Source organism: Coregonus lavaretus (genome assembly GCF_964263955.1).
Source record: "Coregonus lavaretus genome assembly, chromosome: 10".
NCBI classification, from domain to species: domain Eukaryota; kingdom Metazoa; phylum Chordata; class Actinopteri; order Salmoniformes; family Salmonidae; genus Coregonus; species Coregonus lavaretus.
Window position 1 is genome coordinate 25276472 of NC_139997.1, and position 72089 is coordinate 25348560.

General features: G+C 42.4%; 1 protein-coding gene and 3 long non-coding RNA genes across 4 annotated transcripts; 3 read left to right on the forward strand and 1 right to left on the reverse strand.

Moving 5' to 3' along the window:
* The first annotated feature begins 8401 nt into the window (after positions 1 to 8401).
* Positions 8402 to 11418, forward strand: LOC311135553. The gene is made up of 3 exons (XR_014613782.1): positions 8402 to 8523; positions 10030 to 10177; positions 10431 to 11418. It is a non-coding gene; the product is annotated as an uncharacterized lncRNA (long non-coding RNA).
* A 25786-nt stretch (positions 11419 to 37204) lies between these two features.
* Positions 37205 to 38874, reverse strand: LOC311136274 (uncharacterized protein; the record flags this gene model as incomplete). Its single annotated transcript, XM_084170404.1, has 5 exons — positions 37205 to 37372; positions 38064 to 38156; positions 38224 to 38307; positions 38478 to 38621; positions 38710 to 38874. 5 exons carry the CDS (start codon positions 38872 to 38874, stop codon positions 37217 to 37219), a joined length of 642 nt encoding a protein of 213 aa, XP_084026530.1. The 3' UTR covers positions 37205 to 37216.
* A 2001-nt stretch (positions 38875 to 40875) lies between these two features.
* Positions 40876 to 43762, forward strand: LOC311135662. Its single transcript, XR_014613802.1, has 3 exons — positions 40876 to 40906; positions 42413 to 42560; positions 42814 to 43762. It is a non-coding gene; the product is annotated as an uncharacterized lncRNA (long non-coding RNA).
* A 12084-nt stretch (positions 43763 to 55846) lies between these two features.
* On the forward strand, positions 55847 to 58243 carry LOC311135890. The gene is made up of 3 exons (XR_014613820.1): positions 55847 to 55968; positions 57475 to 57622; positions 57876 to 58243. It is a non-coding gene; the product is annotated as an uncharacterized lncRNA (long non-coding RNA).
* The last annotated feature ends 13846 nt before the right edge of the window (positions 58244 to 72089 follow it).

Below are 72089 nucleotides of genomic sequence, written 5' to 3' on the forward strand. Positions count from 1 at the left end.
TGGCACTAAAAGACCAATATATGGACACATAGACTTTATTGCACATTTATTAAAAATAAAAAAATGGAAATACCTTATTTACATTAGTATTCAGACCCTTTGCTATGAGACTCGAAATTGAGCTCAGGTGCATCCTGTTTCCATTGATCATCCTGAAGATTTTTCTACAACTTGATTGGAGTCCACCTGTGGTAAATTCAATTGATTGGACATGATTTGGAAAGGCACACACCTGTCTATATAAGGTCCCACAGTTGACTGTGCATGTCTGAAAAAAAGCCATGAGGATGAAGGAATTGTCCGTAGAGCTCCGAGACAGGATTGTTTCGAGGCACAGATCTGGGGAAGGGTACCAAAAAATGTCTGCAGCATTGAAGGTCCCCAAGGAGACAGTGGCCTCCATCATTCTTAAATGGAAGAAGTTTGAAACCACCAAGAATCGTCCTAGAGCTGGCCGCCCGGCCAAACTGAGCAATCGGGGGAGAAGGGTCAAAGAGGTGACCAAGAACCCGATGGTCACTCTGACAGAGCTCCAGATTTTCTCTGTGGAGATGGGAGAACCTACCAGAAGGACAACCATCTCTGCAGCACTCCACCAATCAGGCCTTTATGGTAGAGTGGCCCGACAGAAGCCACTCCTCAGTAAAAGGCACATGACAGCCCGCTTGGAGTTTGCCAAAAGGCAGCTAAAAGACTCTCAGACCATGAGAAACAAGATTTTCTGGTCTGATGAAATCAAGATTGAACTCTTTGGCCTGAATGCCAAGCGTCAAGTCTGGAGGAAACCTGGCACCATCCCTACGGTGAAGCATGGTGGTGGCAGCATCATGCTGTGGGGATGTTTCTCAGTGGCAAGGACTGGGAAACTAATCAGGATCGAGGGACAGATAAATGGCGCGAAGTATAGAGAGATCCTTGATGAAAACATCTCCAGAGCACTCAGGACCTCAGACTTCGGCGAAGGTTCACCTTCCAACAGGTCAACGACACAAAGCACACAGCCAGGACAATGCAGGAGTGGCTTCGGGACAAGCCTCTGAATGTCCTTGAGTGGCCCAGCCAGAGCCCAGACTTGAACCCGATCGAACATCTCTGAAAAGACCTGATAACAGCTGTGCAGCAACGCTCCCCATCCCCATCCAACCTTACAGAACTTGAGAGGATCTGCAGAGAAAAATGGGAGAAACTCCCCAAATACAGGTGTGCCAGACTTGTAGCATCATACCCAAGAAGACTCGAGGCTGTAATCGCTGCCAAAGATGCTTGAACAAAGTACTGAGGAAAGGGTCTGAATAATATGTACGTGTGATATTTTCAGTTTTGGGGGGGCTTTTCATACTTTTTATTTTTATCGATTACCACAGGGTAAGCATTGCCTACCCTGACTGCATGTCACTGCCTGCATTAAATTACTAGCAAGTATCCATCAGGACAACCAACTATAGATGTTTGTAATGTATAAAGTTTAATTAGGAGAGGGAGACAGACCGTGTTCACCATGGCCAGCGCCAGGCCGCTCTGTGGCGGTGCCAGCAGGGCTGGTTACTGAGGCAGGTGCAGCAGACTCCCAGACGGGCAGAGGGGAGCGCAAGCACTGACAGTTTCCTGGCAACCTCACTCCTCTCGGACACTTTACTATACATGCGATTGAGACGCGCTCAGCAGTGAGTGAGCTGCACACACCTTAGGGGGAAAAGAGGAGAGATTAGAGGAAAAGAGTGAGGAGTCTCATCTTACCCAAGAACAGGCTTGATACAACCTGGACTTTACTAGGTAGACCTGTGCTCATCTCATTTCTCCCAAAGGTAAAAATGTAATAGACCAAATGATAGCAGAGTAATGTTTCATACAAAACATGGGAAATGAAGGTATACAAAGCCTCACAAACACTTTTCCAATTAGAGAACAAATCCATTGTTTACCAGACTACTGTAATATGTTTTTCGCTCAGCATATTGTGTACGAGCATCTTGACATTTTGTAATTCTTTCTCAATTATTTGTATTTGGACATGACACTCCTTACCCAGGACATTATAGACAGCCCCTTGCTGACTGAAGCCTCCCAGCTGGTCCAGAACACTCTGCCTCCTCTTCTTCAGGGTGCTGGCATCAACAAATACCCTGCACACAAGACAAGCACGGTGACGTCAAACAAACAACAGAGAAAATATGGCCCAAATGGAAAGAATCCAGATCTCTAAAAGTCAGAACCTTTTTCATTCTGCTGCTTCACCCCATACTAAAAGAACATAATACCGTGGACCCCCCTGGGACTCTGATGTAAATGTAGTCCTCAAGCTCAGGGGATCCACCAATGAAGAAGCGTCTCAGTTCTGACACTGTTCCTGTGGTCTCCACGTATGACACATTATTGTATGCTTCCCTATGGGATACAGACACACACAGTCAGAGTAGATCATCATTTACGCTACTTTCAGAAAACAATTCTGACTGTCATTATACACATATACACACCTTACCAGGGGTGGAAGGAATGACCAGGTAGCCATAGCCTTCATTTCTGTAGTGCTGCCAGAAGTACAGAACTGGCCATTGGGGGAGGGATTCTATTATAAAATAATTAATAATAATGCATGTTACAAATTCCATTTTATGATAACTGTTATCAGGAATACAATATAAACTAAATATTTATATTGAAATAAATATTAATACAATATACACTCACCCTCTATCTCATCCTGTCTGACGATGTTCTGGCCCATATCTAGCCACTTCGAAAATAACATCTACTCAACTAAGATGCATCTAACTTCATCTTGCTGTTTCAAAACAGTGTTAATACCTGATTGAGCCGGTGAGTTGAGGGTGTCCAGCTCAATGCCTTCCCTCTCCGGTTGAGCCAAAACCTTTTGCTGAAGGTGTTGGGAGAGGGCTGCTGTAGAGGTGACTCTCTGAATACGGATCCTGTAAACACCATTGTAAATATAAACAAAGTAAACAACATTCTAGCTAACTATTTGCCATGTTTCCCTGGCAAACTCAGTCAGGGTTCAGGTCAAACAATATAATGGGTGTTCATCGTCATCTGCTTTTAGAGCTAACTTTATGGCAATACAAGGAATAAAAGCCACACAAAGGCCAACTGCAACTTACTTAATTGTAAGGTATTTCACAGTATCCCGGGTGTCAGTGCTCCAGCCGTCTGCCATGTTGTAACGTTAGGAACCTTTTTGATGGCTAGCTAGGTTAGTAGCAACGGACACACACGCGCGCTCTGTATAAAGCAGCAAGATGGTTACCAGCAGGATATTTAGCCAATTCGCTAGCTAGCCAATTTTGCAGCTAGTTAGTACTTTTCACAAGCGTCTGCTCTTTGCATAGGAACAACAGTCTTTTTTTTGTGTGTGTATTTCTAAAAATATATATATTTTAAATGTATTTTTCATTAAATTGTTTATATTGATTAATTTTGTTTTTGTTGTTATTTTAATTTTATTTTTATTAACAACAAATCAATACAAAAAGTACATGGGGAACACAAATGTATATAAAGAAAATACAAAGGACATTTGCGCTAGGTGGTACAATATCACATTACACAAGGACATTAATGGACAACTATTTATTGGTGCACTACTGCCACCTATCGTTGGATCCAGTCCAGGACAGCAGAATAAAAAACACCCACTGATAATATGTAACGTTTACATTTTACATTTACATTTAAGTCATTTAGCAGACGCTCTTATCCAGAGCGACTTACAAATTGGTGCATTCAACTTAGCCAGTGTAATGTCAGAACAATAATTGTTCCCGTGCTGTAAAAGGTTTAAGAACCATTGATGTAATTAAGAAAAATATCTGTCTGACACAAATAATTGCAATTTCTAAAGTTTTATTGGAAATACATGTTTCAAACAGCACAAGTCAAGTACAGATGGGTGTAGCTACATCAGATAAATGCTAATTTAGTTTAAATGTGATGCAGTCCTCCAGTCCCAGTTCATATGCACACTTTTGACATGCTTCAGACCAGATGCATGCTCCACTTCTGTGCACAATGTTCATGAACTTGCATACATCACAGTGTTTCAAGCTTATGCATTCTGCATCTCTCAGCTGTCTTTCATCTGAAGCCATATCCTCCAGGGTCTAAACAGGTGTAGGTTTCCGTCTCTGTGTGGGAGACCAGATATTGCAAGGAGGCCAGTAAGGGGCCCTCTTCTCTTCCCTTTGGCCAAAGGAGACATAAGACCCCAATACCAGTGACACTGCCCTGCGGCCGGTGCTGTCCTTTGGATGAGACCGCGTAGACAGAGGTCTTATCTCTCTGTTGTTACTAAACATCTCATGGCACTTATGGCATGAGTAGGGGTGTTGACCCTGCTTCTCCTGGCTATATTTCCAAGCCTAAGCATGGGAAAGCGCTTCTACGCACTATGTAAATCCAACTCATTATCATACGCCACCTGGGTAGGATGTATGGGGACCAATATCGTATTTGTTTTGTAAGAATGGTGCATGTCGCAAAATATAAGAATGAGACCAATATATGTATTTTGCACATTTTTTATTAATTTTTTATTTAACCTTTATTTAACCAGGTAAGCCAGTTGAGAACAAGTTCTCATTTACAACTGCGACCTGGCCAAGATAAAGCAAAGCAGTGCGATAAAAACAACAACACAGAGTTACATATGGGGTAAACAAAACATAAAGTCAAAAATACAACAGAAAATATATATACAGTGTGTGCGAATGTAGTAAATTATGGAGCTAAGGCAATAAATAGGCCATAGTGCAAAATAGTTACAATTTCGTATTAACACTGGAATGATAGATGTGCAAAAGATGATGTGCAAATAGAGATACTGGGGTGAAAATTAGCAAAATAATGTGTGTGTGTGTGGTAGTAGGAGTAATAGTTGGCCATTATTTCTTTGAACATCTCAGTTTGGGCAGCAGCCACTGAAGAAACCTGTCAATCAAAAACAACAGGAGAATAAATAGTATTATAAACTGGTTGATTCCAGCCCTGAATGCTGATTGGCTGACAGCCGTGGTATGTCAGACCGTATACCACAGGTATGACAAAACATTTATTTTTACTGCTCTAATTACATTGGTAACCAGTTTATCATAGCAATAAGGGAACTCGGGGGTATGTGGAATATGGCCAATTTACCACGGCTAAGGGCTGTATCCAGGCACGACGCTCTGCGTCGTGCTTAAGAACAGCCCTTAGACGTGGTAGGTTGGCCATATACAACACCCCCTCGTGCCTTATTGCTTAAGTTTGCATTAACACATCAGACAGCTGCTCTTTCTCTGCTACCTCATTCTATTTCTCTAATTCTCTAGTCTAGTATTCCCTGTTTATATTCCACTTCTCCCTCATTTATTTCCTCACCTCTTCCTCAGACTCTTCTTTTCCTCTTTCTTGTCCTCCTCCTTACTTTCTCCAACATTTTCTATCTGTTGCATCTTATTGGCCTTCTCTTGCTTCACTCGTTTTTTGGCCTTGCCCTTCTTTTTCTTATTGATCTTCCCTTCCTGAATATTTTGGACAAGGAGAAAAAGTAATGTAAGCTTATGGGTTTTCTCTTCTCTTGAGCTACTATATCTAGAGATATGCTATACTGTAGAAGGACATACGGACAAGATTCCCTTCTTGTATTTCCTCTCACCTGTGGGGCCACTCCTGCCATTTCCTGCGCCATTTCTTGGAGCAGCTTCCTGCCAGTCTCACTCAGGTTGGTGATGGGGGCCAGGCGAATAATCTGTACAGACAAAGGGTCAAACCATTGAGATGTGACACACACACAAACAAATGTAAGAGACGCCTACCAGTTGATGGTCCTTCAGTGGAACTTGTGGTTCCTTTGGAGGCTCTGGAAAGTCGTCAGTAGAGGCATCATTGCCATCATCACGCTGTGTGTCAGAGAGCTAGCTGGTCATAGTCCATTCTCCACATTCAGTGAAAGAGTTACTCAAATACATGGTGCAGAACCTATGGGCTCTATCAATGTAATTGTCTGCATAATTTCCAATCCGCCATATATATATATATTATTATATATTTTTTTGTATGCAGAACTTACCAGGAAGTCTGACTCATCGAAGGAGTGGAGAGACAGATCGTCGTCCTCTACCATATCCCTCACTTCAAGCTTTGTCACCTTTCCATACTCCTCATCCTTAACTTTCAGCAGTGGTGTCCTCCTTCCATGATCCTCATCATCACACTGTGTATCAGAGTCAGCTAGTCAGAGACCATCCTCCTCACAGTGATGTCACTCAACAAAGACATGGACGGTATGGTACAACTCTCTTACCTCAGATTCACAGTCAGTAAAGGAGTCGATGGAAAAGTCATCGGAGTTGGAGGACGAGATCACCTCATCATAATTTTTCTCTATCAGCCGAGTCACCCTTCCAGACTGAGGAGACAGCGAAAGGCATGTACTCATGGCAGCCATAGAATACACTGGCACCAACATGGTTTACAAGTAGTGAGTAATACATGGGTAACTGAAAATGCAAGTGTATTGAAATGCAATAAATGCAACTCCAATAACATTAGGGATGGAGATAAAGACCTTCCATAGTATAGGAATCTTTAAAATGTCGAATGGATGATTATCAATTCAACTAAGCCAACCAAAATGGCCATATGAATCAAAATATTGATCTATCTGTTGTCTCTGTGGGAACAGCATAGATGTGTGACCTGGCTGAGAGGCTCTGGATTGATATTCCATCCATCCCCAGATGTCTGGTCCTGCCCACAGCTCACAATGATTGGCTGTTAACAGTAAAAAATGAATTAAACACTGCTTTGCTCATTTTGGCCATGGAAATAACTTGAATTATGTATCAATAAATATCAAAAGTACTGTTATGTGGTTGAATTTGAATGTGACTTACAGGCCTTTTGTGGATCTTAGTGGTCTGCACTGAAGTAGACTGTCAAGACAGCATTCAATGTGGTTAGATAGGGAGGGATATCTGCATTTGCTTTTATTGTGATAACTGCAGTTTGTACATGCAGCATGTATAACTAATGCGTATGTGTTATTGTTTTCAGGTCAGATATTACTTACAGGCTTTGGCCTTCTGCGCACCTTGCCGGTTGGCCACAACACAGAATCAGGGGTGTTCACCCTCACTGGATTCAACTGTCAACACAACACTCACTTTAAAATGTGATAATATAACAAAAACAGAACAAATAAATAAATATGTTATATTTACCACATAAGGGCGGCGCCTTAAAGCTCTTTTGATTCTCTCATCATTACGATCCATCTTGCTTTCTGAGGGAAACATTTCCATCAATTGATTGACACAAAACATAAAGCATATCCTGACACACACACACACACACAAAGATGGCATCCACAATGGCACCCTATTCCCTATCTATCTATATCTATCTATCTATCTATCTATCTATCTATCTATCTATCTATCTATCTATCTATCTATCTATCTATCTATATATATATATATATATATATATATATATATATATATATATATATATATATATATATATATATATATATATAAGGCACCCTGTATATATTATACAGGTTGGGAAGGCTGTGCATCAAAAGGCCAAAGGTTACCTGCAGCAACCTGAGTGAAGAAAGCGATTGTAAAGATGAAATCACATCTGAACACAGTTTATGTAGTGAATTAATGCTTGGCACGTCATAAAATGTAACCAAGCATAAACGTCACAAGCAAAAGGCTTGTTTGGATACGGTCTGTTTGTATTTTTTTGGTCATTTAGCAGACGCTCTTATCCAGAGCGACTTACAGGAGCAATTAGGGTTAAGTGCCTTGCTCAAGGGTACATCGACAGATTTTTCACCTAGTCGGCTCGGGGATTGGAACCAGCGACCTTTCGGATACTGGCACAACGCTCTTACCCACTAAGCTACCTTCCCACTGGTTGTAGCTAACTGAATAACGAAAGTGATGTGCATATATCCTACTGACTGAGAAATGGTTGTGTGGATGGTTGGTTCGACGTTTTACATAGGCCAACAGGAAATCATTAGGAATTAACCATTCCTTGCCAATATATATATATTTTTTTTTATTTTTTTTGCACTTGGAGAAACAATCATTAAGGGACCACAATGGAAGTATTTGGTTTTATTGTGTTGTCCCTGACACGTTTTATTTTATTAAACGGTTTTAATTATTTTATTTAAGTGTCAAATCAAATATATCTATCTGGCTTTCTATCTAACTCAAATGGGCTGCTGAGGACACTTTGATCATCACATTTCAGGCACAAGTCAGCAGGTGGCAGTGTCTTTAAATGCAGCACTGCCTTAGTGCACTTCATGATCTGTAGATCAGTAATTTTGTGGTTGTGAATGTGATTTATCCAAATGCGGTAGTCCAGTACATTTGTTTTGGCTTAGCAAGCTAGCTACCCCCAGTTTTAGCTAAAATGTCCCCTGTAGCTCAGTTGGTAGAGCATGGCGCTTCCAACGCCAGGGTTGAGGGTTCGTTTCCCACGGGGGGCCAGTATGAAAATGTATGTACTAACTGTAAGTCGCTCTGGATAAGAGCGTCTGCTAAATGACTAAATTGTAAGAAGTGTTGTGCAATATTGGAGGACAGGTGTCGTAACTGACATTTTTGTATTGTGCTTGATTATCCACTAGTAGTTTGACAAATATGCACTGAGCATCAAAATTATCTCCCGAATAGTTTTGAAAGAATTTAGGGTGAGCTGTTGTAACTTCTCAAGGGATATGTTCTGTGTTGGATTGTGATGTTATGCCTTTCATTGACGCCTGGTATGTCTGCACCCTAACACAAGGCAATGGTGTTCCGGAACTGTTGATGTATTGAAAGTACTGTTGTGTAAACAAATTGGTTGTATTATCACCTCCCGCAATATAAGGGACATGTAAGCATTTCTTCCTTGAGTTCTTCCCTATGAAATCAGAGGTGGATCTCCCCTGCAGCTGCTCGTATTAAATATGTTTCTATTATATCGTCAAATAGCCTCTGCCTTAATCTTGGATCGAATTTTCCACAACAATGTGGTTCAGAGGTTCAAGAGTTCACGAGTGGCATTGTTTCTGTCATTATAGTATCCTTTGTTTTGTTTACTGTAACTACATATTTCGGTTTATCAGAGGATGCCTTCAGTCTTGGAACTACAGTTTTTGGCAATGGGCATGGTAAATTAGCAAGGAGGGGCTAGGTGAATCAAGAGTCATATGCTCGGTAGCTAGCTACTTTGAATGGGAGTGTTGTAACGTTATCTAGCTTGCTACAATTTGTAGCTAACGTTAAAGACGTAAAAGATGGTGCCAGTAGGCTACAGCGGCAAGCAAGAGCACAACACATCAATGCCACTGATGTCTGTCAACCCTATAATTTCCGTTTTAATCCTGTCCTATTCCAGTACACAAACTCATCACATATTCCTTCCGCTACAAGACAGTGACCCAGCTACTCCTAAGCATTGGGGTTCTGGTGCCCCTCTGTGGTGGTATTGAGAAGAGTGTGGGCACTGTTCGGGTCCTCATGTTTCAGCTGCTCTCTATCAGCACAGGGGTGTTGTACACCATCCTGGGGCTGGTACTGTTTGGTGCATCTTCCCAGAATCAAGTGGAGGGGTTAGTTCCTGTATCCCTCTCCCTTATGGGTATGGCCACAGTGCACTCCCGTATGGTTAAGGGCTTTCTTTTTGGAGTCAGTGTATCCATGTTAGCCCTGCCCTGACTGTTTCTGCTCATCGTAACACTTTTGGTCCCACAAACTGTCTTCCTCTGCAACGTCATCATTGCAGGGCAGGATCTGTATCCTTACTCCAACCTCATTGTGGTTGAAAATAACTGTGATACACTCTGCAGTGTGTCACAGCTTTAAGTGTGCGTAGTAGTGTAGTTAAGTTGTAATATTTGTGTGTGTTGTATATGCTTGAAATGTTTGTTGAGTCCTCATGCTGAACATTATGGGATGTTTGGTTAGGAAAATCTTGCATCACTGCGTCACACATTCTCTTTATCTTGCTCTGGTGAAACAGACGGAAAGGGCTGGCTCTCACTTCTAGACATGTCTGATGCTAGGGCATCAGTGCTGGACAAGAAGATGCCTTTCAGGCTGCTGAGGACCATTGGTGTCCTGTATGTCCCTGCATCAACAGAGGAGAGAAGGAAGACGGTCCACCCACCGTGAGTACTGAGAAAGCGCTAAACGCATTATTTATCCTACAAGACAAGAGGTCATTAAATTAACATGATTTTTGGGTGCAAGCCAGAGAACATGATGTTCTACAGTATAATGAGGTGCAGTTTTAATAGAGGATCCTCAGCTGTAATTGAATACTGTACAATAGACACCTAGTGGTCCCCCATGATTCAATAGAGAATCACTGTTTAGTTAGATAAGCGCCCCTTAATCTCTCCACATTCTCATTGGTTGCAGAATCATTCCATCCCCAGGCTCCTACCCAGTCCACGCCCACGCTCCAGTTTCCTCCAATCTACAGGCTACCGAGACCACACCAAAGACATTTGAAGGCTGGGCCAACTCATACTATACACAGGGGAGCCCTGTTCAGCTCTCAGGTTATTATGGTCACAACCATGGATATGTCCTCAAGCATAGCTTTGGGCCAAGTCATGGACATAGTCACTAACACAGCTCCGGCCATGGACACAGTCATGGGCACACATATGCCTCTCAAACCACTAGTCACTGGGATCCAGTGGCTCAACATCTACATTCTCAACATTCCCACCTCAGTCCACTGTCTGTGTCTGTCAGTGCCCCCCAGAGTTTCACAGCAAACATGCCAGAGTCACTGCCAGGATCTGTGATGGTTCACCCAGGGGCACCTGTGTCTTCACTGACCGTTTGATGACATAGAAAACACATTGAATGACAGAGCTATCTCATATGTTATACGTTGAGATATAATATGCTTGGAGATGGGGTTTGAGGCAGTACTTAAAGGTACACGGTTTCTTCACTGATGATTTTGGTTTCAAGAAACAAGCAGGCTCAAAATGTTCAAGGTCAAATCAATACAAGAAGGTTTTGATTGTCAGTTGATTGTAAGACCACTCCTTTTGGCTTGTACTTTGCGTTTTTCTACACATACTGTAGACAAATCTCTTGGCACTCTTGATATATCAGGCATTTTATATTACACTTTCACTGATTTATTCAGTTTTCCTTTACTTAACTACTTACAGCAATTAAATAGCATCCCCTCACCAGTAAATTTGATCCATTACATGCAGTTTGTTTGGCAATCAACATTATTGTAAATTGAGGAGCAGGGAGCAGTGGGTGAGGTTATCAAGAGTGTGGGCTATAAGGGCAGATTATGATGTAATCTTTAGAAAATGAGGCAGTTGTGCACAGTAAAGAGAAGCCATAAATGACAACCAAGACTAAATATAGCAAATCAATGATTATTATTTCTTTACAAATGCATGCTTTCAAGTTATACTGTTTATATACAAATAGCTATTTTGCATATACAACTGGATCAAGTGGTAAGAGTCATGTAACAGGTCATGATGGAACACGTTATTCGATATCAGTAATGCAAGAGAAAAAGTTAAAAGGCACACAATTCTTCAATGAAAACATGAACCCTGCCATATCACTACAATAGTTTAGGGGTTTCTCTATTAAAAGAAACACCAAAAGGACAGCTGAACATCACCCTTATATCATCCACTTCATTTCATACAGTTAATGTTCAACAGAACCTCAGAAAATTGAAGTAAATATTCTGTATTAGACCTTCAACCATCAGCATAGAAAGATAAAACCTACATAAAATGCTTACTGGGTGTACAAAACATTAGGAACGCCTGCTCTTTCCATGACATAGCTTTCACCTGGATTTACCTGGTCTGTCTATGATCCCTTGTTGATGTCACTTGTTAAATCCACTTCAATTAGTGTAGATGAAGGGCAGGAGACACATTAAAGGAGGATTTTTAAGTCTTGCTACAATTGAGACATGGATTGTGTGTGTGTGCCATTCAGAAGGTAAATGGGGAAGACAAAAGATTGAAGTGCCTTTAAACGGGGTATGGTAGTAGGTTCCAGGTGCACCGGGTTGAGTGTGTCAAGAACTGCAACGCTGCTGTGTTTTTCACGCTCAACAGTTTCCCGTGTATCAAGAATGGTCCACCACCCAAAGGACATCCAGACAACTTGACAACTGTGGGAAGCATTGGAGTCAACATGGGCCAGCATCCCTGTGGAATGCTTTCGACACCTTGTAGAGTCCATGCCCCGACGAATTGAGGCTGTTCTGAAGGCAAAAGGGGGCGGGTGGAACTCAATATTAGGAAGGTGTTCCTAATGTTTTGTACACTCAGTACTGTACTGTACACATCCCAGAATTAGTGATTATCAGAACACACATAAATGACAGTTAATAGACGTATTCATGTTGTACTGCAAGTGCACATACAACCAACACATATTGCATTGCCTAAATGCCGTGGTAGTGTTCATCTAAATGTGACTAGTTGGCACTAAGCCTTACAGTCAGAGAGCATGAGAAAAGAACACCTGGACATTTTTACAGTTTACCACCATTGAATCTAAGACCTATTCTTTAATGAACCGATGAAGAACAAGGCTCAATGACTAAATAGTTACTGCAATTTAAATGTACAAATTTAACAGTACATGGTACAATATGAATGTGCTACAAGTATGCATACAGTGGAAGTCGGAAGTTTACATACACCTTAGCCAAATACATTTAAACTCAGTTTTTCACAATTCCTGACATTTAGTCCTAGTAAAAATTCAATTTCTTAGGTCAGTTAGGATCACCACTATATTTTAAGAATGTGAAATGTCAGAATAATAGTAGAGAGAATGATTTATTTCAGCTTTTATTTCTTTCATCACATTCCCAGTGGGTCAGAAGTTTACATACACTCAATTAGTATTTGGTAGCATTGACTTTAAATTGCTTAACTTGGGTCAAACGTTTCGGGTAGCCTTCCACAAGCTTCCCACAATAAGTTGGGTGAATTTTGGCCCATTCCTCCTGACAGAGCTGGTGTAACTGAGTCAGGTTTGTAGGCCTCCTTGCTCGCACACGCTTTTTCAGTTCTGCCCACACATTTTCTATAGGATTGAGGTCAGGGCTTTGTGATGGCCACTCCAATACCTTGACTTTGTTGTCCTTAAGCCATTTTACCACAACTTTGGAAGTATGCTTGGGGTCATTGTCCATTTGGAAGACCCATTTGCGACCAAGCTTTAACTTCCTGACTGATGTCTTGAGATGTTGCTTCAATATATCCACATCATTTTCCTTCCTCATGATGCCATCTATTTTGTGAAGTGCACCAGTCCCTCCTGCAGCAAAGCACCCCAACAGCATGATGCTGCCACCCCCGTGCTTCACGGTTGGGATGGTGTTCTTCGGCTTGCAAGCTTCCCCCTTTTTCCTCCAAACATAACGATGGTCATAATGGCCAAACAGTTCCATTTTTGTTTAATCAGACTAGAGGACATTTCTCCAAAAAGTACGATCTTTGTCCCCATGTGCAGTTGCAAACCGTAGTCTGGCTTTTTTATGGCGGTTTTGGAGCAGTGGATTCTTCCTTGCTGAGCGACCTTTCAGGTTATGTCAATATAGGACTCGTTTTACTGTGGATATAGATACTTTTGTACCTGTTAACTCCAGCATCTTCACAAGGTCCTTTGCTGTTGTTCTGGGATTGATTTGCAAAGTACGTTCATCTCTAGGAGACAGAACGCGTCTCCTTCCTGAGCGGTATGATGGCTGCGTGGTCCCATGGTGTTTATACTTGCCTACTATTGTTTGTCCAGATGAACGTGGTACCTTCAGGCGTTTGGAAATTGCTCCCTAGGATGAACCAGACTTGTGGAGGTCTACAGTTTTTTTCTGAGGTCTTGGCAGATTTCTTTTGATTTTCCCATGATGTCAAGCAAAGAGACACTGAGTTTGAAGGTAGGCCTTGAAATACATCCACAGGTACACCTCCAGTTGACTCAAATGATGTCAATTAGCCTGTCAGAAGCTTCTAAAGCCATGATATCATTTTCTGGAATTTTCCAAGCTGTTTAAAGGCACAGTCAACTTAGTGTATGTAAACTTCTGACCCACTGGAATTGTGATACAGTGAATTATAAGTGAAATAATCTGTCTATAAACAATTGTTGGAAAAATTACTTGTGTCATGCACAAAGTAGATGTCCTAACCGACTTGCCAAAACTATAGTTTGTTGACAATAAATTTGTGGAGTGGTTGAAAAACGAGTTTTAATGACTCCAACCTAAGTGTAAACTTCCGTCTTCAACTGTATTTTACTCTAATCTTGCTCTGCTCTCTGTATTTACACAACCTTCCTAGGGCATCTGAATAGGCGGCCATGTTGAATTTGTAAATACATTCACAGACGGCAAATATATAATGCTTTCAATGCCTTAGACGTCAAATTAGTTAATATACAAGAAAAAACGCCTTGTGGGGATCTTCACAGCATGATAAATGTCCTGACGCAATATTTCATATCATAATCACCTCTGTTTTCGCCTACATGGGACCAACACTTTACAAAATCTATCCAGCCACCAGAGGTTACACCACCTCAGGCTAGGGAATGAATAAAGCGAACAATAATAAAACATTCCAAACCCCTTATTACAGTGAGAGGCACATCTAATCTATTAACAATAATACAACTATACACATAAAAAAAGAAAACCGAAATAGATTTCACTCTGACTTAACCTTACGCTCAGTGACATGCGTTGAGGTCGGTGGCTATTATCAAAGCCAGATTTACTCACAAATAAACCTTGATGAAGCCCAAGTTCACCGTAGAATAGGTTACAGTAGCTCCAACAACCAGAGTGACATAGGCTATTAACTGAAATTGACAAACAATTTTAACCAAATGTAAATAACAATGTAGCCAAGCTACACAAGCGATAGCCTCTGATGGCGGCATACTTCATATAATCCGATAAAATGACACACTGTTAAGCTCAGCCATAAATCGATGTAGCATCCACAGTTAGAACTGATAGGTGGCACTAAAAGACCAATATATGGACACATAGACTTTATTGCACATTTATTAAAAATAAAAAAATGGAAATACCTTATTTACATTAGTATTCAGACCCTTTGCTATGAGACTCGAAATTGAGCTCAGGTGCATCCTGTTTCCATTGATCATCCTGAAGATTTTTCTACAACTTGATTGGAGTCCACCTGTGGTAAATTCAATTGATTGGACATGATTTGGAAAGGCACACACCTGTCTATATAAGGTCCCACAGTTGACTGTGCATGTCTGAAAAAAAGCCATGAGGATGAAGGAATTGTCCGTAGAGCTCCGAGACAGGATTGTTTCGAGGCACAGATCTGGGGAAGGGTACCAAAAAATGTCTGCAGCATTGAAGGTCCCCAAGGAGACAGTGGCCTCCATCATTCTTAAATGGAAGAAGTTTGAAACCACCAAGAATCGTCCTAGAGCTGGCCGCCTGGCCAAACTGAGCAATCGGGGGAGAAGGGTCAAAGAGGTGACCAAGAACCCGATGGTCACTCTGACAGAGCTCCAGATTTTCTCTGTGGAGATGGGAGAACCTACCAGAAGGACAACCATCTCTGCAGCACTCCACCAATCAGGCCTTTATGGTAGAGTGGCCCGACAGAAGCCACTCCTCAGTAAAAGGCACATGACAGCCCGCTTGGAGTTTGCCAAAAGGCAGCTAAAAGACTCTCAGACCATGAGAAACAAGATTTTCTGGTCTGATGAAATCAAGATTGAACTCTTTGGCCTGAATGCCAAGCGTCAAGTCTGGAGGAAACCTGGCACCATCCCTACGGTGAAGCATGGTGGTGGCAGCATCATGCTGTGGGGATGTTTCTCAGTGGCAAGGACTGGGAAACTAATCAGGATCGAGGGACAGATGAATGGCGCGAAGTATAGAGAGATCCTTGATGAAAACATCTCCAGAGCACTCAGGACCTCAGACTTCGGCGAAGGTTCACCTTCCAACAGGTCAACGACACAAAGCACACAGCCAGGACAATGCAGGAGTGGCTTCGGGACAAGCCTCTGAATGTCCTTGAGTGGCCCAGCCAGAGCCCAGACTTGAACCCGATCGAACATCTCTGAAAAGACCTGAAAACAGCTGTGCAGCAACGCTCCCCATCCCCATCCAACCTTACAGAACTTGAGAGGATCTGCAGAGAAAAATGGGAGAAACTCCCCAAATACAGGTGTGCCAGGCTTGTAGCATCATACCCAAGAAGACTCGAGGCTGTAATCGCTGCCAAAGATGCTTGAACAAAGTACTGAGGAAAGGGTCTGAATAATATGTACGTGTGATATTTTCCGTTTTGGGGGGGCTTTTCATACTTTTTATTTTTATTTTTATCGATTACCACAGGGTAAGCATTGCCTACCCTGACTGCATGTCACTGCCTGCATTAAATTACTAGCAAGTATCCATCAGGACAACCAACTATAGATGTTTGTAATGTATAAAGTTTAATTAGGAGAGGGAGACAGACCGTGTTCACCATGGCCAGCGCCAGGCCACTCTGTGGCGGTGCCAGCAGGGCTGGTTACTGAGGCAGGTGCAGCAGACTCCCAGACGGGCAGAGGGGAGCGCCAGCACTGACAGTTTCCTGGCAACCTCACTCCTCTCGGACACTTTACTATACATGCGATTGAGACGCGCTCAGCAGTGAGTGAGCTGCACACACCTTAGGGGGAAAATAGGAGAGATGAGAGGAAAAGAGTGAGGAGTCTCATCTTACCCAAGAACAGGCTTGATACAACCTGGACTTTACTAGGTAGACCTGTGCTCATCTCATTTCTCCCAAAGGTAAAAATGTAATAGACCAAATGATAGCAGAGTAATGTTTCATACAAAACATGGGAAATGAAGGTATACAAAGCCTCACAAACACTTTTCCAATTAGAGAACAAATCCATTGTTTACCAGACTACTGTAATATGTTTTTCGCTCAGCATATTGTGTACGAGCATCTTGACATTTTGTAATTCTTTCTCAATTATTTGTATTTGGACATGACACTCCTTACCCAGGACATTATAGACAGCCCCTTGCTGACTGAAGCCTCCCAGCTGGTCCAGAACACTCTGCCTCCTCTTCTTCAGGGTGCTGGCATCAACAAATACCCTGCACACAAGACAAGCACGGTGACGTCAAACAAACAACAGAGAAAATATGGCCCAAATGGAAAGAATCCAGATCTCTAAAAGTCAGAACCTTTTTCATTCTGCTGCTTCACCCCATACTAAAAGAACATAATACCGTGGACCCCCCTGGGACTCTGATGTAAATGTAGTCCTCAAGCTCAGGGGATCCACCAATGAAGAAGCGTCTCAGTTCTGACACTGTTCCTGTGGTCTCCACGTATGACACATTATTGTATGCTTCCCTATGGGATACAGACACACACAGTCAGAGTAGATCATCATTTACGCTACTTTCAGAAAACAATTCTGACTGTCATTATACACATATACACACCTTACCAGGGGTGGAAGGAATGACCAGGTAGCCATAGCCTTCATTTCTGTAGTGCTGCCAGAAGTACAGAATTGGCCATTGGGGGAGGGATTCTATTATAAAATAATTAATAATAATGCATGTTACAAATTCCATTTTATGATAACTGTTATCAGGAATACAATATAAACTAAATATTTATATTGAAATAAATATTAATACAATATACACTCACCCTCTATCTCATCCTGTCTGACGATGTTCTGGCCCATATCTAGCCACTTCGAAAATAACATCTACTCAACTAAGATGCATCTAACTTCATCTTGCTGTTTCAAAACAGTGTTAATACCTGATTGAGCCGGTGAGTTGAGGGTGTCCAGCTCAATGCCTTCCCTCTCCGGTTGAGCCAAAACCTGCTGCTGAATGTGTTGGGAGAGGGCTGCTGTAGAGGTCACTCTCTGAATACGGATCCTGTAAACACCATTGTAAATATAAACAAAGTAAACAACATTCTAGCTAACTATTTGCCATGTTTCCCTGGCAAACTCAGTCAGGGTTCAGGTCAAACAATATAATGGGTGTTCATCGTCATCTGCTTTTAGAGCTAACTTTATGGCAATACAAGGAATAAAAGCCACACAACGGCCAACTGCAACTTACTTAATTGTAAGGTATTTCACAGTATCCCGGGTGTCAGTGCTCCAGCCGTCTGCCATGTTGTAACGTTAGGAACCTTTTTGATGGCTAGCTAGGTTAGTAGCAACGGACACACACGCGCGCTCTGTATAAAGCAGCAAGATGGTTACCAGCAGGATATTTAGCCAATTCGCTAGCTAGCCAATTTTGCAGCTAGCTAGTACTTTTCACAAGCGTCTGCGGAACAACAGTCTTTTTTTTGTGTGTGTATTTCTAAAAATATATATATTTTAAATGTATTTTTCATTAAATTGTTTAAATTGATTAATTTTGTTTTTGTTGTTATTATTATTTTATTTTATTTTTATTAACAACAAATCAATACAAAAAGTACATGGGGAACACAAATGTATATAAAGAAAATACAAAGGACATTTGCGCTAGGTGGTACAATATCACATTACACAAGGACATTAATGGACAACTATTTATTGTTGCACTACTGCCACCTATCGTTGGATCCAGTCCAGGACAGCAGAATAAAAAACACCCACTGATAATATGTAACGTTTACATTTTACATTTACATTTAAGTCATTTAGCAGACGCTCTTATCCAGAGCGACTTACAAATTGGTGCATTCAACTTAGCCAGTGTAATGTCAGAACAATAATTGTTCCCGTGCTGTAAAAGGTTTAAGAACCATTGATGTAATTAAGAAAAATATCTGTCTGACACAAATAATTGCAATTTCTAAAGTTTTATTGGAAATACATGTTTCAAACAGCACAAGTCAAGTACAGATGGGTGTAGCTACATCAGATAAATTCTAATTTAGTTTAAATGTGATGCAGTCCTCCAGTCCCAGTTCATATGCACACTTTTGACATGCTTCAGACCAGATGCATGCTCCACTTCTGTGCACAATGTTCATGAACTTGCATACATCACAGTGTTTCAAGCTTATGCATTCTGCATCTCTCAGCTGTCTTTCATCTGAAGCCATATCCTCCAGGGTCTAAACAGGTGTAGGTTTCCGTCTCTGTGTGGGAGACCAGATATTGCAAGGAGGCCAGTAAGGGGCCCTCTTCTCTTCCCTTTGGCCAAAGGAGACATAAGACCCCAATACCAGTGACACTGCCCTGCGGCCGGTGCTGTCCTTTGGATGAGACCGCGTAGACAGAGGTCTTATCTCTCTGTTGTTACTAAACATCTCATGGCACTTATGGCATGAGTAGGGGTGTTGACCCTGCTTCTCCTGGCTATATTTCCAAGCCTAAGCATGGGAAAGCGCTTCTACGCACTATGTAAATCCAACTCATTATCATACGCCACCTGGGTAGGATGTATGGGGACCAATATCGTATTTGTTTTGTAAGAATGGTGCATGTCGCAAAATATAAGAATGAGACCAATATATGTATTTTGCACATTTTTTATAAATTTTTTATTTAACCTTTATTTAACCAGGTAAGCCAGTTGAGAACAAGTTCTCATTTACAACTGCGACCTGGCCAAGATAAAGCAAAGCAGTGCGATAAAAACAACAACACAGAGTTACATATGGGGTAAACAAAACATAAAGTCAAAAATACAACAGAAAATATATATACAGTGTGTGCGAATGTAGTAAATTATGGAGGTAAGGCAATAAATAGGCCATAGTGCAAAATAGTTACAATTTCGTATTAACACTGGAATGATAGATGTGCAAAAGATGATGTGCAAATAGAGATACTGGAGTGCAAATTAGCAAAATAAATAACAATATGGGGATGAGGTAGTTGGATGGGCTAATTTCAGAATGGCTGTGTGCAGGTGCAGTGATCGGTAAGCTGCTCTTAACAACTGACGCTTAAAGTTAGTGAGGGAGATAAGAGTCTCCAGCTTCAGAGATTTTTGCAGTTCGTTCCAGTCATTGGCAGCAGAGAACTGGAAGGAATGGTGGCCAAAGGAGGTGTTGGCTTTGGGGATGACCAGTGAGATATACCTGCTGGAGCGCAGACTACGGGTGGGTGTTGCTATGGTGACCAGTGAGCTAAGATAAGACGGGGATTTGCCTAGCAGTGATTTATAGATGACCTGGAGCCAGTGGGTTTGGCGACGAATATGTAGTGAGAGCCAGCCAACAAGAGCGTACAGGTCACAATGGTGGGTAGTATATGGGGCTTTGGTGACAAAACGGATGGCACTGTGATAGACTACATCCAATTTGCTGAGTAGAGTGTTGGAGGCTATTTTGTAAATGACATCGCCGAAGTCAAGGATCGGTAGGATAGTCAGTTTTACGAGGGCATGTTTGGCAGCATGAGTGAAGGAGGTTTTGTTGTGAAATAGGAAGCCGATTCTAGATCTAACTTTTGATTGGAGATGCTTAATGTGAGTCTGGAAGGAGAGTTTACAGTCTAACCAGACACCTAGGTATTTGTAGTTGTCCACATACTCTAGGTCAGACCCGCCGAGAGTAGTGATTCTAGTCAGGTGGGCGGGTGCAAGCAGCGTTCGGTTGAAGAGCATGCAATTAGTTTTACTAGTGTTTAAAAGCAGTTGGATGCTACGGAAGGAGTGTTGTATGGCGTTGAAGCTCGTTTGGAGGTTTGTTAACACGGTGTCCAATGAAGGGCCAGGTGTATACAAAATGGTGTCGTCCGCATAGAGGTGGATCCAAGCGTCACCAGCAGCAAGAGTGACATCATTGATATACACAGAGAATAGAGTCGGCCCGAGAATTGAACCCTGTGGCACCCCCATAGAGACTGCCAGAGGTCCAGACAACAGGCCCTCCGATTTGACACATTGAACTCTATCTGAGAAGTAGTTGGTGAACCAGGCGAGGCAGTCATTTGAGAGGCTAATCATAGTTCCTGTCTCTGAAATTACATTTGTGTGTGTGTTGGAGGAGTACTAAAAATATGTGTGTGTGTGTGTGTGTGTGTGTGTGTGTGTGTGGTAGTAGGAGTAAAAGTTGGCCATTATTTCTTTGAACATCTCAGTTTGGGCAGCAGCCACTGAAGAAACCTGTCAATCAAAAACAACAGGAGAATAAATAGTATTATAAACTGGTTGATTCGAGCCCTGAATGCTGATTGGCTGACAGCCGTGGTATGTCAGACAGTATACCACAGGTATGACAAAACATTTATTTTTACTGCTCTAATTACATTGGTAACCAGTTTATCATAGCAATAAGGGAACTCGGGGGTATGTGGAATATGGCCAATTTACCACGGCTAAGGGCTGTATCCAGGTACTACGCTCTGCGTCGTGCTTAAGAACAGCCCTTAGACGTGGTAGGTTGGCCATATACAACACCCCCTCGTGCCTTATTGCTTAAGTTTGCATTAACACATCAGACAGCTGCTCTTTCTCTGCTACCTCATTCTATTTCTCTAATTCTCTAGTCTAGTATTCCCTGTTTATATTCCACTTCTCCCTCATTTATTTCCTCACCTCTTCCTCAGACTCTTCTTTTCCTCTTTCTTGTCCTCCTCCTTACTTTCTCCAACATTTTCTATCTGTTGCATCTTATTGGCCTTCTCTTGCTTCACTCGTTTTTTGGCCTTGCCCTTCTTTTTCTTATTGATCTTCCCTTCCTGAATATTTTGGACAAGGAGAAAAAGTAATGTAAGCTTATGGGTTTTCTCTTCTCTTGAGCTACTATATCTAGAGATATGCTATACTGTAGAAGGACATACGGAAAAGATTCCCTTCTTGTATTTCCTCTCACCTGTGGGGCCACTCCTGCCATTTCCTGCGCCATTTCATGGAGCAGCTTCCTGCCAGTCTCACTCAGGTTGGTGATGGGGGCCAGGCGAGGGCTGCGGCGGTATGGGAAGTTCTCTGTAGCTGGCAGAGCGATAATGACAGGGCTGAGAGGAGTCAGAGGCATTGGGACATTCTCTGGGGAGGGAGGGGCCATAGCAGAGGGAAGGGCCCGTAGGGCTTCAGCCAGGGTCCGTGGTGCTGAGGTCACAAGAGGAGAGAGGCCAGTCTTGCCAGACACAGGACCAGAGACCTTCCCTGGGCTCTGTAGGACCAGAAACAACAAGTAAAATATCAGGAAAGTGCTATGTTAAACACAATCTGTAGATATACTTTATAACTACTCTATACACATTGCAGATACATGACTACACTCAATAAGTAGGAGTAACTTACAAAGCTCTGGACATAGTTATTTTTTTCAGGCTTGAGGAGCCTGTTCTTGGCTATGCTGGTTTGCATTTCTGCCATGCTGTCTATCATTTCGGCCATCTCTCCAGTGCATTTCTTGAATGCCACTTTCAACCTCTCCAAGTCATTCAGCCAATTGTTCAGGTCTACTGCCTTAAGATAACCTTTGCTGCAGTTTCTCTTCGTCACTTGGATCAGTGCCCTCACCTCCTCGCCCATCCTCCTTTTGACCTCCCTATCCACGTCTTCATTCCTGAGTCTCTCCTTCTTCCTCCACCCCATCCACTTCGCAATCCATCCTCTACAGCATCCCTCATTCTTCTTCTGCCTCTCTTGGTTGATATCCTGACCGTCATTGACATTCTTCAGGCCTTCCTCTAGGTTGAGCACTATGGAGGTCAGGTTTTCTTCGATCCTCCTCAGGCTCTCCTTGTTGGTGTTGGTCCATGGTGTGTTCTTGTCCAGCTGCTCCCTGCAGGGCCGGACAGTGGGGACCACCTCCATCTGGCGTGACGCCTTCTTCAGGGCACTCACAGAGGCAGGGAGGGGGATGTTGTGCTTGGCCACAATAATCTGTACAGACAAAGGGTCAAACCATTGAGATGTGACACACACACACACACAAACACAAACAAATGTAAGAGACGCCTACCAGTTGATGGTCCTTCAGTGGAACTTGTGGTTCCTTTGGAGGCTCTGGAAAGTCGTCAGTAGAGGCATCATTGCCATCATCACGCTGTGTGTCAGAGAGCTAGGTGGTCATAGTCCATTCTCCACATTCAGTGAAAGAGTTACTCAAATACATGGTGCAGAATTTATGGGCTCTATCAATGTAATTGTCTGCATGATTTCCAATCCGCCATATATATATATATATATATATATTATTATATATATATATATATATATATATATATATATATATATATATATATATATATATATATATATTATTATATATATTTTTTATATGCAGAACTTACCAGGAAGTCTGACTCATCGAAGGAGTGGAGAGACAGATCGTCGTCCTCTACCATATCCCTCACTTCAAGCTTTGCCACCTTTCCATCCTCCTCATCCTTAACTTTCAGCAGTGGTGTCCTCCTTTCATGATCCTCATCATCACACTGTGTATCAGAGTCAGCTAGTCAGAGACCATCCTCCTCACAGTGATGTCACTCAACAAAGACATGGACGGTAGGGTACAACTCTTACCTCAGATTCACACTCAGTGAAGGAGTCAATGGAAATGTCATCGGAGTTGGAGGACGAGATCACCTCATCATAATTTCTCTCTATCAGCCGAGTCACCCTTCCAGACTGAGGAGACAGCGAAAGGCATGTACTCATGGCAGCCATAGAATACACTGGCACCAACATGGTTTACAAGTAGTGAGTAATACATGGGTAACTGAAAATGCAAGTGTATTGAAATGCAATAAATGCAACTCCAATAACATTAGGGGTGGAGATAAAGACCTTCCATAGTAAAGGAATCTTTAGCATCTCGATTGAATGATTATCAATTCAACTAAACCAACCAAAATGGCCATATGAATCAAAAGATTGATCTATCTGTTGGAACGGCAGAGATGTGTGACCTGGCTGAGAGGTTCTGGATTGATATTCCATCCATCCCCAGCCTCCTGTAGCTCAATTGGTAGAGCATGGCGCTTGTAATGCCAGGGTTGTGGGTTCGATTCCCACGGGGGCCAGTATGAAAAATGTATGCACTCACTAACTGTAAGTCGCTCTGGATAAGAGCGCCTGTTAAATGACTAAAATGTAAAAATGTCTGGTCCTGCCCACAGCTCACAATGATTGGCTGTTAACAGTAAAGAATGAATTAAACACTGCTTTGCTCATTTTGGCCATGGAAATAACTTTAATGATGTATCAATAAATAATATAAGTACTGTTATGTGGTTGAATTTGAATGTGACTTACAGGCCTTTTGTGGATCTGAGGGGTTTGCACTGAAGTAGTTGTATATGCTTGAAATTTTTGTTGAGTCCTCATGCTGAACATTATGGGATGTTTGGTTAGGAAAATCTTGCATCACTGCGTCACACATTCTCTTTATCTTGCTCTGGTGAAACAGACAGAAAGGGCTGGCTCTCACTTCTAGACATGTCTGATGCTAGGGCATCAGTGCTGGACAAGAAGATGCCTTTCAGGCTGCTGAGGACCATTGGTGTCCTGTATGTCCCTGCATCAACAGAGGAGAGAAGGAAGACGGTCCACCCACCGTGAGTACTGAGAAAGCACTAAACGCATTATTTATCCTACAAGACAAGAGGTCATTAAATTAACATGATTTCTGGGTGCAAGCCAGAGAACATGATGTTCTACAGTATAATGAGGTGCAGTTTTAATAGAGGATCCTCAGCTGTAATTGAATACTAAGCGCTCTGTAATCTCTCCACATTCTCATTGGTTGCAGAATCATTCCATCCCCAGGCTCCTACCCAGTCCACGCCCACGCTCCAGTTTCCTCCAATCTACAGGCTACCGAGACCACACCAAAGACATTTGAAGGCTGGGCCAACTCATACTATACACAGGGGAGCCCTGTTCAGCTCTCAGGTTATTATGGTCACAACCATGGATATGTCCTCAAGCATAGCTTTGGGCCAAGTCATGGACATAGTCACTAACAGAGCTCCGGCCATGGACACAGTCATGGGCACACATATGCCTCTCAAACCACTAGTCACTGGGATCCAGTGGCTCAACATCTACATTCTCAACATTCCCACCTCAGTCCACTGTCTGTGTCTGTCAGTGCCCCCCAGAGTTTCACAGCAAACATGCCAGAGTCAACTGCCAGGATCTGTGATGGTTCACCCAAGGGCACCTGTGTCTTCACTGACAGATTGTTGACATAGAAAACGCATTGAATGACAGAGCTCTCATATGTTATACGTTGAGATGTAATATGCTTGGACATGGGGTTTGAGGCAGTACTTAAAGGTACACAGTTTCTTCACTGATGATTTTGGTTTGAAAATGCAAGCAGGCTCTGAATGTTCAAGGTCAAATCAATACAAGAAGGTTTTGATTGTCAGTTGATTGTAAGACCACTCGTTTTGCCTTGTACTTTGCGTTTTCTACACATACTGTAGACAAATCTCTTGGCACTCTTGATATATCAGGCATTTTATATTACACTTTCACTGATTTATTCAGTTTTCCTTTACTTAACTACTTACAGCAATTAAATAGCATCCCCTCACCAGTAAATTAGATCCATTACATGTAGTTTGTTTGGCAATCAACATTATTGTAAATTGAGGAGCAGGGAGCAGTGGGTGAGGTTATCAAGAGTGTGGGCTATAAGGGCAGATTATGATGTAATCTTTAGAAAATGAGGCAGTTGTGCACAGTAAAGAGAAGCCATAAATGACAACCAAGACTAAATATAGCAAATCAATGATTATTATTTCTTTACAAATGCATGCTTTCAAGTTATACTGTTTATATACAAATAGCTATTTTGCATATACAACTGGATCAAGTGGTAAGAGTCATGTAACAGGTCATGATGGAACACGTTATTCGATATCAGTAATGCAAGAGAAAAAGTTAAAAGGCACACAATTCTTCAATGAAAACATGAACCCTGCCATATCACTACAATAGTTTAGGGGTTTCTCTATTAAAAGAAACACCAAAAGGACAGCTGAACATCACCCTTATATCATCCACTTCATTTCATACAGTTAATGTTCAACAGAACCTCAGAAAATTGAAGTAAATATTCTGTATTAGACCTTCAACCATCAGCATAGAAAGATAAAACCTACATAAAATGCTTACTGGGTGTACAAAACATTAGGAACGCCTTCTCTTTCCAGTACAACCCTCTAACCAATTGTACTATTATGTGTGTTTTTCCGCGTTATTTGTAATTTATTTTGTACATAATGTTTCTGCCATCGTCTCTTATAACCAAAAAGAGCTTCTGGATATCAGGACATCGATTACTCACCTCGCATTGGACGAAGATTTTTTCTTCAACGAGGCGGCCGCGAATGATATCATACAGACACCCGACAAGGCCCAAATCCCCGTCATTCGCGTGAGGAAGAGACGGAGATATCGCGGACGCAGATCCGGGTGCCTTGTAAGGATCTGACGGCGAGCGAGTAAACTGCCTGTTCCATCAATCCTATTAGCCAACGTTCAAGCTTTTGAGAATAAAATGGACGATTTAAGATTACGGTTATCCTACCAACGGGACATTAAAAACTGTAATATCTTATGTTTCACGGAGTCGTGGCTGAACGACAACAATGATAACATTCAGCTAGCAGGCTATACGCTACATCGGTCTCGAGGTTTTGCTCGCCTGAGGTAGAGTATCTTATGATAAGCTGTAGACCACACTATTTACCAAGAGAGTTTTCATCTATATTTTTAATGGCTGTCTATTTACCACCACAAACCAATGCTGGCATTAAGATTGCACTGAATGAGTTGTACAAGGCCATTAATCAACAGGAAAACGCTCATCCAGATGCAGCGCTCCTAGTGGCCGGGGACTTTAATGCAGGGAAACTTAAATCCGTTCTACCTAATTTCTACCAGCATGTTAAATGTGCAACCAGAGGGAAAAAAACTCTAGACCACCTTTACTCCACACACAGAGACGCATACAAAGCTCTCCCTCGCCCTCCATTTGGCAAATCTGACCATAACTCTATCCTCCTGATTCCTGCTTATAAGCAAAAACTGAAGCAGGAAGCACCAGTGATTCGGTTAATAAAAAAGTGGTCAGATGACGCAGATGCTAAGCTACAGGACTGTTTTGCTAGCACAGACTGGAACATGTTCCGGGATTCTTCAGACAGCATTGAGGAGTACACCACATCAGTCACTGGCTTCATCAATAAGTGCATCGATGATGTCGTCCCCACAGTGACAGTACGTACATACCCCAACCAGAAGCCATGGATTACAGGAAACATCCGCACTGAGCTAAAGGGTAGAGCTGCCGCTTTCAAGGAACGGGACTCTAACCCGGACGCTTATAAGAAATCCCGCTATGACCTCCGACGAACCATCAAACAGGCAAAGAGTCAATACAGGTCTAAGATTGAATCATACTACACTGGCTCTGACGCTCGTCGGATGTGGCAGGGCTTGAAAACTATTACAGACTACAAAGGGAAGCACAGCCGCGAGCTGCCCAGTGACACAAGCCTACCAGACGAGCTAAACCACTTCTATGCTCGCTTCGAGGCAAGCAACACTGAAGCATGCATGAGAGCACCAGCTGTTCCGGATGACTATGTGATCACGCTCTCCGTAGCCGATGTGAGTAAGACTTTTAAGCAGGTCAACATTCACAAGGCCGCAGGGCCAGACGGATTACCAGGACGTGTACTCCGAGCATGTGCTGACCAACTGGCAAGTGTCTTCACTGACATTTTCAACATGTCCCTGACTGAGTCTGTAATACCAACATGTTTCAAGCAGACCACCATAGTCCCCGTGCCCAAGAACTCTAAGATAACCTGCCTAAATGACTACCGACCCGTAGCACTGACGTCTGTAGCCATGAAGTGCTTTGAAAGACTGGTCATGGCTCACATCAACAGCATAATCCCAGAAACCCTAGACCCACTCCAATTTGCATACCGCCCCAACAGATCCACAGATGATGCAATCTCTATCGCACTCCACACTGCCCTTTCCCACCTGGACAAGAGGAACACCTACGTGAGAATGCTATTCATTGACTACAGCTCAGCATTCAACACCATAGTGCCCTCTAAGCTCATCACTAAGCTAAGGATCCTGGGACTAAACATCTCCCTCTGCAACTGGATCCTGGACTTCCTGACGGGCCGCCCCCAGGCGGTAAGGGTAGGTAACAACACATCTGCCACACTGATCCTCAACACGGGGGCCCCTCAGGGGTGCGTGCTCAGTCCCCTCCTGTACTCTCTGTTCACCCATGACTGCATGGCCAGGCACGACTCCAACACCATCATTAAGTTTGCCGATGACACAACAGTGGTAGGCCTGATCACCGACAACGATGAGACAGCCTATAGGGAGGAGGTCAGACATCTGGCCGTGTGGTGCCAGGACAACAACCTCTCCCTCAACGTGACCAAGACAAAGGAGATGATTGTGGACTACAGGAAAAAAAAGAGGACTGAGCACGCCCCCATTCTCATCGACGGGGCTGTAGTGGAACAGGTTGAGAGCTTCAAGTTCCTTGGTGTCCACATCACCAACAAACTATCATGGTCCAAACACACCAAGACAGTCGTGAAGAGGGCACGACAAAGCCTATTCCCCCTCAGGAGACTAAAAAGATTTGGCATGGGTCCTCAGATCCTCAAAAAATTCTACAGCTGCACCATCGAGAGCATCCTGACTGGTTGCATCACCGCCTGGTATGGCAACTGCTTGGCCTCTGACCGCAAGGCACTACAGAGGGTAGTGCGTACGGCCCAGTACATCACTGGGGCAAAGCTTCCTGCCATCCAGGACCTCTATACCAGGCGGTGTCAGAGGAAGGCCCTCAAAATTGTCAAAGACTCCAGCCACCCTAGTCATAGACTGTTCTCTCTGCTACCGCACGGCAAGCGGTACCGGAGTGCCAAGTCTAGGTCCAAAAGACTTCTCAACAGCTTCTACCCCCAAGCCATAAGACTCCTGAACAGCTAATCATGGCTACCCGGACTATTTGCACTGCCCCCCCACCCCATCCTTTTTATGCTGCTGCTACTCTGTTAAGTATTTATGCATAGTCACTTTAACTCTACCCACATGTACATATTACCTCAACTACCTCAACTAGCCGGTGCCCCCGCACATTGACTCTGCAACGGTACCCCCCTGTATATATAGCCTCCCTACTGTCACTTTATTTTACTTCTGCTCTTTTTTTCTCAACACTTTTTTTTGTTGTTGTTTTATTCTTACTTTTTTTGTTTAAAATAAATGCACTGTTGGTTAAGGGCTGTAAGTAAGCATTTCACTGTAATGTCTGCACCTGTTGTATTCGGCGCATGTGACCAATAACATTTGATTTGATTTGATTTGATTTGACATACAGTGGGGGGAAAAAGTATTTAGTCAGCCACCAATTGTGCAAGTTCTCCCACTTAAAAAGATGAGAGAGGCCTGTAATTTTCATCATAGGTACACGTCAACTATGACAGACAAAATGAGGAAAAAAAATCCAGAAAATCACATTGTAGGATTTTTTATGAATTTATTTGCAAATTATGGTGGAAAATAAGTATTTGGTCAATAACAAAATTTTCTCAATACTTTGTTATATACCCTTTGTTGGCAATGACACAGGTCAAACGTTTTCTGTAAGTCTTCACAAGGTTTTCACACACTGTTGCTGGTATTTTGGCCCATTCCTCCATGCAGATCTCCTCTAGAGCAGTGATGTTTTGGGGCTGTCGCTGGGCAACACGGACTTTCAACGCCCTCCAAAGATTTTCTATGGGGTTGAGATCTGGAGACTGGCTAGGCCACTCCAGGACCTTGAAATGCTTCTTACGAAGCCACTCCTTCGTTGCCCGGGCGGTGTGTTTGTGATCATTGTCATGCTGAAAGACCCAGCCACGTTTCATCTTCAATGCCCTTGCTGATGGAAGGAGGTTTTCACTCAAAATCTCACGATACATGGCCCCATTCATTCTTTCCTTTACACGGATCAGTCGTCCTGGTCCCTTTGCAGAAAAACAGCCCCAAAGCATGATGTTTCCACCCCCATGCTACACAGTAGGTATGGTGTTCTTTGGATGCAACTCAGCATTCTTTGTCCTCCAAACACGACAAGTTGAGTTTTTACCAAAAAGTTATATTTTGGTTTCATCTGACCATATGACATTCTCCCAATCCTCTTCTGGATCATCCAAATGCACTCTAGCAAACTTCAGACGGGCCTGGACATGTACTGGCTTAAGCAGGGGGACACGTCTTGCACTGCAGGATTTGAGTCCCTGGCGGCGTAGTGTGTTACTGATGGTAGGTTTTGTTACTTTGGTCCCAGCTCTCTGCAGGTCATTCACTAGGTCCCCCCGTGTGGTTCTGGGATTTTTGTGATCATTTTGACCCCACGGGGTGAGATCTTGCGTGGAGCCCCAGATCGAGGGAGATTATCAGTGGTCTTGTATGTCTTCCATTTCCTAATAATTGCTCCCAAAGTTGATTTCTTCAAACCAAGCTGCTTACCTATTGCAGATTCAGTCTTCCCAGCCTGGTGCAGGTCTACAATTTTGTTTCTGGTGTCCTTTGACAGCTCTTTGGTCTTGGCCATAGTGGAGTTTGGAGTGTTACTGTTTGAGGTTGTGGACAGGTGTCTTTTATACTGATAACAAGTTCAAACAGGTGCCATTAATAGAGGTAACGAGTGGAGGACAGAGGAGCCTCTTAAAGAAGAAGTTACAGGTCTGTGAGAGCCAGAAATCTTGCTTGTTTGTAGGTGACCAAATACTTATTTTCCACCATAATTTGCAAATAAATTCATAAAAAATCCTACAATGTGATTTTCTGGATTTTTTTCCCTCAATTTGTCTGTCATAGTTGACGTGTACCTATGATGAAAATTACAGGCCTCTCTCATCTTTTTAAGTGGGAGAACTTGCACAATTGGTGGCTGACTAAATACTTTTTTCCCCACTGTAGCTTTCACCTGGATTTACCTGGTCTGTCTATGATCCCTTGTTGATGTCACTTGTTAAATCCACTTCAATTAGTGTAGATGAAGGGCAGGAGACACATTAAAGGAGGATTTTTAAGTCTTGCTACAATTGAGACATGGATTGTGTGTGTGTGCCATTCAGAAGGTAAATGGGGAAGACAAAAGATTGAAGTGCCTTTAAACGGGGTATGGTAGTAGGTTCCAGGTGCGTGTGATACACCGGGTTGAGTGTGTCAAGAACTGCAACGCTGCTGGGTTTTTCACGAATAAACAGTTTCCCGTGTATCAAGAATGGTCCACCACCCAAAGGACATCCAGACAACTTGACAACTGTGGGAAGCATTGGAGTCAACATGGGCCAGCATCCCTGTGGAATGCTTTCGACACCTTGTAGAGTCCATGCCCCGACGAAATGAGGCTGTTCTGAAGGCAAAAGGGGGCGGGTGGAACTCAATATTAGGAAGGTGTTCCTAATGTTTTGTACACTCAGTGTATACTGTACACATCCCAGAATTAGTGATTATCAGAACACACATAAATGACAGTTAATAGACGTATTCATGTTGTACTGCAAGTGCACATACAACCAACACATATTGCATTGCCTAAATGCCGTGCAATACACCACTTTTTTTTTTTTTTTTTTTTTTTTTTTTTTAGTCATTTAGCAGACGCTCTTATCCAGAGCGACTTACATATATATATTTTTTTTATACTGGCCCCCTGTGGGAATCGAACCCACAACCCTGGCGTTGCAAACGCCATGCTCTATCAACTGAGCTACATCCCTGCCGGCCATTCCCTCCCCTACCCTGGACGACGCTGGGCCAATTGTACGCCGCCCATGAGTCTCCCAGTCGCGGCCGGCTGCGACAGAGCCTGGATTCGAACCAGGATCTCTAGTGACACAGTTAGCACTGCGATGCAGTGCCTTAGACCACTGCGCCACTCAGGAGACACCACCTCAGGCTAGGGAATGAATAAAGCGAACAATAATAAAAAATTCCAAACCCCTTATTACAGTGAGAGGCACATCTAATCTATTAACAATAATACAACTATACACATAAAAAAAGAAAACCGAAATAGATTTCACTCTGACTTAACCTTACGCTCAGTGACATGCGTTGAGGTCGGTGGCTATTATCAAAGCCAGATTTACTCACAAATAAACCTTGATGAAGCCCAAGTTCACCGTAGAATAGGTTACAGTAGCTCCAACAACCAGAGTGACATAGGCTATTAACTGAAATTGACAAACAATTTTAACCAAATGTAAATAACAATGTAGCCAAGCTACACAAGCGATAGCCTCTGATGGCGGCATATTTCATATCATCCGACAAAATGACACACTGTTAAGCTCAGCCATAAATCGATGTAGCATCCACAGTTATAACTGATAGGTGGCACTAAAAGACCAATATATGGACACATAGACTTTATTGCACATTTATTAAAAATAAAAACAATTGAAATACCTTATTTACATTAGTATTTAGACCCTTTGCTATGAGACTCGAAATTGAGCTCAGGTGCATCCTGTTTCCATTGATCATCCTGAAGATTTTTCTACAACTTGATTGGAGTCCACCTGTGGTAAATTCAATTGATTGGACATGATTTGGAAAGGCACACACCTGTCTATATAAGGTCCCACAGTTGACTGTGCATGTCTGAAAAAAAGCCATGAGGATGAAGGAATTGTCCGTAGAGCTCCGAGACAGGATTGTTTCGAGGCACAGATCTGGGGAAGGGTACCAAAAAATGTCTGCAGCATTGAAGGTCCACAAGGAGACAGTGGCCTCCATCATTCTTAAATGGAAGAAGTTTGAAACCACCAAGAATCGTCCTAGAGCTGGCCGCCCGGCCAAACTGAGCAATCGGGGGAGAAGGGTCAAAGAGGTGACCAAGAACCCGATGGTCACTCTGACAGAGCTCCAGATTTTCTCTGTGGAGATGGGAGAACCTACCAGAAGGACAACCATCTCTGCAGCACTCCACCAATCAGGCCTTTATGGTAGAGTGGCCCGACAGAAGCCACTCCTCAGTAAAAGGCACATGACAGCCCGCTTGGAGTTTGCCAAAAGGCAGCTAAAAGACTCTCAGACCATGAGAAACAAGATTTTCTGGTCTGATGAAATCAAGATTGAACTCTTTGGCCTGAATGCCAAGCGTCAAGTCTGGAGGAAACCTGGCACCATCCCTACGGTGAAGCATGGTGGTGGCAGCATCATGCTGTGGGGATGTTTCTCAGTGGCAAGGACTGGGAAACTAATCAGGATCGAGGGACAGATGAATGGCGCGAAGTATAGAGAGATCCTTGATGAAAACATCTCCAGAGCACTCAGGACCTCAGACTTCGGCGAAGGTTCACCTTCCAACAGGTCAACGACACAAAGCACTCAGCCAGGACAATGCAGGAGTGGCTTCGGGACAAGCCTCTGAATGTCCTTGAGTGGCCCAGCCAGAGCCCAGACTTGAACCCGATCGAACATCTCTGAAAAGACCTGAAAACAGCTGTGCAGCAACGCTCCCCATCCCCATCCCCATCCAACCTTACAGAACTTGAGAGGATCTGCAGAGAAAAATGGGAGAAACTCCCCAAATACAGGTGTGCCAGGCTTGTAGCATCATACCCAAGAAGACTCGAGTCTGTAATCGCTGCCAAAGATGCTTCAACAAAGTACTGAGGAAAGGGTCTGAATAATATGTACGTGTGATATTTTCAGTTTTGGGGGGGCTTTTCATACTTTAAAAAAATATATATATCGATTACCACAGGGTAAGCATTGCCTACCCTGACCGCATGTCACTGCCTGCATTAAATTACTAGCAAGTATCCATCAGGACAACCAACTATAGATGTTTGTAATGTATAAAGTTTAATTAGGAGAGGGAGACAGACCGTGTTCACCATGGCCAGCGCCAGGCCACTCTGTGGCGGTGCCAGCAGGGCTGGTTACTGAGGCAGGTGCAGCAGACTCCCAGACGGGCAGAGGGGAGCGCCAGCACTGACAGTTTTCTGGCAACCTCACTCCTCTCGGACACTTTACTATACATGCGATTGAGACGCGCTCAGCAGTGAGTGAGCTGCACACACCTTAGGGGGAAAAGAGGAGAGATTAGAGGAAAAGAGTGAGGAGTCTCATCTTACCCAAGAACAGGCTTGATACAACCTGGACTTTACTAGGTAGACCTGTGCTCATCTCATTTCTCCCAAAGGTAAAAATGTAATAGACCAAATGATAGCAGAGTAATGTTTCATACAAAACATGGGAAAAGAAGGTATACAAAGCCTCACAAACACTTTTCCAATTAGAGAACAAATCCATTGTTTACCAGACTACTGTAATATGTTTTTCGCTCAGCATATTGTGTACGAGCATCTTGACATTTTGTAATTCTTTCTCAATTATTTGTATTTGGACATGACATTCCTTACCCAGGACATTATAGACAGCCCCTTGCTGACTGAAGCCTCCCAGCTGGTCCAGAACACTCTGCCTCCTCTTCTTCAGGGTGCTGGCATCAACAAATACCCTGCACACAAGACAAGCACGGTGACGTCAAACAAACAACAGAGAAAATATGGCCCAAATGGAAAGAATCCAGATCTCTAAAAGTCAGAACCTTTTTCATTCTGCTGCTTCACCCCATACTAAAAGAACATAATACCGTGGACCCCCCTGGGACTCTGATGTAAATGTAGTCCTCAAGCTCAGGGGATCCACCAATGAAGAAGCGTCTCAGTTCTGACACTGTTCCTGTGGTCTCCACGTATGACACATTATTGTATGCTTCCCTATGGGATACAGACACACACAGTCAGAGTAGATCATCATTTACGCTACTTTCAGAAAACAATTCTGACTGTCATTATACACATATACACACCTTACCAGGGGTGGAAGGAATGACAAGGTAGCCATAGCCTTCATTTCTGTAGTGCTGCCAGAAGTACAGAAACGGCCATTGGGGGAGGGATTCTATGATAAAATAATTAATAATAATGCATGTTACAAATACCATTTTATGATAACTATTATCAGGAATACAATATAAACTAAATATTTATATTGAAATAAATATTAATACAATATACACTCACCCTCTATCTCATCCTGTCTGACGATGTTCTGGTCCATATCTAGCCACTTCGAAAATAACATCTACTCAACTAAGATGCATCTAACTTCATCTTGCTGTTTCAAAACAGTGTTAATACCTGATTGAGCCGGTGAGTTGAGGGTGTCCAGCTCAATGCCTTCCCTCTCCGGTTGAGCCAAAACCTGCTGCTGAAGGTGTTGAGAGAGGGCTGCTGTAGAGGTGACTCTCTGAATACGGATCCTGTAAACACCATTGTAAATATAAACAAAGTAAACAACATTCTAGCTAACTATTTGCCATGTTTCCCTGGCAAACTCAGTCAGGGTTCAGGTCAAACAATATAATGGGTGTTCATCGTCATCTGCTTTTAGAGCTAACTTTATGGCAATACAAGGAATAAAAGCCACACAAAGGCCAACTGCAACTTACTTAATTGTAAGGTATTTCACAGTATCCCGGGTGTCAGTGCTCCAGCCGTCTGCCATGTTGTAACGTTAGGAACCTTTTTGATGGCTAGCTAGGTTAGTAGCAACGGACACACACGCGCGCTCTGTATAAAGCAGCAAGATGGTTACCAGCAGGATATTTAGCCAATTCGCTAGCTAGCCAATTTTGCAGCTAGCTAGTACTTTTCACAAGCGTCTGCTCTTTGCATAGGAACAACAGTCTTTTTTTTTTGTGTGTATTTCTAAAAATATATATTTTAAATGTATTTTTCATTAAATTGTTTATATTGATTAATTTTGTTTTTGTTGTTATTTTTTTTATTTATTTTTTTATTAACAACAAATCAATACAAAAAGTACATGGGGAACACAAATATATATAAAGAAAATACAAAGGACATTTGCGCTAGGTGGTACAATATCACATTACACAAGGACATTAATGGACAACTATTTATTGGTGCACTACTGCCACCTATCGTTGGATCCAGTCCAGGACAGCAGAATAAAAAACACCCACTGATAATATGTAACGTTTACATTTCACATTTACATTTAAGTCATTTAGCAGACGCTCTTATCCAGAGCGACTTACAAATTGGTGCATTCAACTTAGCCAGTGTAATGTCAGAACAATAATTGTTCCCGTGCTGTAAAAGGTTTAAGAACCATTGATGTAATTAAGAAAAATATCTGTCTGACACAAATAATTGCAATTTCTAAAGTTTTATTGGAAATACATGTTTCAAACAGCACAAGTCAAGTACAGATGGGTGTAGCTACATCAGATAAATGCTAATTTAGTTTAAATCTGATGCAGTCCTCCAGTCCCAGTTCATATGCACACTTTTGACATGCTTCAGACCAGATGCATGCTCCACTTCTGTGCACAATGTTCATGAACTTGCATACATCACAGTGTTTCAAGCTTATGCATTCTGCATCTCTCAGCTGTCTTTCATCTGAAGCCATATCCTCCAGGGTCTAAACAGGTGTAGGTTTCCGTCTCTGTGTGGGAGACCAGATATTGCAAGGAGGCCAGTAAGGGGCCCTCTTCTCTTCCCTTTGGCCAAAGGAGACCTAAGACCCCAATACCAGTGACACTGCCCTGCGGCCGGTGCTGTCCTTTGGATGAGACCGCGTAGACAGAGGTCTTATCTCTCTGTTGTTACTAAACATCTCATGGCACTTATGGCATGAGTAGGGGTGTTGACCCTGCTTCTCCTGGCTATATTTCCAAGCCTAAGCATGGGAAAGCGCTTCTACGCACTATGTAAATCCAACTCATTATCATACGCCACCTGGGTAGGATGTATGGGGACCAATATCGTATTTGTTTTGTAAGAATGGTGCATGTCGCAAAATATAAGAATGAGACCAATATATGTATTTTGCAAATTTTGTATAAATTTTTTATTTAACCTTTATTTAACCAGGTAAGCCAGTTGAGAACAAGTTCTCATTTACAACTGCGACCTGGCCAAGATAAAGCAAAGCAGTGCGATAAAAACAACAACACAGAGTTACATATGGGGTAAACAAAACATAAAGTCAAAAATACAACAGAAAATATATATACAGTGTGTGCGAATGTAGTAAATTATGGAGGTAAGGCAATAAATAGGCCATAGTGCAAAATAGTTACAATTTCGTATTAACACTGGAATGATAGATGTGCAAAAGATGATGTGCAAATAGAGATACTGGGGTGCAAATTAGCAAAATAATGTGTGTGTGTGTGGTAGTAGGAGTAATAGTTGGCCATTATTTCTTTGAACATCTCAGTTTGGGCAGCAGCCACTGAAGAAACCTGTCAATCAAAAACAACAGGAGAATAAATAGTATTATAAACTGGTTGATTCGAGCCCTGAATGCTGATTGGCTGACAGCCGTGGTATGTCAGACCGTATACCACAGGTATGACAAAACATTTATTTTTACTGCTCTAATTACATTGGTAACCAGTTTATCATAGCAATAAGGGAACTCGGGGGTATGTGGAATATGGCCAATTTACCACGGCTAAGGGCTGTATCCAGCCCTTAAGAACAGCCCTTAGACGTGGTAGGTTGGCCATATACAACACCCCCTCGTGCCTTATTGCTTAAGTTTGCATTAACACATCAGACAGCTGCTCTTTCTCTGCTACCTCATTCTATTTCTCTAATTCTCTAGTCTAGTATTCCCTGTTTATATTCCACTTCTCCCTCATTTATTTCCTCACCTCTTCCTCAGACTCTTCTTTTCCTCTTTCTTGTGCTCCTCCTTACTTTCTCCAACATTTTCTATCTGTTGCATCTTATTGGCCTTCTCTTGCTTCACTCGTTTTTTGGCCTTGCCCTTCTTTTTCTTATTGATCTTCCCTTCCTGAATATTTTGGACAAGGAGAAAAAGTAATGTAAGCTTATGGGTTTTCTCTTCTCTTGAGCTACTATATCTAGAGATATGCTATACTGTAGAAGGACATACGGACAAGATTCCCATCTTGTATTTCCTCTCACCTGTGGGGCCACTCCTGCCATTTCCTGCGCCATTTCTTGGAGCAGCTTCCTGCCAGTCTCACTCAGGTTGGTGATGGGGGCCAGGCGAATAATCTGTACAGACAAAGGGTCAAACCATTGAGATGTGACACACACACAAACAAATGTAAGAGACGCCTACCAGTTGATGGTCCTTCAGTGGAACTTGTGGTTCCTTTGGAGGCTCTGGAAAGTCGTCAGTAGAGGCATCATTGCCATCATCACGCTGTGTGTCAGAGAGCTAGCTGGTCATAGTCCATTCTCCACATTCAGTGAAAGAGTTACTCAAATACATGGTGCAGAACTTATCGGCTCTATCAATGTAATTGTCTGCATAATTTCCAATCCGCCATATATATATATATTATTATATATTTTTTTGTATGCAGAACTTACCAGGAAGTCTGACTCATCGAAGGAGTGGAGAGACAGATCGTCGTCCTCTACCATATCCCTCACTTCAAGCTTTGTCACCTTTCCATCCTCCTCATCCTTAACTTTCAGCAGTGGTGTCCTCCTTCCATGATCCTCATCATCACACTGTGTATCAGAGTCAGCTAGTCAGAGACCATCCTCCTCACAGTGATGTCACTCAACAAAGACATGGACGGTAGGGTACAACTCTTACCTCAGATTCACAGTCAGTAAAGGAGTCGATGGAAAAGTCATCGGAGTTGGAGGACGAGATCACCTCATCATAATTTTTCTCTATCAGCCGAGTCACCTTTCCAGACTGAGGAGACAGCGAAAGGCATGTACTCATGGCAGCCATAGAATACACTGGCACCAACATGGTTTACAAGTAGTGAGTAATACATGGGTAACTGAAAATGCAAGTGTATTGAAATGCAATAAATGCAACTCCAATAACATTAGGGATGGAGATAAAGACCTTCCATAGTATAGGAATCTTTAAAATGTCGAATGGATGATTATCAATTCAACTAAGCCAACCAAAATGGCCATATGAATCAAAAGATTGATCTATCTGTTGTCTCTGTGGGAACAGCATAGATGTGTGACCTGGCTGAGAGGCTCTGGATTGATATTCCATCCATCCCCAGATGTCTGGTCCTGCCCACAGCTCACAATGATTGGCTGTTAACAGTAAAAAATGAATTAAACACTGCTTTGCTCATTTTGGCCATGGAAATAACTTGAATTATGTATCAATAAATATCAAAAGTACTGTTATGTGGTTGAATTTGAATGTGACTTACAGGCCTTTTGTGGATCTTAGTGGTCTGCACTGAAGTAGACTGTCAAGACAGCATTCAATGTGGTTAGATAGGGAGGGATATCTGCATTTGCTTTTATTGTGATAACTGCAGTTTGTACATGCAGCATGTATAACTAATGCGTATGTGTTATTGTTTTCAGGTCAGATATTACTTACAGGCTTTGGCCTTCTGCGCACCTTGCCGGTTGGCCACAACACAGAATCAGGGGTGTTCACCCTCACTGGATTCAACTGTCAACACAACACTCACTTTAAAATGTGATAATATAACAAAAACAGAACAAATAAATAAATATGTTATATTTACCACATAAGGGCGGCGCCTTAAAGCTCTTTTGATTCTCTCATCATTACGATCCATCTTGCTTTCTGAGGGAAACATTTCCATCAATTGATTGACACAAAACATAAAGCATATCCTGACACACACACACACACACACACACACACAAAGATGGCATCCACAATGGCACCCTATTCCCTATCTATCTATCTATCTATCTATCTATCTATCTATCTATCTATCTATCTATCTATCTATCTATCTATATATATATATATATATATATATATATATATATATATATATATATATATATAAGGCACCCTGTATATATTATACAGGTTGGGAAGGCTGTGCATCAAAAGGCCAAAGGTTACCTGCAGCAACCTGAGTGAAGAAAGCGATTGTACAGATGAAATCACATCTGAACACAGTTTATGTAGTGAATTAATGCTTGGCACGTCATAAAATGTAACCAAGCATAAACGTCACAAGCAAAAGGCTTGTTTGGATACGGTCTGTTTGTATTTTTTTGGTCATTTAGCAGACGCTCTTATCCAGAGCGACTTACAGGAGCAATTAGGGTTAAGTGCCTTGCTCAAGGGTACATCGACAGATTTTTCACCTAGTCGGCTCGGGGATTGGAACCAGCGACCTTTCGGATACTGGCACAACGCTCTTACCCACTAAGCTACCTTCCCACTGGTTGTAGCTAACTGAATAACGAAAGTGATGTGCATATATCCTACTGACTGAGAAATGGTTGTGTGGATGGTTGGTTCGACGTTTTACATAGGCCAACAGGAAATCATTAGGAATTAACCATTCCTTGCCAATATATATATATATATTTTATTTTTTTTGCACTTGGAGAAACAATCATTAAGGGACCACAATGGAAGTAGTTGGTTTTATTGTGTTGTCCCTGACACGTTTTATTTTATTAAACGGTTTTAATTATTTTATTTAAGTGTCAAATCAAATATATCTATCTGGCTTTCTATATAACTCAAATGGGCTGCTGAGGACACTTTGATCATCACATTTCAGGCACAAGTCAGCAGGTGGCAGTGTCTTTAAATGCAGCACTGCCTTAGTGCACTTCATGATCTGCAGATCAGTAATTTTGTGGTTGTGAATGTGATTTATCCAAATGCGGTAGTCCAGTACATTTGTTTTGGCTTAGCAAACTAGCTACCCCCAGTTTTAGCTAAAATGTCCCCTGTAGCTCAGTTGGTAGAGCATGGCGCTTCCAACGCCAGGGTTGAGGATTCGTTTCCCACGGGGGGCCAGTATGAAAATGTATGTACTAACTGTAAGTCGCTCTGGATAAGAGCGTCTGCTAAATGACTAAATTGTAAGAAGTGTTGTGCAATATTGGAGGACAGGTGTCGTAACTGACATTTTTGTATTGTGCTTGATTATCCACTAGTAGTTTGACAAATATGCACTGAGCATCAAAATTATCTCCCGAATAGTTTTGAAAGAATTTAGGGTGAGCTGTTGTAACTTCTCAAGGGATATGTTCTGTGTTGGATTGTGATGTTATGCCTTTCATTGACGCCTGGTATGTCTGCACCCTAACACAAGGCAATGGTGTTCCGGAACTGTTGATGTATTGAAAGTACTGTTGTGTAAACAAATTGGTTGTATTATCACCTCCCGCAATATAAGGGACATGTAAGCATTTCTTCCTTGAGTTCTTCCCTATGAAATCAGAGGTGGATCTCCCCTGCAGCTGCTCGTATTAAATATGTTTCTATTATATCGTCAAATAGCCTCTGCCTTAATCTTGGATCGAATTTTCCACAACAATGTGGTTCAGAGGTTCAAGAGTTCACGAGTGGCATTGTTTCTGTCATTATAGTATCCTTTGTTTTGTTTACTGTAACTACATATTTCGGTTTATCAGAGGATGCCTTCAGTCTTGGAACTACAGTTTTTGGCAATGGGCATGGTAAATTAGCAAGGAGGGGCTAGGTGAATCAAGAGTCATATGCTCGGTAGCTAGCTACTTTGAATGGGAGTGTTGTAACGTTATCTAGCTTGCTACAATTTGTAGCTAACGTTAAAGACGTAAAAGATGGTGCCAGTAGGCTACAGCGGCAAGCAAGAGCACAACACATCAATGCCACTGATGTCTGTCAACCCTATAATTTCCGTTTTAATCCTGTCCTATTCCAGTACACAAACTCATCACATATTCCTTCCGCTACAAGACAGTGACCCAGCTACTCCTAAGCATTGGGGTTCTGGTGCCCCTCTGTGGTGGTATTGAGAAGAGTGTGGGCACTGTTCGTGTCCTCATGTTTCAGCTGCTCTCTATCAGCACAGGGGTGTTGTACACCATCCTGGGGCTGGTACTGTTTGGTGCATCTTCCCAGAATCAAGTGGAGGGGTTAGTTCCTGTATCCCTCTCCCTTATGGGTATGGCCACAGTGCACTCCCGTATGGTTAAGGGCTTTCTTTTTGGAGTCAGTGTATCCATGTTAGCCCTGCCCTGACTGTTTCTGCTCATCGTAATACTTTTGGTCCCACAAACTGTCTTCCTCTGCAACGTCATCATTGCAGGGCAGGATCTGTATCCTTACTCCAACCTCATTGTGGTTGAAAATAACTGTGATACACTCTGCAGTGTGTCACAGCTTTAAGTGTGCGTAGTAGTATAGTTAAGTTGTAATATTTGTGTGTGTTGTATATGCTTGAAATGTTTGTTGAGTCCTCATGCTGAACATTATGGGATGTTTGGTTAGGAAAATCTTGCATCACTGCGTCACACATTCTCTTTATCTTGCTCTGGTGAAACAGACGGAAAGGGCTGGCTCTCACTTCTAGACATGTCTGATGCTAGGGCATCAGTGCTGGACAAGAAGATGCCTTTCAGGCTGCTGAGGACCATTGGTGTCCTGTATGTCCCTGCATCAACAGAGGAGAGAAGGAAGACGGTCCACCCACCGTGAGTACTGAGAAAGCGCTAAACGCATTATTTATCCTACAAGACAAGAGGTCATTAAATTAACATGATTTTTGGGTGCAAGCCAGAGAACATGATGTTCTACAGTATAATGAGGTGCAGTTTTAATAGAGGATCCTCAGCTGTAATTGAATACTGTACAATAGACACCTAGTGGTCCCCCATGATTCAATAGAGAATCACTGTTTAGTTAGATAAGCGCCCCTTAATCTCTCCACATTCTCATTGGTTGCAGAATCATTCCATCCCCAGGCTCCTACCCAGTCCACGCCCACGCTCCAGTTTCCTCCAATCTACAGGCTACCGAGACCACACCAAAGACATTTGAAGGCTGGGCCAACTCATACTATACACAGGGGAGCCCTGTTCAGCTCTCAGGTTATTATGGTCACAACCATGGATATGTCCTCAAGCATAGCTTTGGGCCAAGTCATGGACATAGTCACTAACACAGCTCCGGCCATGGACACAGTCATGGGCACACATATGCCTCTCAAACCACTAGTCACTGGGATCCAGTGGCTCAACATCTACATTCTCAACATTCCCACCTCAGTCCACTGTCTGTGTCTGTCAGTGCCCCCCAGAGTTTCACAGCAAACATGCCAGAGTCACTGCCAGGATCTGTGATGGTTCACCCAGGGGCACCTGTGTCTTCACTGACCGTTTGATGACATAGAAAACACATTGAATGACAGAGCTATCTCATATGTTATACGTTGAGATATAATATGCTTGGACATGGGGTTTGAGGCAGTACTTAAAGGTACACGGTTTCTTCACTGATGATTTTGGTTTCAAGAAACAAGCAGGCTCAAAATGTTCAAGGTCAAATCAATACAAGAAGGTTTTGATTGTCAGTTGATTGTAAGACCACTCCTTTTGGCTTGTACTTTGCGTTTTTCTACACATACTGTAGACAAATCTCTTGGCACTCTTGATATATCAGGCATTTTATATTACACTTTCACTGATTTATTCAGTTTTCCTTTACTTAACTACTTACAGCAATTAAATAGCATCCCCTCACCAGTAAATTAGATCCATTACATGCAGTTTGTTTGGCAATCAACATTATTGTAAATTGAGGAGCAGGGAGCAGTGGGTGAGGTTATCAAGAGTGTGGGCTATAAGGGCAGATTATGATGTAATCTTTAGAAAATGAGGCAGTTGTGCACAGTAAAGAGAAGCCATGAATGACAACCAAGACTAAATATAGCAAATCAATGATTATTATTTCTTTACAAATGCATGCTTTCAAGTTATACTGTTTATATACAAATAGCTATTTTGCATATACAACTGGATCAAGTGGTAAGAGTCATGTAACAGGTCATGATGGAACACGTTATTCGATATCAGTAATGCAAGAGAAAAAGTTAAAAGGCACACAATTCTTCAATGAAAACATGAACCCTGCCATATCACTACAATAGTTTAGGGGTTTCTCTATTAAAAGAAACACCAAAAGGACAGCTGAACATCACCCTTATATCATCCACTTCATTTCATACAGTTAATGTTCAACAGAACCTCAGAAAATTGAAGTAAATATTCTGTATTAGACCTTCAACCATCAGCATAGAAAGATAAAACCTACATAAAATGCTTACTGGGTGTACAAAACATTAGGAACGCCTGCTCTTTCCATGACATAGCTTTCACCTGGATTTACCTGGTCTGTCTATGATCCCTTGTTGATGTCACTTGTTAAATCCACTTCAATTAGTGTAGATGAAGGGCAGGAGACACATTAAAGGAGGATTTTTAAGTCTTGCTACAATTGAGACATGGATTGTGTGTGTGTGCCATTTAGAAGGTAAATGGGGAAGACAAAAGATTGAAGTGCCTTTAAACGGGGTATGGTAGTAGGTTCCAGGTGCACCGGGTTGAGTGTGTCAAGAACTGCAACGCTGCTGTGTTTTTCACGCTCAACAGTTTCCCGTGTATCAAGAATGGTCCACCACCCAAAGGACATCCAGACAACTTGACAACTGTGGGAAGCATTGGAGTCAACATGGGCCAGCATCCCTGTGGAATGCTTTCGACACCTTGTAGAGTCCATGCCCCGACGAATTGAGGCTGTTCTGAAGGCAAAAGGGGGCGGGTGGAACTCAATATTAGGAAGGTGTTCCTAATGTTTTGTACACTCAGTACTGTACTGTACACATCCCAGAATTAGTGATTATCAGAACACACATAAATGACAGTTAATAGACGTATTCATGTTATACTGCAAGTGCACATACAACCAACACATATTGCATTGCCTAAATGCCGTGGTAGTGTTCATCTAAATGTGACTAGTTGGCACTCAGCCTTACAGTCAGAGAGCATGAGAAAAGAACACCTGGACATTTTTACAGTTTACCACCATTGAATCTAAGACCTATTCTTTAATGAACCGATGAAGAACAAGGCTCAATGACTAAATAGTTACTGCAATTTAAATGTACAAATTTAACAGTACATGGTACAATATGAATGTGCTACAAGTATGCATACAGTGGAAGTCGGAAGTTTACATACACCTTAGCCAAATACATTTAAACTCAGTTTTTCACAATTCCTGACATTTAGTCCTAGTAAAAATTCAAATTCTTAGGTCAGTTAGGATCACCACTATATTTTAAGAATGTGAAATGTCAGAATAATAGTAGAGAGAATGATTTATTTCAGCTTTTATTTCTTTCATCACATTCCCAGTGGGTCAGAAGTTTACATACACTCAATTAGTATTTGGTAGCATTGACTTTAAATTGCTTAACTTGGGTCAAACGTTTCGGGTAGCCTTCCACAAGCTTCCCACAATAAGTTGGGTGAATTTTGGCCCATTCCTCCTGACAGAGCTGGTGTAACTGAGTCAGGTTTGTAGGCCTCCTTGCTCGCACACGCTTTTTCAGTTCTGCCCACACATTTTCTATAGGATTGAGGTCAGGGCTTTGTGATGGCCACTCCAATACCTTGACTTTGTTGTCCTTAAGCCATTTTACCACAACTTTGGAAGTATGCTTGGGGTCATTGTCCATTTGGAAGACCCATTTGCGACCAAGCTTTAACTTCCTGACTGATGTCTTGAGATGTTGCTTCAATATATCCACATCATTTTCCTTCCTCATGATGCCATCTATTTTGTGAAGTGCACCAGTCCCTCCTGCAGCAAAGCACCCCAACAGCATGATGCTGCCACCCCCGTGCTTCACGGTTGGGATGGTGTTCTTCGGCTTGCAAGCTTCCCCCTTTTTCCTCCAAACATAACGATGGTCATAATGGCCAAACAGTTCCATTTTTGTTTAATCAGACTAGAGGACATTTCTCCAAAAAGTACGATCTTTGTCCCCATGTGCAGTTGCAAACCGTAGTCTGGCTTTTTTATGGCGGTTTTGGAGCAGTGGCTTCTTCCTTGCTGAGCGACCTTTCAGGTTATGTCAATATAGGACTCGTTTTACTGTGGATATAGATACTTTTGTACCCGTTAACTCCAGCATCTTCACAAGGTCCTTTGCTGTTGTTCTGGGATTGATTTGCAAAGTACGTTCATCTCTAGGAGACAGAACGCGTCTCCTTCCTGAGCGGTATGATGGCTGCGTGGTCCCATGGTGTTTATACTTGCCTACTATTGTTTGTCCAGATGAACGTGGTACCTTCAGGCGTTTGGAAATTGCTCCCTAGGATGAACCAGACTTGTGGAGGTCTACAGTTTTTTTCTGAGGTCTTGGCAGATTTCTTTTGATTTTCCCATGATGTCAAGCAAAGAGACACTGAGTTTGAAGGTAGGCCTTGAAATACATCCACAGGTACACCTCCAGTTGACTCAAATGATGTCAATTAGCCTGTCAGAAGCTTCTAAAGCCATGATATCATTTTCTGGAATTTTCCAAGCTGTTTAAAGGCACAGTCAACTTAGTGTATGTAAACTTCTGACCCACTGGAATTGTGATACAGTGAATTATACGTGAAATAATCTGTCTATAAACAATTGTTGGAAAAATTACTTGTGTCATGCACAAAGTAGATGTCCTAACCGACTTGCCAAAACTATAGTTTGTTGACAATAAATTTGTGGAGTGGTTGAAAAACGAGTTTTAATGACTCCAACCTAAGTGTAAACTTCCGTCTTCAACTGTATTTTACTCTAATCTTGCTCTGCTCTCTGTATTTACACAACCTTCCTAGGGCATCTGAATAGGCGGCCATGTTGAATTTGTAAATACATTCACAGACGGCAAATATATAATGCTTTCAATGCCTTAGACGTCAAATTAGTTAATATACAAGAAAAAACGCCTTGTGGGGATCTTCACAGCATGATAAATGTCCTGACGCAATATTTCATATCATAATCACCTCTGTTTTCGCCTACATGGGACCAACACTTTACAAAATATATCCAGCCACCAGAGGTTACACCACCTCAGGCTAGGGAATGAATAAAGCGAACAATAATAAAACATTCCAAACCCCTTATTACAGTGAGAGGCACATCTAATCTATTAACAATAATACAACTATACACATAAAAAAAGAAAACCGAAATAGATTTCACTCTGACTTAACCTTACGCTCAGTGACATGCGTTGAGGTCGGTGGCTATTATCAAAGCCAGATTTACTCACAAATAAACCTTGATGAAGCCCAAGTTCACCGTAGAATAGGTTACAGTAGCTCCAACAACCAGAGTGACATAGGCTATTAACTGAAATTGACAAACAATTTTAACCAAATGTAAATAACAATGTAGCCAAGCTACACAAGCGATAGCCTCTGATGGCGGCATACTTCATATAATCCGATAAAATGACACACTGTTAAGCTCAGCCATAAATCGATGTAGCATCCACAGTTATAACTGATAGGTGGCACTAAAAGACCAATATATGGACACATAGACTTTATTGCACATTTATTAAAAATAAAAAAATGAAAATACCTTATTTACATTAGTATTCAGACCCTTTGCTATGAGACTCGAAATTGAGCTCAGGTGCATCCTGTTTCCATTGATCATCCTGAAGATTTTTCTACAACTTGATTGGAGTCCACCTGTGGTAAATTCAATTGATTGGACATGATTTGGAAAGGCACACACCTGTCTATATAAGGTCCCACAGTTGACTGTGCATGTCTGAAAAAAAGCCATGAGGATGAAGGAATTGTCCGTAGAGCTCCGAGACAGGATTGTTTCGAGGCACAGATCTGGGGAAGGGTACCAAAAAATGTCTGCAGCATTGAAGGTCCCCAAGGAGACAGTGGCCTCCATCATTCTTAAATGGAAGAAGTTTGAAACCACCAAGAATCGTCCTAGAGCTGGCCGCCCGGCCAAACTGAGCAATCGGGGGAGAAGGGTCAAAGAGGTGACCAAGAACCCGATGGTCACTCTGACAGAGCTCCAGATTTTCTCTGTGGAGATGGGAGAACCTACCAGAAGGACAACCATCTCTGCAGCACTCCACCAATCAGGCCTTTATGGTAGAGTGGCCCGACAGAAGCCACTCCTCAGTAAAAGGCACATGACAGCCCGCTTGGAGTTTGCCAAAAGGCAGCTAAAAGACTCTCAGACCATGAGAAACAAGATTTTCTGGTCTGATGAAATCAAGATTGAACTCTTTGGCCTGAATGCCAAGCGTCAAGTCTGGAGGAAACCTGGCACCATCCCTACGGTGAAGCATGGTGGTGGCAGCATCATGCTGTGGGGATGTTTCTCAGTGGCAAGGACTGGGAAACTAATCAGGATCGAGGGACAGATGAATGGCGCGAAGTATAGAGAGATCCTTGATGAAAACATCTCCAGAGCACTCAGGACCTCAGACTTCGGCGAAGGTTCACCTTCCAACAGGTCAACGACACAAAGCACACAGCCAGGACAATGCAGGAGTGGCTTCGGGACAAGCCTCTGAATGTCCTTGAGTGGCCCAGCCAGAGCCCAGACTTGAACCCGATCGAACATCTCTGAAAAGACCTGATAACAGCTGTGCAGCAACGCTCCCCATCCCCATCCAACCTTACAGAACTTGAGAGGATCTTCAGAGAAAAATGGGAGAAACTCCCCAAATACAGGTGTGCCAGACTTGTAGCATCATACCCAAGAAGACTCGAGGCTGTAATCGCTGCCAAAGATGCTTGAACAAAGTACTGAGGAAAGGGTCTGAATAATATGTACGTGTGATATTTTCAGTTTTGGGGGGGCTTTTCATACTTTTTATTTTTATCGATTACCACAGGGTAAGCATTGCCTACCCTGACTGCATGTCACTGCCTGCATTAAATTACTAGCAAGTATCCATCAGGACAACCAACTATAGATGTTTGTAATGTATAAAGTTTAATTAGGAGAGGGAGACAGACCGTGTTCACCATGGCCAGCGCCAGGCCACTCTGTGGCGGTGCCAGCAGGGCTGGTTACTGAGGCAGGTGCAGCAGACTCCCAGACGGGCAGAGGGGAGCGCCAGCACTGACAGTTTCCTGGCAACCTCACTCCTCTCGGACACTTTACTATACATGCGATTGAGACGCGCTCAGCAGTGAGTGAGCTGCACACACCTTAGGGGGAAAAGAGGAGAGATGAGAGGAAAAGAGTGAGGAGTCTCATCTTACCCAAGAACAGGCTTGATACAACCTGGACTTTACTAGGTAGACCTGTGCTCATCTCATTTCTCCCAAAGGTAAAAATGTAATAGACCAAATGATAGCAGAGTAATGTTTCATACAAAACATGGGAAATGAAGGTATACAAAGCCTCACAAACACTTTTCCAATTAGAGAACAAATCCATTGTTTACCAGACTACTGTAATATGTTTTTCGCTCAGCATATTGTGTACGAGCATCTTGACATTTTGTAATTCTTTCTCAATTATTTGTATTTGGACATGACACTCCTTACCCAGGACATTATAGACAGCCCCTTGCTGACTGAAGCCTCCCAGCTGGTCCAGAACACTCTGCCTCCTCTTCTTCAGGGTGCTGGCATCAACAAATACCCTGCACACAAGACAAGCACGGTGACGTCAAACAAACAACAGAGAAAATATGGCCCAAATGGAAAGAATCCAGATCTCTAAAAGTCAGAACCTTTTTCATTCTGCTGCTTCACCCCATACTAAAAGAACATAATACCGTGGACCCCCCTGGGACTCTGATGTAAATGTAGTCCTCAAGCTCAGGGGATCCACCAATGAAGAAGCGTCTCAGTTCTGACACTGTTCCTGTGGTCTCCACGTATGACACATTATTGTATGCTTCCCTATGGGATACAGACACACACAGTCAGAGTAGATCATCATTTACGCTACTTTCAGAAAACAATTCTGACTGTCATTATACACATATACACACCTTACCAGGGGTGGAAGGAATGACCAGGTAGCCATAGCCTTCATTTCTGTAGTGCTGCCAGAAGTACAGAACTGGCCATTGGGGGAGGGATTCTATTATAAAATAATTAATAATAATGCATGTTACAAATTCCATTTTATGATAACTGTTATCAGGAATACAATATAAACTAAATATTTATATTGAAATAAATATTAATACAATATACACTCACCCTCTATCTCATCCTGTCTGACGATGTTCTGGCCCATATCTAGCCACTTCGAAAATAACATCTACTCAACTAAGATGCATCTAACTTCATCTTGCTGTTTCAAAACAGTGTTAATACCTGATTGAGCCGGTGAGTTGAGGGTGTCCAGCTCAATGCCTTTCCTCTCCGGTTGAGCCAAAACCTTTTGCTGAAGGTGTTGGGAGAGGGCTGCTGTAGAGGTGACTCTCTGAATACGGATCCTGTAAACACCATTGTAAATATAAACAAAGTAAACAACATTCTAGCTAACTATTTGCCATGTTTCCCTGGCAAACTCAGTCAGGGTTCAGGTCAAACAATATAATGGGTGTTCATCGTCATCTGCTTTTAGAGCTAACTTTATGGCAATACAAGGAATAAAAGCCACACAAAGGCCAACTGCAACTTACTTAATTGTAAGGTATTTCACAGTATCCCGGGTGTCAGTGCTCCAGCCGTCTGCCATGTTGTAACGTTAGGAACCTTTTTGATGGCTAGCTAGGTTAGTAGCAACGGACACACACGCGCGCTCTGTATAAAGCAGCAAGATGGTTACCAGCAGGATATTTAGCCAATTCGCTAGCTAGCCAATTTTGCAGCTAGCTAGTACTTTTCACAAGCGTCTGCTCTTTGCATAGGAACAACAGTCTTTTTTTTGTGTGTGTATTTCTAAAAATATATATATTTTAAATGTATTTTTCATTAAATTGTTTATATTGATTAATTTTGTTTTTGTTGTTATTATTATTTTATTTTATTTTTATTAACAACAAATCAATACAAAAAGTACATGGGGAACACAAATGTATATAAAGAAAATACAAAGGACATTTGCGCTAGGTGGTACAATATCACATTACACAAGGACATTAATGGACAACTATTTATTGGTGCACTACTGCCACCTATCGTTGGATCCAGTCCAGGACAGCAGAATAAAAAACACCCACTGATAATATGTAACGTTTACATTTTACATTTACATTTAAGTCATTTAGCAGACGCTCTTATCCAGAGCGACTTACAAATTGGTGCATTCAACTTAGCCAGTGTAATGTCAGAACAATAATTGTTCCCGTGCTGTAAAAGGTTTAAGAACCATTGATGTAATTAAGAAAAATATCTGTCTGACACAAATAATTGCAATTTCTAAAGTTTTATTGGAAATACATGTTTCAAACAGCACAAGTCAAGTACAGATGGGTGTAGCTACATCAGATAAATTCTAATTTAGTTTAAATGTGATGCAGTCCTCCAGTCCCAGTTCATATGCACACTTTTGACATGCTTCAGACCAGATGCATGCTCCACTTCTGTGCACAATGTTCATGAACTTGCATACATCACAGTGTTTCAAGCTTATGCATTCTGCATCTCTCAGCTGTCTTTCATCTGAAGCCATATCCTCCAGGGTCTAAACAGGTGTAGGTTTCCGTCTCTGTGTGGGAGACCAGATATTGCAAGGAGGCCAGTAAGGGGCCCTCTTCTCTTCCCTTTGGCCAAAGGAGACATAAGACCCCAATACCAGTGACACTGCCCTGCGGCCGGTGCTGTCCTTTGGATGAGACCGCGTAGACAGAGGTCTTATCTCTCTGTTGTTACTAAACATCTCATGGCACTTATGGCATGAGTAGGGGTGTTGACCCTGCTTCTCCTGGCTATATTTCCAAGCCTAAGCATGGGAAAGCGCTTCTACGCACTATGTAAATCCAACTCATTATCATACGCCACCTGGGTAGGATGTATGGGGACCAATATCGTATTTGTTTTGTAAGAATGGTGCATGTCGCAAAATATAAGAATGAGACCAATATATGTATTTTGCACATTTTTTATTAATTTTTTATTTAACCTTTATTTAACCAGGTAAGCCAGTTGAGAACAAGTTCTCATTTACAACTGCGACCTGGCCAAGATAAAGCAAAGCAGTGCGATAAAAACAACAACACAGAGTTACATATGGGGTAAACAAAACATAAAGTCAAAAATACAACAGAAAATATATATACAGTGTGTGCGAATGTAGTAAATTATGGAGCTAAGGCAATAAATAGGCCATAGTGCAAAATAGTTACAATTTCGTATTAACACTGGAATGATAGATGTGCAAAAGATGATGTGCAAATAGAGATACTGGGGTGAAAATTAGCAAAATAATGTGTGTGTGTGTGGTAGTAGGAGTAATAGTTGGCCATTATTTCTTTGAACATCTCAGTTTGGGCAGCAGCCACTGAAGAAACCTGTCAATCAAAAACAACAGGAGAATAAATAGTATTATAAACTGGTTGATTCCAGCCCTGAATGCTGATTGGCTGACAGCCGTGGTATGTCAGACCGTATACCACAGGTATGACAAAACATTTATTTTTACTGCTCTAATTACATTGGTAACCAGTTTATCATAGCAATAAGGGAACTCGGGGGTATGTGGAATATGGCCAATTTACCACGGCTAAGGGCTGTATCCAGGCACGACGCTCTGCGTCGTGCTTAAGAACAGCCCTTAGACGTGGTAGGTTGGCCATATACAACACCCCCTCGTGCCTTATTGCTTAAGTTTGCATTAACACATCAGACAGCTGCTCTTTCTCTGCTACCTCATTCTATTTCTCTAATTCTCTAGTCTAGTATTCCCTGTTTATATTCCACTTCTCCCTCATTTATTTCCTCACCTCTTCCTCAGACTCTTCTTTTCCTCTTTCTTGTCCTCCTCCTTACTTTCTCCAACATTTTCTATCTGTTGCATCTTATTGGCCTTCTCTTGCTTCACTCGTTTTTTGGCCTTGCCCTTCTTTTTCTTATTGATCTTCCCTTCCTGAATATTTTGGACAAGGAGAAAAAGTAATGTAAGCTTATGGGTTTTCTCTTCTCTTGAGCTACTATATCTAGAGATATGCTATACTGTAGAAGGACATACGGACAAGATTCCCTTCTTGTATTTCCTCTCACCTGTGGGGCCACTCCTGCCATTTCCTGCGCCATTTCTTGGAGCAGCTTCCTGCCAGTCTCACTCAGGTTGGTGATGGGGGCCAGGCGAATAATCTGTACAGACAAAGGGTCAAACCATTGAGATGTGACACACACACAAACAAATGTAAGAGACGCCTACCAGTTGATGGTCCTTCAGTGGAACTTGTGGTTCCTTTGGAGGCTCTGGAAAGTCGTCAGTAGAGGCATCATTGCCATCATCACGCTGTGTGTCAGAGAGCTAGCTGGTCATAGTCCATTCTCCACATTCAGTGAAAGAGTTACTCAAATACATGGTGCAGAACTTATGGGCTCTATCAATGTAATTGTCTGCATAATTTCCAATCCGCCATATATATATATATTATTATATATTTTTTTGTATGCAGAACTTACCAGGAAGTCTGACTCATCGAAGGAGTGGAGAGACAGATCGTCGTCCTCTACCATATCCCTCACTTCAAGCTTTGTCACCTTTCCATACTCCTCATCCTTAACTTTCAGCAGTGGTGTCCTCCTTCCATGATCCTCATCATCACACTGTGTATCAGAGTCAGCTAGTCAGAGACCATCCTCCTCACAGTGATGTCACTCAACAAAGACATGGACGGTACGGTACAACTCTCTTACCTCAGATTCACAGTCAGTAAAGGAGTCGATGGAAAAGTCATCGGAGTTGGAGGACGAGATCACCTCATCATAATTTTTCTCTATCAGCCGAGTCACCCTTCCAGACTGAGGAGACAGCGAAAGGCATGTACTCATGGCAGCCATAGAATACACTGGCACCAACATGGTTTACAAGTAGTGAGTAATACATGGGTAACTGAAAATGCAAGTGTATTGAAATGCAATAAATGCAACTCCAATAACATTAGGGATAGAGATAAAGACCTTCCATAGTATAGGAATCTTTAAAATGTCGAATGGATGATTATCAATTCAACTAAGCCAACCAAAATGGCCATATGAATCAAAATATTGATCTATCTGTTGTCTCTGTGGGAACAGCATAGATGTGTGACCTGGCTGAGAGGCTCTGGATTGATATTCCATCCATCCCCAGATGTCTGGTCCTGCCCACAGCTCACAATGATTGGCTGTTAACAGTAAAAAATGAATTAAACACTGCTTTGCTCATTTTGGCCATGGAAATAACTTGAATTATGTATCAATAAATATCAAAAGTACTGTTATGTGGTTGAATTTGAATGTGACTTACAGGCCTTTTGTGGATCTTAGTGGTCTGCACTGAAGTAGACTGTCAAGACAGCATTCAATGTGGTTAGATAGGGAGGGATATCTGCATTTGCTTTTATTGTGATAACTGCAGTTTGTACATGCAGCATGTATAACTAATGCGTATGTGTTATTGTTTTCAGGTCAGATATTACTTACAGGCTTTGGCCTTCTGCGCACCTTGCCGGTTGGCCACAACACAGAATCAGGGGTGTTCACCCTCACTGGATTCAACTGTCAACACAACACTCACTTTAAAATGTGATAATATAACAAAAACAGAACAAATAAATAAATATGTTATATTTACCACATAAGGGCGGCGCCTTAAAGCTCTTTTGATTCTCTCATCATTACGATCCATCTTGCTTTCTGAGGGAAACATTTCCATCAATTGATTGACACAAAACATAAAGCATATCCTGACACACACACACACACACACACACACACAAAGATGGCATCCACAATGGCACCCTATTCCCTATCTATCTATCTATCTATCTATCTATCTATCTATCTATCTATCTATCTATCTATCTATCTATCTATCTATCTATCTATCTATATAATATATATATATATATATATATATATATATATATATATATATATATATATATATATAATATAAGGCACCCTGTATATATTATACAGGTTGGGAAGGCTGTGCATCAAAAGGCCAAAGGTTACCTGCAGCAACCTGAGTGAAGAAAGCGATTGTACAGATGAAATCACATCTGAACACATTTATGTAGTGAATTAATGCTTGGCACGTCATAAAATGTAACCAAGCATAAACGTCACAAGCAAAAGGCTTGTTTGGATACGGTCTGTTTGTATTTTTTTGGTCATTTAGCAGACGCTCTTATCCAGAGCGACTTACAGGAGCAATTAGGGTTAAGTGCCTTGCTCAAGGGTACATCGACAGATTTTTCACCTAGTCGGCTCGGGGATTGGAACCAGCGACCTTTCGGATACTGGCACAACGCTCTTACCCACTAAGCTACCTTCCCACTGGTTGTAGCTAACTGAATAACGAAAGTGATGTGCATATATCCTACTGACTGAGAAATGGTTGTGTGGATGGTTGGTTCGACGTTTTACATAGGCCAACAGGAAATCATTAGGAATTAACCATTCCTTGCCAATATATATTTTTTATTTTTTATTTTTTTTGCACTTGGAGAAACAATCATTAAGGGACCACAATGGAAGTATTTGGTTTTATTGTGTTGTCCCTGACACGTTTTATTTTATTAAACGGTTTTAATTATTTTATTTAAGTGTCAAATCAAATATATCTATCTGGCTTTCTATCTAACTCAAATGGGCTGCTGAGGACACTTTGATCATCACATTTCAGGCACAAGTCAGCAGGTGGCAGTGTCTTTAAATGCAGCACTGCCTTAGTGCACTTCATGATCTGCAGATCAGTAATTTTGTGGTTGTGAATGTGATTTATCCAAATGCGGTAGTCCAGTACATTTGTTTTGGCTTAGCAAGCTAGCTACCCCCAGTTTTAGCTAAAATGTCCCCTGTAGCTCAGTTGGTAGAGCATGGCGCTTCCAACGCCAGGGTTGAGGGTTCGTTTCCCACGGGGGGCCAGTATGAAAATGTATGTACTAACTGTAAGTCGCTCTGGATAAGAGCGTCTGCTAAATGACTAAATTGTAAGAAGTGTTGTGCAATATTGGAGGACAGGTGTCGTAACTGACATTTTTGTATTGTGCTTGATTATCCACTAGTAGTTTGACAAATATGCACTGAGCATCAAAATTATCTCCCGAATAGTTTTGAAAGAATTTAGGGTGAGCTGTTGTAACTTCTCAAGGGATATGTTCTGTGTTGGATTGTGATGTTATGCCTTTCATTGACGCCTGGTATGTCTGCACCCTAACACAAGGCAATGGTGTTCCGGAACTGTTGATGTATTGAAAGTACTGTTGTGTAAACAAATTGGTTGTATTATCACCTCCCGCAATATAAGGGACATGTAAGCATTTCTTCCTTGAGTTCTTCCCTATGAAATCAGAGGTGGATCTCCCCTGCAGCTGCTCGTATTAAATATGTTTCTATTATATCGTCAAATAGCCTCTGCCTTAATCTTGGATCGAATTTTCCACAACAATGTGGTTCAGAGGTTCAAGAGTTCACGAGTGGCATTGTTTCTGTCATTATAGTATCCTTTGTTTTGTTTACTGTAACTACATATTTCGGTTTATCAGAGGATGCCTTCAGTCTTGGAACTACAGTTTTTGGCAATGGGCATGGTAAATTAGCAAGGAGGGGCTAGGTGAATCAAGAGTCATATGCTCGGTAGCTAGCTACTTTGAATGGGAGTGTTGTAACGTTATCTAGCTTGCTACAATTTGTAGCTAACGTTAAAGACGTAAAAGATGGTGCCAGTAGGCTACAGCGGCAAGCAAGAGCACAACACATCAATGCCACTGATGTCTGTCAACCCTATAATTTCCGTTTTAATCCTGTCCTATTCCAGTACACAAACTCATCACATATTCCTTCCGCTACAAGACAGTGACCCAGCTACTCCTAAGCATTGGGGTTCTGGTGCCCCTCTGTGGTGGTATTGAGAAGAGTGTGGGCACTGTTCGTGTCCTCATGTTTCAGCTGCTCTCTATCAGCACAGGGGTGTTGTACACCATCCTGGGGCTGGTACTGTTTGGTGCATCTTCCCAGAATCAAGTGGAGGGGTTAGTTCCTGTATCCCTCTCCCTTATGGGTATGGCCACAGTGCACTCCCGTATGGTTAAGGGCTTTCTTTTTGGAGTCAGTGTATCCATGTTAGCCCTGCCCTGACTGTTTCTGCTCATCGTAACACTTTTGGTCCCACAAACTGTCTTCCTCTGCAACGTCATCATTGCAGGGCAGGATCTGTATCCTTACTCCAACCTCATTGTGGTTGAAAATAACTGTGATACACTCTGCAGTGTGTCACAGCTTTAAGTGTGCGTAGTAGTATAGTTAAGTTGTAATATTTGTGTGTGTTGTATATGCTTGAAATGTTTGTTGAGTCCTCATGCTGAACATTATGGGATGTTTGGTTAGGAAAATCTTGCATCACTGCGTCACACATTCTCTTTATCTTGCTCTGGTGAAACAGACGGAAAGGGCTGGCTCTCACTTCTAGACATGTCTGATGCTAGGGCATCAGTGCTGGACAAGAAGATGCCTTTCAGGCTGCTGAGGACCATTGGTGTCCTGTATGTCCCTGCATCAACAGAGGAGAGAAGGAAGACGGTCCACCCACCGTGAGTACTGAGAAAGCACTAAACGCATTATTTATCCTACAAGACAAGAGGTCATTAAATTAACATGATTTTTGGGTGCAAGCCAGAGAACATGATGTTCTACAGTATAATGAGGTGCAGTTTTAATAGAGGATCCTCAGCTGTAATTGAATACTGTACAATAGACACCTAGTGGTCCCCCATGATTCAATAGAGAATCACTGTTTAGTTAGATAAGCGCCCCTTAATCTCTCCACATTCTCATTGGTTGCAGAATCATTCCATCCCCAGGCTCCTACCCAGTCCACGCCCACGCTCCAGTTTCCTCCAATCTACAGGCTACCGAGACCACACCAAAGACATTTGAAGGCTGGGCCAACTCATACTATACACAGGGGAGCCCTGTTCAGCTCTCAGGTTATTATGGTCACAACCATGGATATGTCCTCAAGCATAGCTTTGGGCCAAGTCATGGACATAGTCACTAACACAGCTCCGGCCATGGACACAGTCATGGGCACACATATGCCTCTCAAACCACTAGTCACTGGGATCCAGTGGCTCAACATCTACATTCTCAACATTCCCACCTCAGTCCACTGTCTGTGTCTGTCAGTGCCCCCCAGAGTTTCACAGCAAACATGCCAGAGTCAACTGCCAGGATCTGTGATGGTTCACCCAAGGGCACCTGTGTCTTCACTGACAGATTGTTGACATAGAAAACGCATTGAATGACAGAGCTCTCATATGTTATACGTTGAGATGTAATATGCTTGGACATGGGGTTTGAGGCAGTACTTAAAGGTACACAGTTTCTTCACTGATGATTTTGGTTTGAAAACGCAAGCAGGCTCTGAATGTTCAAGGTCAAATCAATACAAGAAGGTTTTGATTGTCAGTTGATTGTAAGACCACTCGTTTTGCCTTGTACTTTGCGTTTTCTACACATACTGTAGACAAATCTCTTGGCACTCTTGATATATCAGGCATTTTATATTACACTTTCACTGATTTATTCAGTTTTCCTTTACTTAACTACTTACAGCAATTAAATAGCATCCCCTCACCAGTAAATTAGATCCATTACATGTAGTTTGTTTGGCAATCAACATTATTGTAAATTGAGGAGCAGGGAGCAGTGGGTGAGGTTATCAAGAGTGTGGGCTATAAGGGCAGATTATGATGTAATCTTTAGAAAATGAGGCAGTTGTGCACAGTAAAGAGAAGCCATAAATGACAACCAAGACTAAATATAGCAAATCAATGATTATTATTTCTTTACAAATGCATGCTTTCAAGTTATACTGTTTATATACAAATAGCTATTTTGCATATACAACTGGATCAAGTGGTAAGAGTCATGTAACAGGTCATGATGGAACACGTTATTCGATATCAGTAATGCAAGAGAAAAAGTTAAAAGGCACACAATTCTTCAATGAAAACATGAACCCTGCCATATCACTACAATAGTTTAGGGGTTTCTCTATTAAAAGAAACACCAAAAGGACAGCTGAACATCACCCTTATATCATCCACTTCATTTCATACAGTTAATGTTCAACAGAACCTCAGAAAATTGAAGTAAATATTCTGTATTAGACCTTCAACCATCAGCATAGAAAGATAAAACCTTCATAAAATGCTTACTGGGTGTACAAAACATTAGGAACGCCTTCTCTTTCCAGTACAACCCTCTAACCAATTGTACTATTATGTGTGTTTTTCCGCGTTATTTGTAATTTATTTTGTACATAATGTTTCTGCCATCGTCTCTTATAACCAAAAAGAGCTTCTGGATATCAGGACAGCGATTACTCACCTCGCATTGGACGAAGATTTTTTCTTCAACGAGGCGGCCGCGAATGATATCATACAGACACCCGACAAGGCCCAAATCAAATCAAATCAAATCAAATTTTATTGGTCACATGCGCCGAATACAACAGGTGCAGACATTACAGTGAAATGCTTACTTACAGCCCTTAACCAACAGTGCATTTATTTTAAACAAAAAAGTAAGAATAAAACAACAACAAAAAAGTGTTGAGAAAAAAAGAGCAGAAGTAAAAAATAAAGTGACAGTAGGGAGGCTATATATACAATAGAATAAAGTGACAGTAGGGAGGCTATATATACAGGGGGGTACCGTTGCATAGTCAATGTGCGGCGGCACCGGCTAGTTGAGGTAATATGTACATGTGGGTAGAGTTAAAGTGACTATGCATAAATACTTAACAGAGTAGCAGCAGCGTAAAAGGGATGGGGTGGGGGGGCAGTGCAAATAGTCCGGGTAGCCATGATTAGCTGTTCAGGAGTCTTATGGCTTGGGGGTAGAAGCTGTTGAGAAGTCTTTTGGACCTAGACTTGGCACTCCGGTACCGCTTGCCGTGCGGTAGCAGAGAGAACAGTCTATGACTAGGGTGACTGGAGTCTTTGACAATTTTGAGGGCCTTCCTCTGACACCGCCTGGTATAGAGGTCCTGGATGGCAGGGAGCTTTGCCCCAGTGATGTACTGGGCCGTACGCACTACCCTCTGTAGTGCCTTGCGGTCAGAGGCCAAGCAGTTGCCATACCAGGCGGTGATGCAACCAGTCAGGATGCTCTCGATGGTGCAGCTGTAGAATTTTTTGAGGATCTGAGGACCCATGCCAAATCTTTTTAGTCTCCTGAGGGGGAATAGGCTTTGTCGTGCCCTCTTCACGACTGTCTTGGTGTGTTTGGACCATGATAGTTCGTTGGTGATGTGGACACCAAGGAACTTGAAGCTCTCAACCTGTTCCACTACAGCCCCGTCGATGAGAATGGGGGCGTGCTCAGTCCTCTTTTTTTTCCTGTAGTCCACAATCATCTCCTTTGTCTTGGTCACGTTGAGGGAGAGGTTGTTGTCCTGGCACCACACGGCCAGATCTCTGACCTCCTCCCTATAGGCTGTCTCATCGTTGTCGGTGATCAGGCCTACCACTGTTGTGTCGTCGGCAAACTTAATGATGGTGTTGGAGTCGTGCCTGGCCATGCAGTCATGGGTGAACAGAGAGTACAGGAGGGGACTGAGCACGCACCCCTGAGGGGCCCCCGTGTTGAGGATCAGTGTGGCAGATGTGTTGTTACCTACCCTTACCACCTGGGGGCGGCCCGTCAGGAAGTCCAGGATCCAGTTGCAGAGGGAGGTGTTTAGTCCCAGGATCCTTAGCTTAGTGATGAGCTTTGAGGGCACTATGGTGTTGAATGCTGAGCTGTAGTCAATGAATAGCATTCTCACGTAGGTGTTCCTCTTGTCCAGGTGGGAAAGGGCAGTGTGGAGTGCGATAGAGATTGCATCATCTGTGGATCTGTTGGGGCGGTATGCAAATTGGAGTGGGTCTAGGGTTTCTGGGATTATGCTGTTGATGTGAGCCATGACCAGTCTTTCAAAGCACTTCATGGCTACAGACGTCAGTGCCACGGGTCGGTAGTCATTTAGGCAGGTTATCTTAGAGTTCTTGGGCACGGGGACTATGGTGGTCTGCTTGAAACATGTTGGTATTACAGACTCAGTCAGGGACATGTTGAAAATGTCAGTGAAGACACTTGCCAGTTGGTCAGCACATGCTCGGAGTACACGTCCTGGTAATCCGTCTGGCCCTGCGGCCTTGTGAATGTTGACCTGCTTAAAAGTCTTACTCACATCGGCTACGGAGAGCGTGATCACATAGTCGTCCGGAACAGCTGGTGCTCTCATGCATGCTTCAGTGTTGCTTGCCTCGAAGCGAGCATAGAAGTCATTCGCGTGAGGAAGAGACAGAGATAGAGAAGAGACAGAGAGAGACAGAAGAGACAGAGATATCGCGGACGCAGATCCGGGTGCCTTGTAAGGATCCGACGGCGAGCGAGTAAACTGCCTCTTCCATCAATCCTATTAGCCAACGTTCAAGCTTTTGAGAATAAAATGGACGATTTAAGATTACGGTTATCCTACCAACGGGACATTAAAAACTGTAATATCTTATGTTTCACGGAGTCGTGGCTGAACGACAACAATGATAACATTCAGCTAGCAGGCTATACGCTACATCGGCAGGACAGAACGGCTGACTCTGGTAAGACAAGGGGTGGCGGTCTGTGTATATTTGTAAACAACAGCTGGTGCACAAAATCAAATACTAAGGAAGTCTCGAGGTTTTGCTCGCCTGAGGTAGAGTATCTTATGATAAGCTGTAGACCACACTATTTACCAAGAGAGTTTTCATCTATATTTTTCATAGCTGTCTATTTACCACCACAAACCAATGCTGGCATTAAGATTGCACTGAATGAGTTGTACAAGGCCATTAATCAACAGGAAAACGCTAATCCAGATGCAGCGCTCCTAGTGGCCGGGGACTTTAATGCAGGGAAACTTAAATCCGTTCTACCTAATTTCTACCAGCATGTTAAATGTGCAACCAGAGGGAAAAAAACTCTAGACCACCTTTACTCCACACACAGAGACGCATACAAAGCTCTCCCTCGCCCTCCATTTGGCAAATCTGACCATAACTCTATCCTCCTGATTCCTGCTTATAAGCAAAAACTGAAGCAGGAAGCACCAGTGATTCGGTTAATAAAAAAGTGGTCAGATGACGCAGATGCTAAGCTACAGGACTGTTTTGCTAGCACAGACTGGAACATGTTCCGGGATTCTTCAGACAGCATTGAGGAGTACACCACATCAGTCACTGGCTTCATCAATAAGTGCATCGATGATGTCGTCCCCACAGTGACAGTACGTACATACCCCAACCAGAAGCCATGGATTACAGGAAACATCCGCACTGAGCTAAAGGGTAGAGCTGCCGCTTTCAAGGAACGGGACTCTAACCCGGACGCTTATAAGAAATCCCGCTATGACCTCCGACGAACCATCAAACAGGCAAAGAGTCAATACAGGTCTAAGATTGAATCATACTACACTGGCTCTGACGCTCGTCGGATGTGGCAGGGCTTGAAAACTATTACAGACTACAAAGGGAAGCACAGCCGCGAGCTGCCCAGTGACACAAGCCTACCAGACGAGCTAAACCACTTCTATGCTCGCTTCGAGGCAAGCAACACTGAAGCATGCATGAGAGCACCAGCTGTTCCGGATGACTATGTGATCACGCTCTCCGTAGCCGATGTGAGTAAGACTTTTAAGCAGGTCAACATTCACAAGGCCGCAGGGCCAGACGGATTACCAGGACGTGTACTCCGAGCATGTGCTGACCAACTGGCAAGTGTCTTCACTGACATTTTCAACATGTCCCTGACTGAGTCTGTAATACCAACATGTTTCAAGCAGACCACCATAGTCCCCGTGCCCAAGAACTCTAAGATAACCTGCCTAAATGACTACCGACCCGTAGCACTGACGTCTGTAGCCATGAAGTGCTTTGAAAGACTGGTCATGGCTCACATCAACAGCATAATCCCAGAAACCCTAGACCCACTCCAATTTGCATACCGCCCCAACAGATCCACAGATGATGCAATCTCTATCGCACTCCACACTGCCCTTTCCCACCTGGACAAGAGGAACACCTACGTGAGAATGCTATTCATTGACTACAGCTCAGCATTCAACACCATAGTGCCCTCTAAGCTCATCACTAAGCTAAGGATCCTGGGACTAAACATCTCCCTCTGCAACTGGATCCTGGACTTCCTGACGGGCCGCCCCCAGGCGGTAAGGGTAGGTAACAACACATCTGCCACACTGATCCTCAACACGGGGGCCCCTCAGGGGTGCGTGCTCAGTCCCCTCCTGTACTCTCTGTTCACCCATGACTGCATGGCCAGGCACGACTCCAACACCATCATTAAGTTTGCCGACGACACAACAGTGGTAGGCCTGATCACCGACAACGATGAGACAGCCTATAGGGAGGAGGTCAGACATCTGGCCGTGTGGTGCCAGGACAACAACCTCTCCCTCAACGTGACCAAGACAAAGGAGATGATTGTGGACTACAGGAAAAAAAAGAGGACTGAGCACGCCCCCATTCTCATCGACGGGGCTGTAGTGGAACAGGTTGAGAGCTTCAAGTTCCTTGGTGTCCACATCACCAACGAACTATCATGGTCCAAACACACCAAGACAGTCGTGAAGAGGGCACGACAAAGCCTATTCCCCCTCAGGAGACTAAAAAGATTTGGCATGGGTCCTCAGATCCTCAAAAAATTCTACAGCTGCACCATCGAGAGCATCCTGACTGGTTGCATCACCGCCTGGTATGGCAACTGCTTGGCCTCTGACCGCAAGGCACTACAGAGGGTAGTGCGTACGGCCCAGTACATCACTGGGGCAAAGCTTCCTGCCATCCAGGACCTCTATACCAGGCGGTGTCAGAGGAAGGCCCTCAAAATTGTCAAAGACTCCAGCCACCCTAGTCATAGACTGTTCTCTCTGCTACCGCACGGCAAGCGGTACCGGAGTGCCAAGTCTAGGTCCAAAAGACTTCTCAACAGCTTCTACCCCCAAGCCATAAGACTCCTGAACAGCTAATCATGGCTACCCGGACTATTTGCACTGCCCCCCCACCCCATCCTTTTTATGCTGCTGCTACTCTGTTAAGTATTTATGCATAGTCACTTTAACTCTACCCACATGTACATATTACCTCAACTACCTCAACTAGCCGGTGCCCCCGCACATTGACTCTGCAACGGTACCCCCCTGTATATATAGCCTCCCTACTGTCACTTTATTTTACTTCTGCTCTTTTTTTCTCAACACTTTTTTATTTTTATTTTTATTTTTTTCTGGGGGGGATGGATCAGCTTAATATTGCAGATAGATTGTATCTTCTATCAATGTAATTGTCTGCATCACTTCCAATCCCCCATGTTTATTTTTATTTTTTATATATATATTCCCCTTTATTACTTTTCAACCCCACCATCCTTTCCCTACTTGGAGTAAATCAGTGAACAACAACGCCCAGGCCTCTACTTCCGGTCTATACTTACTATCTACACCTTATGGACAGAGTTAATTTTACAATAATTCTATATCTATATATATATAAAAATATATATATTTATTTATTTTTTTGCTCCTGAACTTCTTCTACTCTCAACCTCTCCGATCATTTTCATGATGTCCATCCGGTTTGCTTCTAAATGCCATATCCTTCTAACTGTGCTCTTCCCAAAAGCTCCCAACATACAACCTATATACTTATTATGGACACAGTATGCTTACATTATTAGCTATCTTTGTTATTATTTGTTGTTATTTGTTATTAGTCCCATCCTTCAACTCTATTCAATACCTCCCATCTATCTCTTAACACCATCCATATAGGATTTCTATTTGCCATATATATTTCAACCGTACTGTGATGTTTTACAAAAGTTCTGAACCTTTCTATTCTCATTGCTTCTACAGATTGTGAATTAAAAATAAACATTTTTGCTAAAAGTATTATTATATTATTGATTGATTGACTATGACTTTTCAGATCACCCAGTAATGCTATCTGCAAGGTTAGTTCCAGGTAAATATTGCAATCCTTTAGCCATTCCTGGACCTGTGTCCAAAAACAAGCTACAAATGGACAGAACCAAAACAAATGATCTAATGATTCTATCTCTTCACAGCAAAATCTGCAGAGCTGGGAAGATTGTATCCCCCATATAAATAACATTCTATTGGTAGCAAGAATTTTATATAATAATTTAAATTGAAAGATTCTAATTTTTGAATCCGGTGTCGTTTTGCGTGTCAGTTCATAAACACTATGCCATGGGATCGGTACGTCAAAGATCTCTTCCCAACTATTTTGCAATCTATATGGGACTGCTGTCAATCCTTTGGTCCTTAAGTGAAACTGATATACTTTTTTATTTATCACAGTTTTCCTTAACCAATTATGTTCTTTAATGCAAGGCCGACAGACAAGTTCCTTACTTTCTCCCCCTTCAACTTTCCTCTTCCACTTTTGCGGTAAGGCTGCAATTATTTGGTTGTAATTTTGGGTAGAGCAGACATTTCCATATGTTTTTGTTAGCTGCATGTGCGACATAACTCCACCAGTCCTACCGATGATATCATTTACGAAGATTATACCTTTTTTAAACATTCTGTCAAAAAATAAAGGTTTTTTGTCAATTAGTATATTTGAATTTAACCACAATATTTGTTGCATTATTTGTTCTGTCGTTTCTGGAGGATTAAATTGAAATTGCAACCAACTTTCTATGGCTTGTTTTAGAAATAGTGACATTTGGGAGATTATTTCCTTTTCAAATAACTGAAAGTGAGAGGTTGTAATCTGAATAAAGGGAAAAAGGCCTTTCTTGAACAGTGGGTGAGACAATCTTACTAATTTGCTTGAGAACCAGTTCGGATTTAAGTATAACTTTTGGATGACTGAAGATTTTAGTGATAGGTCTAATGCTTTAATATTTAATAATTTCTGTCCTCCGAATTCATATTCATTATATAAATATGCTCTTTTAATTTTGTCTGGCTTGCCGTTCCAAATAAAATTGAATATTTTTTTCTCATATAATTTAAAAAACTGTTTGCTAGGCGTAGGCAAGACCATAAGCAAATAGGTAAACTGGGATAATACTAAAGAGTTAATCAGGGTGATTTTTCCACAAATTGACAGGTATTTTCCTTTCCATGGTAGTAAGATCTATTTTTGCTAACTTTCTATTAAAATTTATTGAAGTGAGATCATTTATTTCCTTTGGGATATGTATTCCGAGTATATCCACATCACCATCAGACCATTTTATTGGTAAACTACATGGTAATGTAAAAATTGTATTTTTTAGTGATCCAATACGTAATATAGTACATTTGTCATAATTTGGTTTTAATCCAGAGAGGTTAGAAAATGTATCTAGATCCTCTATGAGGCTGTGGAGGGATTCTAGTTGTGGATCTAAAAGAAAACATGAATCATCTGCGTACAATGACACCTTTGTTTTTAAGCCCTGTATTTCTAATCCTCTGATATTATTATTGGATCAACACTTTTTTTTGTTGTTGTTTTATTCTTACTTTTTTTGTTTAAAATAAATGCACTGTTGGTTAAGGGCTGTAAGTAAGCATTTCACTGTAATGTCTGCACCTGTTGTATTCGGCGCATGTGACCAATAACATTTGATTTGATTTGATTTGACATACAGTGGGGGAAAAAAGTATTTAGTCAGCCACCAATTGTGCAAGTTCTCCCACTTAAAAAGATGAGAGAGGCCTGTAATTTTCATCATAGGTACACGTCAACTATGACAGACAAAATGAGGAAAAAAAATCCAGAAAATCACATTGTAGGATTTTTTATGAATTTATTTGCAAATTATGGTGGAAAATAAGTATTTGGTCAATAACAAAATTTTCTCAATACTTTGTTATATACCCTTTGTTGGCAATGACACAGGTCAAACGTTTTCTGTAAGTCTTCACAAGGTTTTCACACACTGTTGCTGGTATTTTGGCCCATTCCTCCATGCAGATCTCCTCTAGAGCAGTGATGTTTTGGGGCTGTCGCTGGGCAACACGGACTTTCAACGCCCTCCAAAGATTTTCTATGGGGTTGAGATCTGGAGACTGGCTAGGCCACTCCAGGACCTTGAAATGCTTCTTACGAAGCCACTCCTTCGTTGCCCGGGCGGTGTGTTTGTGATCATTGTCATGCTGAAAGACCCAGCCACGTTTCATCTTCAATGCCCTTGCTGATGGAAGGAGGTTTTCACTCAAAATCTCACGATACATGGCCCCATTCATTCTTTCCTTTACACGGATCAGTCGTCCTGGTCCCTTTGCAGAAAAACAGCCCCAAAGCATGATGTTTCCACCCCCATGCTACACAGTAGGTATGGTGTTCTTTGGATGCAACTCAGCATTCTTTGTCCTCCAAACACGACAAGTTGAGTTTTTACCAAAAAGTTATATTTTGGTTTCATCTGACCATATGACATTCTCCCAATCCTCTTCTGGATCATCCAAATGCACTCTAGCAAACTTCAGACGGGCCTGGACATGTACTGGCTTAAGCAGGGGGACACGTCTTGCACTGCAGGATTTGAGTCCCTGGCGGCGTAGTGTGTTACTGATGGTAGGTTTTGTTACTTTGGTCCCAGCTCTCTGCAGGTCATTCACTAGGTCCCCCCGTGTGGTTCTGGGATTTTTGTGATCATTTTGACCCCACGGGGTGAGATCTTGCGTGGAGCCCCAGATCGAGGGAGATTATCAGTGGTCTTGTATGTCTTCCATTTCCTAATAATTGCTCCCAAAGTTGATTTCTTCAAACCAAGCTGCTTACCTATTGCAGATTCAGTCTTCCCAGCCTGGTGCAGGTCTACAATTTTGTTTCTGGTGTCCTTTGACAGCTCTTTGGTCTTGGCCATAGTGGAGTTTGGAGTGTTACTGTTTGAGGTTGTGGACAGGTGTCTTTTATACTGATAACAAGTTCAAACAGGTGCCATTAATACAGGTAACGAGTGGAGGACAGAGGAGCCTCTTAAAGAAGAAGTTACAGGTCTGTGAGAGCCAGAAATCTTGCTTGTTTGTAGGTGACCAAATACTTATTTTCCACCATAATTTGCAAATAAATTCATAAAAAATCCTACAATGTGATTTTCTGGATTTTTTTCCCTCAATTTGTCTGTCATAGTTGACGTGTACCTATGATGAAAATTACAGGCCTCTCTCATCTTTTTAAGTGGGAGAACTTGCACAATTGGTGGCTGACTAAATACTTTTTTCCCCACTGTAGCTTTCACCTGGATTTACCTGGTCTGTCTATGATCCCTTGTTGATGTCACTTGTTAAATCCACTTCAATTAGTGTAGATGAAGGGCAGGAGACACATTAAAGGAGGATTTTTAAGTCTTGCTACAATTGAGACATGGATTGTGTGTGTGTGCCATTCAGAAGGTAAATGGGGAAGACAAAAGATTGAAGTGCCTTTAAACGGGGTATGGTAGTAGGTTCCAGGTGCGTGTGATACACCGGGTTGAGTGTGTCAAGAACTGCAACGCTGCTGGGTTTTTCACGCTCAACAGTTTCCCGTGTATCAAGAATGGTCCACCACCCAAAGGACATCCAGACAACTTGACAACTGTGGGAAGCATTGGAGTCAACATGGGCCAGCATCCCTGTGGAATGCTTTCGACACCTTGTAGAGTCCATGCCCCGACGAAATGAGGCTGTTCTGAAGGCAAAAGGGGGCGGGTGGAACTCAATATTAGGAAGGTGTTCCTAATGTTTTGTACACTCAGTGTATACTGTACACATCCCAGAATTAGTGATTATCAGAACACACATAAATGACAGTTAATAGACGTATTCATGTTGTACTGCAAGTGCACATACAACCAACACATATTGCATTGCCTAAATGCCGTGCAATACACCACCTCAGGCTAGGGAATGAATAAAGCGAACAATAATAAAAAATTCCAAACCCCTTATTACAGTGAGAGGCACATCTAATCTATTAACAATAATACAACTATACACATAAAAAAAGAAAACCGAAATAGATTTCACTCTGACTTAACCTTACGCTCAGTGACATGCGTTGAGGTCGGTGGCTATTATCAAAGCCAGATTTACTCACAAATAAACCTTGATGAAGCCCAAGTTCACCGTAGAATAGGTTACAGTAGCTCCAACAACCAGAGTGACATAGGCTATTAACTGAAATTGACAAACAATTTTAACCAAATGTAAATAACAATGTAGCCAAGCTACACAAGCGATAGCCTCTGATGGCGGCATATTTCATATCATCCGACAAAATGACACACTGTTAAGCTCAGCCATAAATCGATGTAGCATCCACAGTTATAACTGATAGGTGGCACTAAAAGACCAATATATGGACACATAGACTTTATTGCACATTTATTAAAAATAAAAAAAATTGAAATACCTTATTTACATTAGTATTTAGACCCTTTGCTATGAGACTCGAAATTGAGCTCAGGTGCATCCTGTTTCCATTGATCATCCTGAAGATTTTTCTACAACTTGATTGGAGTCCACCTGTGGTAAATTCAATTGATTGGACATGATTTGGAAAGGCACACACCTGTCTATATAAGGTCCCACAGTTGACTGTGCATGTCTGAAAAAAAGCCATGAGGATGAAGGAATTGTCCGTAGAGCTCCGAGACAGGATTGTTTCGAGGCACAGATCTGGGGAAGGGTACCAAAAAATGTCTGCAGCATTGAAGGTCCACAAGGAGACAGTGGCCTCCATCATTCTTAAATGGAAGAAGTTTGAAACCACCAAGAATCGTCCTAGAGCTGGCCGCCCGGCCAAACTGAGCAATCGGGGGAGAAGGGTCAAAGAGGTGACCAAGAACCCGATGGTCACTCTGACAGAGCTCCAGATTTTCTCTGTGGAGATGGGAGAACCTACCAGAAGGACAACCATCTCTGCAGCACTCCACCAATCAGGCCTTTATGGTAGAGTGGCCCGACAGAAGCCACTCCTCAGTAAAAGGCACATGACAGCCCGCTTGGAGTTTGCCAAAAGGCAGCTAAAAGACTCTCAGACCATGAGAAACAAGATTTTCTGGTCTGATGAAATCAAGATTGAACTCTTTGGCCTGAATGCCAAGCGTCAAGTCTGGAGGAAACCTGGCACCATCCCTACGGTGAAGCATGGTGGTGGCAGCATCATGCTGTGGGGATGTTTCTCAGTGGCAAGGACTGGGAAACTAATCAGGATCGAGGGACAGATGAATGGCGCGAAGTATAGAGAGATCCTTGATGAAAACATCTCCAGAGCACTCAGGACCTCAGACTTCGGCGAAGGTTCACCTTCCAACAGGTCAACGACACAAAGCACTCAGCCAGGACAATGCAGGAGTGGCTTCGGGACAAGCCTCTGAATGTCCTTGAGTGGCCCAGCCAGAGCCCAGACTTGAACCCGATCGAACATCTCTGAAAAGACCTGAAAACAGCTGTGCAGCAACGCTCTCCATCCCCATCCCCATCCAACCTTACAGAACTTGAGAGGATCTGCAGAGAAAAATGGGAGAAACTCCCCAAATACAGGTGTGCCAGGCTTGTAGCATCATACCCAAGAAGACTCGAGTCTGTAATCGCTGCCAAAGATGCTTCAACAAAGTACTGAGGAAAGGGTCTGAATAATATGTACGTGTGATATTTTCAGTTTTGGGGGGGCTTTTCATACTTTAAAAAAATATATATATCGATTACCACAGGGTAAGCATTGCCTACCCTGACCGCATGTCACTACCTGCATTACATTACTAGCAAGTATCCATCAGGACAACCAACTATAGATGTTTGTAATGTATAAAGTTTAATTAGGAGAGGGAGACAGACCGTGTTCACCATGGCCAGCGCCAGGCCACTCTGTGGCGGTGCCAGCAGGGCTGGTTACTGAGGCAGGTGCAGCAGACTCCCAGACGGGCAGAGGGGAGCGCCAGCACTGACAGTTTCCTGGCAACCTCACTCCTCTCGGACACTTTACTATACATGCGATTGAGACGCGCTCAGCAGTGAGTGAGCTGCACACACCTTAGGGGGAAAAGAGGAGAGATTAGAGGAAAAGAGTGAGGAGTCTCATCTTACCCAAGAACAGGCTTGATACAACCTGGACTTTACTAGGTAGACCTGTGCTCATCTAATTTCTCCCAAAGGTAAAAATGTAATAGACCAAATGATAGCAGAGTAATGTTTCATACAAAACATGGGAAAAGAAGGTATACAAAGCCTCACAAACACTTTTCCAATTAGAGAACAAATCCATTGTTTACCAGACTACTGTAATATGTTTTTCGCTCAGCATATTGTGTACGAGCATCTTGACATTTTGTAATTCTTTCTCAATTATTTGTATTTGGACATGACATTCCTTACCCAGGACATTATAGACAGCCCCTTGCTGACTGAAGCCTCCCAGCTGGTCCAGAACACTCTGCCTCCTCTTCTTCAGGGTGCTGGCATCAACAAATACCCTGCACACAAGACAAGCACGGTGACGTCAAACAAACAACAGAGAAAATATGGCCCAAATGGAAAGAATCCAGATCTCTAAAAGTCAGAACCTTTTTCATTCTGCTGCTTCACCCCATACTAAAAGAACATAATACCGTGGACCCCCCTGGGACTCTGATGTAAATGTAGTCCTCAAGCTCAGGGGATCCACCAATGAAGAAGCGTCTCAGTTCTGACACTGTTCCTGTGGTCTCCACGTATGACACATTATTGTATGCTTCCCTATGGGATACAGACACACACAGTCAGAGTAGATCATCATTTACGCTACTTTCAGAAAACAATTCTGACTGTCATTATACACATATACACACCTTACCAGGGGTGGAAGGAATGACCAGGTAGCCATAGCCTTCATTTCTGTAGTGCTGCCAGAAGTACAGAACTGGCCATTGGGGGAGGGATTCTATGATAAAATAATTAATAATAATGCATGTTACAAATACCATTTTATGATAACTATTATCAGGAATACAATATAAACTAAATATTTA